The sequence below is a fragment of the Ipomoea nil genome, unplaced genomic scaffold (assembly GCF_001879475.1).
Source record: "Ipomoea nil cultivar Tokyo-kokei standard unplaced genomic scaffold, Asagao_1.1 scaffold1834, whole genome shotgun sequence".
NCBI classification, from domain to species: domain Eukaryota; kingdom Viridiplantae; phylum Streptophyta; class Magnoliopsida; order Solanales; family Convolvulaceae; genus Ipomoea; species Ipomoea nil.
Window position 1 is genome coordinate 2,639,763 of NW_017618262.1, and position 72,089 is coordinate 2,711,851.

Sequence of the window (72,089 nt, forward strand, 5' to 3'; positions counted from 1 at the left end):
CTGAGTTTTGGAAGATAATATTGCACAACCAAAGGTTGAATCCCCATTCTGAAAGGTCCTTCACGCCAAACAGAACAGATACTGCATTGTAATAGAGTCAATAGTTTTCAAAAAATACTACATAACATTTTTCGTTGAGTTTTGGAAGATAATATTACAACCAAAGATTGAATCCTCAATCTCAAAGATCCCTCACGCCTAACAGCACATTTGAGAGAATATAAATCATGATAACTCGATCAGTTGAACACAGAAAGTCAGAAACTAGATCTTTATTTACTGCGCGCGTACAAGGAGTCCTCCTCACTTTGGAGGTTATTGCTCCCATACTATTGCCGGTAAAACTCGATCTCAGATCATTGTTTTCAAACTTCATTCCTATGATTAATTGAGATATTGATGTCGTTTATGCATAATTGGTATGATTAAGGATTTAAAATTAGCTTAACGTATTTTGGCATTTGTTAACTCGATTGTCCCATTTTTGGATCGCCAACGTGATTTCGCACATCCCAAGTAAATATGCTTGTATAACAAGTATTTGCAATACTCCAAAATTGGTTACAACACCCTTGAATTTTAGCCAAACCTCACATGGAAGAACAGTCCACCTCGTTTTCAGTCCCCTTTCATTATATTCACCATTTTATCCATCATCGATGTCTCGTTTTACGTGTCTAGTCCATTTTATTATAAAATTTATTTATAATTCTACTTACCGGATATGAATTATTACTCATTATTGATTATTAGTCGTTAGGAGTCCTTCTCTTCTTTTGGCTTTTCACACAATTTTAGTGAGAAATAAGTTTATAAAGTATGTCGAATACACTTCACTTCAAGAAAGTACACTTTTAATATAATGAAAACAAAAGTCACAATTATCATCAATAGTGTGAAGAGATGAGGTTTTTTTTTTTTTTTTTTGTTCCATGATTATGTTGTCACAATTATCATTCATAAATGTCTTACCTAATTGCATTTTTATTGTCAAAAAATTGTAGTAGCTAGTAGTAATAATAATGATAATGGCAACACAAAAACTGTTAAACAAAGAGTACAATCAAAGCCCCTATACATACTTTCTCAACCTATTGAAGCGGCCACAACTATGTCACTCGACCGCAACTCCACAAGGTTTTGGCATAAGTGATCACAATATGTTTGGTCACAATTGAATTTAGTTCAAAAAGGCACTAATAAGTATAATAACCAATAAAGGGGAACTTTTTGTCACAAAAAAAAAAAAAAAAAAAAAAAGTGTATAAAATATTGTCACAAATTCTCACCCTTAAATTTTGTTCGAAAAAGCACTGATATTGATAAGTTTATGATGTAAACTAGTTCTACTTTTATTGCTAAAAATCATTGTCACAAATACCCAAAACAAACAAAAAAAAAAAAAAGCAAAACAAAACAAAAGCAAACAAACAAACAAAAATCAATAATTGATGAGAACATTTTTGTCACCAGAAAAAAAAAAAAAAAAAAAAAAAAAAAACCATATCTGTGACCATAAAAAGGAACTAAAACATTGCATTTTCACCAATGAAATTTTCATCACAAATATTTAAAAATTAATAAATAAGCGACGATGAACTTTTTCAAAAAAAAAAAAAAAAAAAAAAAAAAAAAACGATAATGCATGTGACCACAACATGTTTTGTCAAATTGTATTTCATTGCAACCAAAATAATTAATAGTATCAAGTTGTACATACATTTATGAGTGAGGACTTAAGTTTTGACACTATTATTTTACTAATAGTGACAATTTAATTTTAAAATATATTTAATTGTCACAATTACTAATTATTTATGTTACAAAATAAAAGGTAATAAAATTAACAAACAAAGAGTGTTAATTGGTATTTCCCATCACATAAGTTTATTATTTGTGACAAATTATAAAGCGTTACAAAAAAAATGTCACTAAATGACTTATTCATTCTTATACCTAAAAGAATTTTCATTATATATCTTCATTCTTTTAAATTATTATAAAGAAAAAATGACACATTTTAACTCCGAATTATAATGATAAGTCATTTTTCCTTCTAAATTATTATCAAAGTAACTAATTTTACCAAACTTGTAACATAACTATTAAATATTGGCAGAGCAGAGCAATATGAAAACTTAAAACTTTAAAGAATTTTTATGTGATTTAAACTATTAGTCAATGGGAGAGGGTAACTTATTCGACGGTTGGGAAGATGATTAAATAGAATAGTTTAAAACTACATAAAAATTCTTCAAATTTTAGATTTTTAGGCAACTTTGTTGATACTTAATAATTATGTTAAGAATAAGGAAAATTAGTCACTTTGAGAATAAATGAGAAGGAAAATACGATGTTCTTATAATTAAGGTGAGAAAAAAAAAGGGGTATTACTCCATATAATTCATTAATACATGAACTAAAAGTGTATTTTTTAATTATAAAATGGAGCAAATCCCGCTATATATATAATTTTGAGAATTTCAAAGCTATTAAACTTGTTAGTAGTCATCTTTGACACTTAGGAGGGTGTATTCAATCAAGACTTTTAAAGAGTTTCAAAGACTTTTAAAGTGATGGATTTTAAATGACTTTTGTAGAGATTTTGTAGACTTTCATAGAATCTTTTAAACTTTCATCAACTTTGTAAGAGTCTTTAAAAATTCATAGGACAAACATTTATAGACTTTTAAAAACTTTTTCATATTAAAAAGTCTACAAAAGTCATTAAAACTCTAAATTGAATACACCCTTACAAACATTTCATAACTTTTATTAATACATTATTTATGATTTTCTTACAAAAATATATTTTTTATAAACCATAAATAAACTAATGTATTGCAAAAAAAAATATTGATTGTCACAAAAATAAAATGAAAAATTACAAATTAAAATATTCATCTTGTTAGTACAATTATCTTTGATTGGAATTGATTTCACCTTGTTGAGTATCTCTCCACATATCCAAAGCTATTTTAGCCCTCCATTCATTGGCATGTTCTCATTGTTGCTCTTGAGTTTCAAATAGTTGTTCAAAATTATCTACATCATTCATCAGTAAAGGTGAAAGAGATTCATCATTATTTAGGTCAACTGGAAACTCATCACTACGACATTCCTTGCGAAGAAAATTATGAAGGCCTGAACAAGCTAGTACAAGTTCTGCTTGAGTCTTATAAGGGAATGGAGGTGTTGACTTGAAGATCGTAAATCTCGATTTGAATATACCAAATATTCTCTCAATTACATTCCTCAAAGAAGAATGTCATAGATTGAATAACTCAACATCATTTTCAGGGTCACGACCTTGCCCGAAAAAATCTTGGAGATGATACCGTACACCTCGATATGGAGCTAAAAACTGTTGTCGGTTTGGAAATCCACAATCCACTAAAAAGTATTTACCTACACACTTAACATATTAATTATCCAATATGTAAAGTTATTTAATATTCGTTTAAAAAAAAAAAAAAAAAAAAAAAAAAAAAAAAAAAAAACTAAACTGACCTTGTGGCACTTTAAGGCCATTCCTCCTTGATAAACTGTCACTTAGCACTTTTGAATCATGTGCTGAACCCTCCCACCCGCTAAGAACATATATGAATTCTAAATCAAAGTTACAAGCAACCAATATATTTTGTGAAATTATTCCACGACGATTACGATAACTGCTTACATCACGCCCAGTTACCATTGCTGGAATATGTGTGCCATCAATAGCTCCAACACAATCCTAAAGTAAATTCAACACATACATATAATTTCATATTCAGATGTATAAGAATATCTATATCACTCATAAATAAAAAAAAAAAAAACAAAACAAAACAAAACAATAATTAATCAAATAGAGTGATTTATTACTTACCTTAAAATCTGCCGCGAATAGCAGCTAGTTGCTGCTGCTGTTCGCAGCAGTATAAGCAGATTAAATTCTGCTGCGAACAGCAAGCTTGCTGTTCACAGCAGCAAATTAAAACAAAATACATAAATAAAAAAATTATAAAGTATAGTTTTATGAAAAGTTTAAAAAGTACCGTAAATTTTGGTAGAAATTGATGAAAAATTTATCTGGTTGAGATAGAGATAAAAGTCTATAGAGAAAATTGAAAAGTTTGGGGTTGGAGGGTCGAATTTCATCTATTTATATTAATGAAGAAAAAGTCCACAGGAATCCTATTCTGATAGAGTCTATGAAAGTTGATAAATATTTGAATACCAGTAGACTTTTACAGACTCTATAAAAGTCTGAAACGAATACCATTATACTTTTAAAGACTTTTGAAAAGTCTGAATCGAATACCGGTAGACTTTTAAAGAGTCTTTAAAAGTCTAAATTGAATACCCCCAAACTTTGAAAGTCATTAAAAGTCTTTAAAACTCTTTAAAAGTCCGGATTGAATACACCCCCCTTAATTATTTATTATATTGCTTTCTTCCTTATCGTGAAAATAAATTAATCAAGCTTTGAAATGGGTGATCGAGTGAATGAAGCATAAGTATTCTGACTCTTGTACACAAGGGTTATAAATTTGATTTTTGCCAACACCTTTTTAATTGAGGTTATCACAAAAGGTCTTCCTAGTATAATTTATCTGTTATGTGTGGTTTGCAAGTTATTACACAGGAGCATAATTTATTCATTAGACGCCCTATATAGTGACTGTGGGTCTCGACCTCTCGACTCTTGTTATAATAATAATAATAATAATAATAATAATAATAATAATAATAATAATAATAAACAATCATGCTCATTGGCAAATGCATCACTCTTCTCTTATTAATTATAAGATTATTAATGATTCTGATCGCTAATAATATATTCAGTCCATTGTCGTTTATTTTAAATATTAAATAATAGTTTTCAAACTTTCAATTATTATTTCCCAATCGAAATTAATATTTTATTCTCCGATAGAAAAAAACAATCGTTTCCGCTTTGGAATTGTTAATCATCATTATGTACACTGCACAAGGACGGTAATATATAATTATATATGACCTTAGAATTAATCTAGCTATTTCAAGTGTAACAAGGTGCAACACATGCAATAAATAAAAGAGGTTTTAATCTGCATTCGCTTTGGACTTTACGCACGGAGTCTCCCCTTCTTTTGTAATAAAAAAAAAAAAGACGTAAATATGAAAAAGTAGTTGTATCTATAGTTTAAAATGTGATATATTGTTAAAAAGGAATTGTGCAACGTCTGAAACATGATTTTAATACATGAAAATCATGAATTTATTCTTACGCATAAAGTCTTCATATTAATCAATATGGTTGGTGTGGTGGTTTAACACCTCGTCTCTTAAGCATGAGATTGGGGGTTTGATCTTCACCCATGTGAATGGAATAAACCAGTTGGCCAATTTAATAGTAGGGATAATGGTTAGTCTTCTGGTGAAGGGATATCTTTGGACAACTAAAAAAACTATAATTGCGAGTTAGTTTATTGAATTAAATTTTTGGTACAATTCATCAGAATAGTGTAAATGTAAATATGTTAGTGAATAGGACTGGGCATGAGAGATGGTCAGATAATAGAAGAGAACAAAATATTGGATTAGAAGATTTACCGGAATTTGTTCTGAAAAGTCAATTCTGCGGTGGCCTTTTCTACCCCACATCCGCCAGCGGATAACACCAAGTCACCAACATCATTTCTCCCACATTTGCTATACTCTTTTAGATATTCTAGCTTATGTGAGAATAATTCATTCTCTAAAAATGTTGAATCCTCAACCCCAAATACTTCACACTCCCGACCAGTATTGCAAAAATTGCTTTCAGCCCCTAGACGCTAGGCAGTCGTCCACCTAGACATTCTAGGTACCGATTAATCGTTCTAGGCACTCGCCTAAGCGCCCCAAGTGGTCCCCAGACGCCTAAAGTGGGCCTAGCTCCCGATTTGACAAAACATTTAGTAAAATGTAAATAAGGTAATTTAATGGCTTAGGCCAAATACAGGTGCGGACAAGAATCTGTACACTACTGTAGCTATCGAAATTCGAACATTTTCTTTCAAATACTGTCTACTGTCTACTAACTAGTAAACTAAGCCCGTGTAGTCTAGGTTAGAGTAATCCTAAATATGGAGAATCCGGTCCAAGAAAGGCAAGAGATAAATTGTGAATCTTCTCATTAATTCTCAAGTTTTCACATTTATCTCCTCTAGTCAGTCATAATATCAAATCCAGATTGTCAGTGATATTCAAATCGAACAAGACTTTAGAGTGATCAGTCGAAACAATTCCCACCCCTTTATATATAGTGGTGACAGGCATTTGTAGCCAGCCTGGTGTAAAGCTAGACTGGACTGGTCAGCTTTTCGAGAATGGAAAAGTTTAACGTTGTTGTTTATGTGCTCCTTTCTTTCTTGCTGTCTTCTCCGTTTTTCCATCGTGGCGGCGCCGGAGCTAAGACCGCCGCCGATGGATCCGAAGCTTGGGGCTACGTTCAAGTCAGACCAAGTAATATAATTCTGCACATTTCTCTTTCTTCTTCTTCATTTCTTCTGCAAAAATGCTTACATTCTCATCATTGTATAGCCATGGCATTCGCTTATAAACGCATTTCGATTATTTTAATCCTTGTTTGGGTGTGTATGGAAAAACAGAAGCGCACATGTTCTGGTGGCACTACAAAAGTCCGTACAGAGTTGAGGATCCAAACAAGCCATGGCCAATCATTCTGTGGTTGCAGGGTGGACCTGTAAGTTTAATTTGTTTTCCTTAATTTTCACTAATTACTTTAAATTTTAATTAGATATATATTCACACTTTTATTATTTGTTGAAAATTAGGGAGCTTCAGGGGTAGGAATTGGAAATTTTCAAGAGATTGGGCCTCTGGGTGTAAATTTGGAGCCTAGAAATTCAACTTGGTTGAAAAAAGCTGATCTACTATTTGTGGTAGGTTTCTTTACATTTTAAAATATTCTTTTCATACTTTTTTAGATTTTTTTTTTTTAAAACGTGAATTAATTAGTTTTTTTTATTATTTATTTTGGGTATTTATTGAAAATTTTTATATAGGATTGTCCAGTTGGAACTGGGTATAGTTTTGTGGAGGATACAAAGCTGCTGGTGAAGACTGATGTGGAGGCAGCAACTGATTTAACTACTCTACTGATAAAAGTTTTCAATAAGGATGTGAATTTACAGAAAAGCCCTTTATACATAGTAGCAGAGTCTTATGGAGGAAAGTTTGCTGTTACTGCTGGATTGTCAGCTCTCAAAGCCATTGAAGCAGGCAAACTGAAGCTCAAACTTGGGGGTAATAATGTCTCAATAATTTTCCTTTTTTTTTTTTTTCCTTTTCGAATTACTTAGCTCTGATTTTGGGAAAATCCGTAGTCCCGACTCAAATCAAGAAAGTCAATAGACGCTCTCATTAGGATGGAATCTTATAATTACTAAGTCAATAACTTGACCAACTAGACTGGGAAATTACTTAGGTGAATTCTAATTTTCTAAACATGGCAAAATTACTTATTTTTGTAGGAGTGGCATTAGGTGATAGTTGGATCTCACCTGAAGATTTTGTGGTATGTAACCCTGTCTGCTATTAGTTTTTTTTTTTTTTTTTTGGGTAATTAAATGAAATATTACTTCTACATTATCTATCACTGCTGCAGTTGTCTTGGGGACCTCTGCTGAAAGATGTCTCAAGGATTGATGAAAATGGCTTGAAAAAATCAAACAGGTCCATATCAAACATTTATGTGTGCGTTGCTGGTAAACCCCGTCGTCTTGTGATTCTAACCGACAAAGAATCACAAGAAAGTAAACCAGTCTAAGTTGTTTATAGCTAACCATTTCAAACCAAGAAGGCCAATAGGCCGCTCCCCATGAGAGTTGAACTTGGAACTTGAAACTTGAAACATCTATGTGTGCGATGGTGGGTAAATCTTATCTTGTGATCCTAACAGGCAAAGGATCACAAGGAGGTTAACCAGTTTAAGTTGCCTATAGCTTCAAACCAAGAAGGTCAATAGGCTGCTCTTCCTAAGAGTTGAACTTGGAACTTGTGATTATCAAGACAACAGCTCGATCAACTTGATTGGGGTTGCCTGCTGTTATATATATGGACATTGGAAATGTTAGTTGTCTAACCAAACATGTTTCAGAAAACAGTATAGCTAAGCAAATTAAGCAGAAGCTTGTTGGAGGCCAGTTTGAAGAGGCAACAAATCTCTGGTCCAAACTTGAAGATGTCATAAGTACCTACAGCAATTCTGTGGTATATATATGTATATATATATATTCTGCTTCCATACAACTCTTTTTGTGGCAATTTTGTTCGACCCTAACCACGTTAGTTCTGCAAGAAATTGTAGAGTGGTGATTAAATTCGTAGAGTTATTCTACCTATATATTGAACTAGACTAGAATAACCCGTAGCGGATATTGGCCTTTCGAGCCCCTATTCTAATTTTTTTTTGGGATATTTGAATAATTTGCAGGATTTCTACAATTTTATGTTGGATTCTGGCGAGGAGCTTTTGTCCACAACATCACAATCTTTAACAATGAAGAGATACAAATCATATCTGGGATCCTTGAAGGCTTCCCCAGGTTCTGAAGGTGATCTTGACAGCCTAATGAATGGAGCCATCAAAAAAAAGTTAAAGATTATCCCACCGCATTTTGAGTAAAGTTTTTGTTCTCATTTTTTTTTTCTTAATTTTCTTTAGTATTTTTTAAAAATGTAATAGTCTAGGGGGTGTTTGATAAATAGTTGTTAGCTGATTGAGTTAGTGTGTTTGACTAGTTGATAGCATTAACTGATTATAGAAAGATGTTTGGTAAATTAGCTGTTAGTTGATAGCTGATTACATACAAAATGACTCTATCAAAAAGCTAATCAAAAAAGTTATTTTAAGCAGCTTTTTGAATTTTAGTGTTTTGAAGGAATAAGTTGTTACAAAAATTAATTAATTAAACATTCATATTGATTGTTTAACGAAATCAAACAGCTAATAGTGGTCAAACAAGTTAAAATTAACTGATAGACTAACTGTTTTATCAAATAGGGCCTATAATCCATCGAGAAAGAAGGTTAACCAAGATTGTGTTTTCGTAGGTGGGGAGAGCAATCTGGTCTCGTTTTTGACGCTATGGTGGGTGACTTCATGAGGCCAAGGATCAATGAGGTATTATACTTAAAATAAATATTGACAAAAAAAAAAAAAAAACCACAATAAACAAAGGTGCAAAGAGAGCACGAGATTTAAAGTGAGAGTTAGAGTATAGTTTATAATAACTTTGTAGGGCAGGTGATATAATTTTAATATTCTTTTGGTGTACACTGTACAGGTTGATGAGCTATTGAGTAAAGGAGTAAATGTGACGATATATAATGGACAAGTAAGGCTTTCAGTATATTCCCTTAAAAGAATTCGTAAATTGAAAAAGAAAATATATTGCAAGTTATCAGATTATTGTGTTTTTTTAGATGTTATAAAAAAGGAAAAGTCTAAGATAGTGATCAGTACTAGTGCTACACTGCTATTTGTACTAAGTACAAGGTAAAAAGTTGTAAAAGACATTAAGTTTGTACCGGACTTCAGGGTACAAGTGGTAGTAGTGTTAATTAAGACTTTGGAGAGAAATTGACATGTGTTTTGAGTTTGATGATTTTAGGTTGATCTCATTTGTGCCACCAAGGGAACTGAAGCATGGGTTCAAAAACTAAAGTAAATCTCATTAAATAAAACCTTTTTTTTTTTTAATTTCCTTTTGATAAATATTCAATAATTAGTGTAATAGTTAACTGTATATATAGTCTTATGTTATGTTTTTTACTATGATGGAATGCAGGTGGGAAGGGCTAAAAACATTCATTAGTATTGACAGGACTCCAATGTATTGTGGGAAAGACCAAACTACAAGAGGGTTCACAAAGTCATACAAGAACCTGCATTTCTATTGGATTCTTGGGGCTGGCCACTTTGTAAGTCCAATTTACTTCTGCCATTCATCACACACACACACACACACACACACACACACACACACACACATATATATATATATATATATATACTACTTATGATACTGGATCAAATGCACCATTAGATATGAATAAATGCACCACACAGTGTTCAAAAATGCACTAGATTCAAATGCACCACACCTAAAGTGGTAGATTTTCAAACCCTTTGTGGTGCATTTATGCGTACCTAATGGTGAGTGACTGCACGGTCACATGAGAAGTCTTGTCCACACGAGAACTTCCTACAACTTATTATGTCACTTATTGTCTTTGTCGTGAAATTATTGCTTATCCAATAATTATATTATGGACCAGAGTCTATCATTCACCATACGTATTGTGGACCATGTCTAGACTATGTACATATAATTAACAAATTATACACTTTCAGTTATCAGATTATATACATATTGCGATTAACAAATTATATACATGTTACAGTTAACATATGATGTACTTTCAATTTATTTATAAGTATATAATATGTTAATTGCAAATAAGGCCTACAATAGGTATAGTGAACTTGGTTCACAATATAATTTAGGAATGCTATCCTCACGATCGAAAGGAACCCCTCAATGCTCTCTAACGTACCTACATTCAGACCCCATTTCTGCCTGCCTGCTGTTTGCTACTTGCTAACTATGAAATATCCTTATCATGGGGGGTTGTCTTTAGATAATTGTACTATTCTTTTTTCTTTTTTTTTTTTTTAATGAAAGAAATTGTCAAATCAAAATGCAATTATATTGGAGCTAGCAGGGCTAGTTGTGAGATTTTTTTTAGAGTTATTTGCGGGTTTTCAGGGACAGCTTTTCATGCGAACAATGCTTTTTGTACAGTTGTGTAGTCTCTCCTTAGATACGCATAAATGCACCATAAAGTGTTCGAAAATGCACTATTAGGTGTAGTACGGTGTGGTGCATTCTTTTGTTGTATGATGCATTGGTGTACACTGTATAGTGTATTTTTGCATATTTAATGGTGAATTTGCACCAATTGTACCAGAAACACTATTCGCGTTTGAATCAGTATATATATATATATATATATATATATATATATATATATATATATATATATATATATATATATTCAGCAAAACTCTTTTTTTTTTTTTTTTTTTTTCTGTTTATAATATTGGTTTGGTGAACAGGTACCAGTGGATCAGCCGTGTGTGTCATTGGACATGGTGGGAAACATCACTCAGTCCCCTTCCTCTGCCACTTCACACTGAGTTTCTGTTTTACCCAAAACACATCGAAACAAGATCCATCCAGCATGGACACACAGAAGCTCCATTGAATCAGTACTGATTCTGCAACAAAGAATTCAAAAAAAAAATAAGTCCTAAATTTTAATTTATCTTGGACAATTATTGCAATTTTATAATTTATAAAGAATCTCAAATTATTGTACTTCATTTTTACTTATTCCCTCCCATCGTCCTATTTTATGTCCCTTGATTGATAGACGAAATGAAGTTATTTTTTTTTTCAATTATTCATAATGTTAAGTTTAGTATTAGAATATAAAATTTATATATTTAGAAAGAGTTAATTTCATTTTTGGCTTTAGATTTATAGATGACAATTCACTTTTAGTTCTTTTTTTTCAAAACATCCTCTTTTGATCTTAGTATTATCGTGGCATGACCATGTTTGATCCTTCACCTACAAAATCGTTTAAATTTCATAAAATATAAGGGCATTTAGGCCTTTAATTATGATTTTTTTTAAAAAAAAAAAAACATAAATAAAAATATAACGGGTCAACCACTATGTATATTATATAAAAAAAAAAAAAAACAAAACAAAAAAGATCTAAATGTCCTTGTATTTAAGGACATTTCAACAATTTTGTTGACGGAAGACAAAAAAAAATTGTCATGCTACAATAACACTACAAGCAAAGGTAAATGTTCTGAAAAATGACTAAAAGTGAACTGCTACCTATAAATCTAGGACCAAAAATGGAATTAACAATATTTAGAAACTGCTATTAAACACAAAATAAATAAATAGATAAATTAATTAATTAAAAGTAATTAAAAAATACTAAAGAAAATAATAAAGAAGAAATAGTTAGTTTTACCAATGCTTAGTAAATAAAACAGGTAAATAAGACATCGAATTTTTTTCACTTTACGCTTAGGACTTTTGGTCAATTATTTGCCTCAATCCACCTTCTAACCTAACTCATAATGATATCACAAAGTAAATATCCCTAATATAGAACATCAATATCTAATATCATATTATAAATTTTCAAATATAACTGGGGCGAAAATGAAACCCTGCAAACGTTTGACAATTTTAAAAAATACTGCGTATTATTGTAGATTAAAATGTTCCTTCTTGTAGTTGATCTTCGGTGAAAATCTTGTTATGCTTTTCTTTTCCTAGTTGATCCTTTTTGTGTAAAAAGGAAGAGAATGAAGAAAACTAGAATGGAGAATCGAGAGGAAAGATACACGGAGAATTCCAATTCATTCATTCATTAACAGAAGAGTTCATACAGGCCTGGTCCTATCATTCTTTAGGCCCGGGGCATAACAACAAAATGGGCCCTATACGAAATTAATATATATTTTTATAATTAAATTTAAATTAAATAAGGAAGCAATACTAATGTCAAATAACTTAAATAAGATTCACAAGATTTTAACAATTTTACATACACATGAAAACAATTATAGATGCATTCCTAAATCCACAATAATCCATCACCGCATCAGTATTTTCATAAATAAATAATATAGTTTATAAAAATGAATAAATAATTTAAAACCAAATGAACTTATAGACAATCATATTATTATTATAATAAATAATAAAATAATTATTAATAAAAATTTATATAAAAAAAAAACTTACAAATAAGAGCACAGCATAAAATCTTAATTATTGGAACAATAAATCAAAACACTCAAACGGGATAAAAGATATTCACAATAAAATATGAAACATAATTAATTGGATAAAATAGTTCAAACAAAAAACATGTAATAAATCATACATCTTATATATTGATATCATATTTATAAATACTCTTTTTTAGTTAGATCACTTTCAAGTTTTTCTAGATTAATTTGAATACGATGACGCACAATAAAACTTCTAACCTACATTAATTAGATAATTCATACAAAAATTAAATTATCTTTTAAAATATTTTTCATAACTAAATCACAAAATATATTACATATACATAAGTCATTATAAAGTTCACAAAACAACAAATATTCTAAATATAAGTTGTAAATTACTCGAATAGAAATAGATTCAAAATTTGATATGTATTACAAATCAATCTATATTATAAATCTCACTATAATTATAGAAAGGTAACAAAATCACGAAGTTACAAATTAAATTTAGAAAAATACAAATTAGAAATAGAAATAAATAAACTGTAGAAAAATGATATATATATATAAGGAGATTTGATCCCTTGACCATGAGCACAAAACCTACAAGTCTTACCAAATCACTCAACTCAAATCTTAATATAGTAAAATTAATTCTTAAATTCATAAGTCTTACCAAATCACTCAACTCAAATCTTAATATAGTAAAATTAATTCTTAAATTCATATACTAAATAGTAGAGGGGAAAATTTTTATGTAAAGTTGCAAATGGGGATTCGATCCCAAGACCATGTGCATTCTTAAAATGTTAAGCCTTACCAACTCAACCAACCAAGAAACCATTACCAAATATGTATACTAAATAACATTTCTATAGTATATATAAGAGTAATGGTATAGGGCAGGGGCCCCTTCCAAGCATGGGGCCCTGGGCAAGGGCCCAGTCTACCCTTGCCCAGGGCCGGGGCTGAATTCATATAAGATATATATTCCTGAAAATTAGGAAAAATAACTAATCACTAAGATAATGATCCTATATTTGAATTTACTATAACACTCCCTGGGACTTTATCTTCCCAGAATCATGTCCCGTTAAAAACCTTGCTTAAAAAAAAAAAAAAAAACCTCGTAAAAAAAACCTATACTAGTCAAGAAAAATAATACATGATGTATGTATAGTCATGTGTTACACTGGTTGCATCATTAAAAATCTTAAACTAAGAAAATTCTGGGAAAAACTTAACTAAGGGAAAAAGAGTACAACCAAATGCCTTCAAGCTTTAATCTTCAGGATTATAATGGCGTTCTGGACCAATTGATCAAGAACATCTAGAGGTTGTTGTTCCCTCAGAAGGTAATAATCTTCCAAGCCTACGCATTCCAATTTTGAATGTAGACATGATGAAGAAAATGAAAGAGCAAAGAAGAGGCAACATGTTGAAGCTACTGAAGTTGAAAGGCAAATTAAAGCCATATTTGACTACCTTTGGAGAGTCACATGGAATGAGCTAGATACAACTCTTACCAACGCCATCTCTAACATTTTGAGGGACAACAATGCTTCACTTGCAGATGGAATGAATTATGTTGAGTTAATTTTATTTTTAGTCCTAGATTTATAGGTAGCAGTTTACTTTTAGTTCATTTTTATCAAAATATTTCTTTTTGTCCTAATATTATTGTGACATGACCAATTTTGGTCTTTTATCAAAAAAAATTGTTGAAATTTCGTTAAATACAAGGGCATTTCGCTCTTCAATTATGAACTTTTTTAGAAAAATAAACATAAAAAAATATAACGGGTCGACTCACTTTGCATTAAAAAGATCAAGATGTCCTTCAATTTAACAAAATTTTGACGATTTTGTTGATAGAGGGCAAAAATTGGTCATGTCATAATAATACTAGGACCAAAAGTGGATGTTTTGATAAATCTAGAACTAAAAGTGAACTGTCACCTATAAATCTAGGACAAAAATGAAATTAACTCAATTATGTTGAATTAATAAGATGGTGGAGATGTCAGGTCAGAAGGTGAATTATCATAAATCTAACATATGCTTTAGTAAAAACACCAGGGAGGACAGGGAAGTGGTAGCGGCGTGTCTGCAGGTTGACCAGACACCCAACTTTGGGAAATACCTGGGCCTGCCATCTTTTGTTGGGAGGAATAAGAGAACGGTGTTCTCTTACATTGAGGATAAAATTAAGCAGAGGATTGGTTCGTGGAACAAGAAATTACTTTCGCAAGCTGGCAAGGAGGTCTTGTTGAAAAGTGTAGCCCAGTTTTCAATGAATATTTTCTTATTACCTGACACAGTTTGCTCATCAATCCAGAGAACTATGAATAGATATTATTGGTATGGATAGGGGATACACTTGAAAGCATGTGATAAATTATGTGTCTCTAAGAAGTTTGGGGTTTAAGGATCTCAGGGATTTAATTTGGCTATGCTAGGAAAGCAAGCATGACGTTTTCTCACAAACCCCGCCTCCCTTGTTGCAAAGATTTATAAGGCGTGTTATTTTCCTACTACATCTTTTGTTGATGCCAAGGTAGGAAGTTGTCCAAGTTATGCATGGAGAAGTATTATGGCAGCACATGATATGGTCGTAGCGAGAGTCCCTTGAAGGATGGGTAATGGTGAAACAACATTGATATGGGGATATCCATGGTTACCAGATGATCCTAGCCCCCTCATACAGACAAACAGAGATGCCCGGGTAGCAGGTCTGATTGATCCACAGACTAATACTTGGGATCCTCATATTTTGACTGATTTATTTGATGAGGAGGATGTGACTAAAATTAGAAGAATTTCAGTAACTCTGGATACAAGGACTCATGGTATTGGCTAGGTGACCCCAGGGGAGTTTATACGGTTAAGAATGCCTACAAGAATATTATGGGGAATTATATGCATATTGCCGGTGATTTTGATAAATGGACTGTTATGTGGAAGATGAAAGTTCCCCCAAAATGGAAAACCTTCCTGTGGAGAGCAATTTGTGATATTCTCCCTACAACTAATAATTTGATTATAAAGAGAGTGGTGGTGGAACCAACATGCCAAATGTGTGGTTTGGCCAATGAAGATGTTATGCATGCTTTTAGTAACCTATGAATATTCTAGACTTGTTTGGAATGTTTTAGGCTTGCATATAACAAATATCATTACCGATTTATTCCCAGCATGGCTAACTGGTGCACTTGCAATGTTAACAGAGGAATAAAGTGCTCTTATGGTGGCAATCATGTATCAATTATGGCGATGCCGCAACTCCGCCGGTGTGGGACGGCGCTCTCCCTCCACCCGTCGGCGCATGGAGGAAGGCGGCCACGGCATTGAGTCGTTCCAGGGAGCCAACCACCGCCCTCCTCGTCAGGCCGAGATGACTATGGCAGCTCCGAATGGTGATCACGGCAGGCCCAAGTGCTACGTGGATGCAGGGTTCGGACACGCAACCGGGGAAGCTACCTTCGGTATTGTCCTTCTCTCGTCGGACGGTCAGTTTACGGTGGCACGAAACAGAAGGTTAGCGCCTTGTTTTTCGCCACTCATGGCAGAGACCCTAGCCTGTAAGGAAGCTCTATCTTGGTTGTTGGAGAAAGATGTAACATCGGTGGACATACTCACGGATTGTATGGACCTACGGAACATTCTACGCCAGGAGTCTGCAAATATTCTATCCTATGTTGGCGTTATGGTCGACCAATGTAGGGAGGCCATGGCATCATTTAATTATTGCACTTTAAGTTACGTTTTCAGACTTTTAAATTCTCATGCTCATATCCTAGCTTCTTTAGCATTTGCTCAGGACCAGTTTATGTATTGGGATTCAATCCTTGAAGTTTTCCATAATTATCTAAGCTTAAGGATCACAAACTGCTTTGACCACTTGGTATTAAGAGATAACATCAGGGGCACAAAAGAGCAGATCAACAAGATCCTCGACCAAGCTGCATTCAAGGAAAAGAAGTAACAAGAAGAACATGGCTACAGATTGTGCAATAAATATTTGTAATGTTTACTTAATTTGAGCTTTTATTTTCAAATCTATGTAATTGTAATTTTTGAAGTGATGAATAAAATAATTTGTGTGGGTTGCGTGGAGTTTAAGTATTTCTAGCACTTTAAATTTCTAGAAATACATATTGTCAAACTCAATTATGAGTTGTTTGTAATGAAAAATCCTTTTCATGGATAATTACAACTTCATAATCTGGGTATAAGTTTTGGTATCATAAAAAAATGAAGAAATTGTTATGAACATTTTGTTTCATATTTTGATGATACCAAATGATTGGAATTTTATACCCTAATTATTTTAATTTTTAGACCTGAGTTTATTTATGCTCAAAATTCGAACAAACCGAATGGTACCTCGAGTAATCACAATCCGGTTAAACAAAACATATGAATGCTAACTTGAAGGGTCATGTTTCGGTAAGTCTCAACAAACGATTCGTGGAGTAACCCGAATGGTTACCTCTCGAATGGCTCGAAAAGGAGTTAAGAAGACTAGAAGACTGAAGATCCGAAGAGTAGAAGACCACAAGACAGAAAAGGTTGGAAAGGTCGAGAGGTGGAAGGGACAGCCTTTCGAAGTGTTAGTAGGACAAATGGTAAGTTCAACCATTCGTAGCCGAAGGGTTGCAAAGGTCGAAAGATGGAAGGACTTACCTTTCGAGGCATAAAAGGGACGAATGGTAAGGTCAACCATTCGTATCCAAGAGGTTTAAGGTTCGAAGAGTTAACCTAGTTAACTATTCGAAAGGACTGCTTGAGACATTCTCTGAGCCAAAAGTTCGAAACCTTAATACTGAGCGAATGTGTCCAAGGCAAAATGAGTCATGGGAACACATCTCAAGAAAGATATTTCCTTAAAATCTTTGACTTTTTGTGCAGAACAAAAAGATATGTTCAACACAAATTGAGTCTTTAACGGCTGAAAAATCGGACACGCTCACTTATCCTCCGGATTACCCGTCGGTGTCTACCCAATATTTTTCAAAGGTAAATGTAGGCAGGGACTTGGTGAACAAATCTGTTAGATTGTCACTTGAGCGAACCTTCTAAACAATTTTTCCACTCTTCTAGAGTTCATGCGGATAAAATAACTTAGATCAATTAGGTGCAATGTGTTTTGTAAGGTTTCCCTTAACATACCCATTACACATCTGTGTAACACATGCCACATTATCCTCATACGGGACCATGAGAATATCATTTTTTTTTTTGTCTTTGTGATGAAATTATTACTTTTTTTGTCTTTGTGATGAAATTATTACTTATCCAATAATTATATCATAGACCAGAGTCTATCATTCATCATACGCATTGTGGACCATGCTAGATTATGCATATATAATTAACAAATTATGTACATGTTGCATTTAATATATTATGTACCTTCAATTTACTTATAAGTATATGATATATTAACACCTTTCAAATATATATATATATATATATATATATATATATATATATATATATATAATACATTAACAGCAAGTAAGGTCTACAATATAAATTTGTTTTTTCACAATATAATTGAACCCCTCAGTTCTCTCTAAGGCTATCCACATCTCACAATATGTTGGACTTGCAAGATGATGTGAAAATTTAAAATTAAAAAAAAAAAAAAACATTTTTTATTTTGTTTGAAATTCACGTGGCTCGCAAACTTGTTATTTCTTTAAGATGATGTGTTTTTTTTTTATTATTATTATATTCATAATATAATATGAAAGTAAGACCACTTTTGAGACTGAGAAAATATTACAAGGATGTAAAAATAATAATAATAATAATAATAATAAAGAAATTGTAAATTTGATAATATGAAAGTGGGATTCATTTTTAAAAGTGAAAGAGTATTCTACCTTTTGTTTTTTATTGCTACTTGCTAACTATGAAATATTTTTCCAAAAGAAGAACCCCACACCCCGGCCTAGCGCACAAGGAGCCCCTCACCCCCACACCCCGGCCCAACAGAGCATTTGGGAGGATTCACTGCGCACAAGGAGCCCCTCACTTTGAGAGGTTGCTCCCACACTGCCGCTGGTGAGACTCGATCCCTGGTCATTCTTCCAAAGTTTCACCTCTATGACCAATTGAGCTACCCATACGGACACTAACTATGAAATATTCTTATCATGGGGGTTGTCTTTAGATAATTGTACTATTCTTTTTTATGAAAGAAATGGTCAAATCAAAATGCAATTATATTGGAGCAGGGCTAGCTAGTTGAGTTATTTGCGGGCTCCAATGTAATACAAACAAAAAAGAAATTTATATTATATAAAAGAAAAGAGAAAAAAAAATGTTGACAACCACGTCTCTCATCTTTGAAAAATTAGACTACCAAAACTCCTCTCTCATCTTCCCTCTATCACGTCTCTTTTTCTTCACACAGTAAAAAAAAAAAAAAAAAAAAAAAAAAAAAACACTCAAAAAAGGTGAAAAACTATTACCACCAATGGAATTGCTTTTGCTCATATTTTTACTCATTTTCTATATTATTCTGTACATTTTTTGTACTACGTTGAAGTGATTGATTTAACCTCCTTTTTTTTGTTTTTTTTTTTTTTTTACTTAAATAGCCAAAATAAAATTAAAAAAATATGATGTGTTTCCAGCAAAACTCTGTTATAATATTGGTTTAGTGACTGGTGAGCAGGTACCAGGGGATTCCCCTTGCCCTGCCACTTCACACTAAATTTCTGTTTTACCCAACACACATCCAAACAAGATCCATCCAGCATGGAGACGCAGAAGCCCCATTGAATCACTGATTCTGCAACAAAGAATTCAAAAAATTAAAAAAAATATCCTAAATTTCAATTTATCTTGGACAATTATTGCAACTCTATAATTTATAAAAAACCTCAATTTATTTTACTTCATTGTTAGTTTACTAATTATTCCTTACCCGTTCCATTTTATATGTCTAGATTGATTAACAAAATTTGACTAAAGTTAATTTTTTATTTAATTTTACTTAATATTATTAAGTTTAATATTAGTATATAAGTTTATATACTTAGAAATTACCATTAAACACAAAATTAAATTTAAACGTAATTAACAAATACTAAAGAATGTTTTCAAAAAAAAAAAAATACTAAAGAAAATACATAGAGAAGAAAAAAATTGATTTAACCAATGAGACAAATTGAATATATATTTTTTACATTATTTTTTTCACTTTGTGCTTAGGACTTTGGTCAATTAATTGCCTCAATTCACCTTCTAACTTAACCCCCACGATGATATCACAAAGTGGCATAAAATATTGTAAAATATCCCTAATATAGACCATCAATATCTAATAATATTGTAAATTTTCAAATATTATTGGGGTGAAAATGAAACCACGCAAACGTTTGATTTGACAATTAAGTGGTAAAAATACGGAGTTTTACTTTATGCTCAATAATTCAGTTTGTATTTTTACGGTTAAAGATTAGACTTACAGTTGAAAGTCCATTTCTAGGGAGGGCATTATAATACAAGTGAACACATGCAGACTTGATATCACCATTCTATAAAAATCTCAAGAATAATTTACATCAATTATACATGGAAAAAATAAAAATGATGCAAAACTGAGGATTCACAAGACCTCGAGCTTGATTATTGAAGGTATGAAACAGCTTTATTCGATTTTCTCCAACACTTCGAGCCTGGTTTTTCTTTTCCAACCTTTCATCGTGGCAACGAGGTTGACTAGACCAACTACTTGGCTTTTACTGTATTCCTGCAAGTTTTATAAAAGCAAAAAATAGTTTCCGTTTGGTACTCGTGATAAAAGGAATGAAATATATATATATATATATATATATATATATATATATAGTGTATGTATCTGAAATAGAAATGCATACTGGATGACCGCGTGACCAATGCACAAACTCGGTTTCTGGAAGGTAGTAGGCCTGTTCGGAAAATGAGTTTTGAGTAATGGTGGCAGAAGTGGGGGACAAAATGAAGTTGCTAGTGACAAGAAAGAAAAGAAATAGAATATATATATACACACACACACACACAATCCACGGAATTTGATCATTAGCACAATCCATCATAGAAGTGATTTTGGAGCTCACCTTGATGAAAGTCTCGACTATCTGTAACTTCGGCCTCACATCTATGGGAACAAAATGCTTTAGGCCATTGATCAATACCTGAAACCATAGAATTCCACGTGAACTTCAATATTCGGAAGAAAACAGTAAATGTTACTCCTATATATAAATGATTATCATTTTTCATGGGAAGTGGGAAACCAACCAACCTGAAGATCTAGTGACATGAGAGCTCTCCCCTCATCGGTGCACCTCTTCACCCTAGATAAGCCTTCAACAAGAATTTCAGCAACATTATCTAGTCCATATTCTAAGAGGAGGTCTTGGACCTGGATATGCAGGAAGAGAACAACTTTTAATCCTCTATCATAAAAGCATATGCAGAAACTGGAATCGGAGCTGGATATGCAATTAACCTCTAGGGATGCCAAAATTGAATAGTTGTATGGTAAGAATTCTAATATAGCTAAATAATACAAAAGGATGATGAAGTGATGAAGAGAACAAGATTTCAACAGTTTGATAAGCTTATACTGAAACGGGATAATGTTGTAAGCAAGTGTTCCCAATTTAGAAAGCTTATGGTAAATAGTTGAATGTAGCAAATAGACAACTAGTGTTCCATAGGAAAATCGCAAAACCAGTTCATTAGGTAGTGAGTTTTCACAATGACAGTACTTAAATTCATCATTTATCTTTTTTCTTTTATAAGTCAAGTAATTTTATCATACTTATTTAAATAAAAATAAAAAAATTATCCAGTAATATAACCCTACTTATAACTCAACACTGGTAAAATTGTCCCCTTGTGGAAATAGAATTTCTAAAAATGCCTTCTCTGAAAAAGAATATATTTTCTAGATAACATAAACAGAAAGATAAACATATGATGGCAAAAGATCATGCCCATGATGTTGCCACCACTCAAGGACATATAATTTGAGACCAAGTTCACACACACATATATCTCCCATCAGATGTACCAACAAAATACAGGCTCATATATTGGATCTAGCCATAAGTGCAACTGTGCAACAAAAGAAAAATGCAAAATCAACCACACTAGCACATGAGGTTTCAGAAATCAGAACTAGCAGTGCACAGTAACTGCATATTTGCAGGCAAACATTTAGGGAAATTTGAACTGCACAAACCTCAAGTACTTAATTTCATCTCCCCTATGTATTTTCAGGCACAGAAATTTCTAGCAAGATATTTCAGTACTCTCAGCTTGATATTTAATGGATAGCGGAAAGAATGACAGAGTTTGGTACTGGCTTTTCCTAGAGTAAATTTTCAATACATAATTATTAAAAATCAATACCTCCTTTTGAATTCCTCCAGTAACAAGCCTCGTTTTGTAGTGTTTAAATTCTCCCAGCAGCAAGTCTACATATCTATTACCACAAGTTATTAGAAGTTAGCCACATGGTGACAAATAGGAAGCAAGATGAAGTATTTTGTGTTTACAAGGTCAAAAGTATTTTTGGTTTTGAATGAGGAAACCAAAGAGTACTTCAAATAAAATTCAAGTGCAATGAATGAATTTGAATGTAAAAAGCTGCTGATTATTTAGAGTTACAATCTTTCTATCTTGGTGCAGTTGGTTTGCAAAACTTTGCCCTTATTTCCAATTGACAGGTTCACATAATTCAAATACAAGTCTAGCACTCTAGGTACTCTCCAGAAGGACCTGAATCAGTGCAACTGAGTAGTTAACACCTCACTCTAATCTCATTAGATCCTTTCAACCTTCATTTTCAAAAATTCATGGTAACCATGTTCATATCATTAAAAACTTTATACAGATCATATAGGAGTGTATCTATACGGGCTGTAACAGCCCATTAAATCCTTTCTTTCTATTGTTCATGCTAGAAGTACAACATGCTATAATAGAATCCCATGTTTATGTCTCTAGAGATGTGGCAGCTTGGATATCAGTATTCATCTTTCTGAAGTTATTTAATATTTTCTGGATGTCATACTAACAATTGAAAGGCTTGACATGGAATTCTCAATTTTATAGTCTTTGCTGGTCAGTGAATGAGGTACCAAACTTATCCTGTGCTCTCTACAACGGGGAAATTGACTGAATTGGGTAATTTTTGAAACTAGTGGACAAAAATGGGATGATTTTAAAACATGGACAACTTTAGGAAAACTCCATTGGGACTTGCATTTCTAATAAAAATAAAAAATAAAAAATAAAAATAAAAATAAAAAAAAGCAAGTCCCAATGGAGTTCGCCATTTTTTCGAAATGATTTTTTTTCACCATAAATACGACAAAGGTCAGTATGCATACGCCAAACGCAAGTCGGCAAGTGGGACTTGCAATTGTTGTATGTATTTCTATACAGTACAAATGCAAGTTGCACTTGCGTTTCTTTAAAAAAAAATATTATTTTGTCGCCGGTGGGACTTCTTTACGATCAAGGCGCAACGGCAAATGGCTCGTTGACACTCTGCAAACCGCCGGCTTCCCTTTCCTTATCCCCTTCATTACTGGCGATCAACAAATCATCAACAGCCACACAAACCCTCATTCAGTTCTTCTTTCTGCTGTCTAGACTGTTCTTGGTGTCATCTGTCATGATTGCAGGTTGCAGCTGGTGGGATTCTGTATTCCGTCGCCATAGATTACCTTCCAGCCTCTAGCCCTCTACTTACACTCTTGTTAACTCCACCCAGTTGGCATTCACTGCCATCTTCTCCTTCTTCATAAACGCCCAGATTTTCACCCCCTCCATTATCAACTCTGTTGTGCTTCTCACCTTTGCCCCCATGCTTCTTGTGTTTGGTAAAGACGATGATAACTCCGCCAGCTCAAACTCTCAAGATAACTACATCCTAGGACTTCTATTCGCACTCGGTGCCTCCACTTGCCTTGCGCTGCTCTTCTCGTTAACGCAGCTCATGTTCAAGAAAATCATGAGGGAAAACCTGAGATAGCTGTGCTAAACATGACAATTCTGCAGTCTGCTGTAGCAACAATGGTGACACTAGTTGGGCAGCTCGTGAAAGTGGTCATATTTCCTGAACATGGTCGCCAGCGCCTCTTTCCGGCAACAAAATAATATTTTTTTTTTTTAAGAAACGCAAGTCGCACTTGCATTTGTACTGTACAGAAATATATACAACAAACACAAGTCCTACTTGCGTTTGGCGTATGTATACTGACAAACACAAGTGGGCATATTTATGGGGAAAAAATCATTTTGAAAAAATGACAAACTCCATTGGGACTTGCGTTTTTTACCAGAAATGCAAGTCCCAATGGAGTTTTTCCTAATTTTGTCCATGTTTTAAAATCATCCCATTTTTGTCCACTAGTTTCAAAAATTTCCCATTTCAGTCAATTTCCCCTCCACAACGACCATAATCTCAAAATGAGCTCATGCTGCACAAAGTATATAGGAAAGTTTTGTGCTATTTCAGGCTTTCAGCTAACCATGGTCATTAATCTTCTTTAAGGGCAGGGTCAAATTACTATTAACATGCTAAAATGTGGAGGTATACTACCACATCAGCTGTTCCCAGAATTGAGTAAAGTTGAGCAGATCTATTTTCCACTCAGATGAGATTAGGTTAATGTCACACTACAGTGGAAACATTATATCAGGATGAGAGTATGAGAAAAAATAGTGTCCTAACTTTGGCAGCCTTGGTGACTGGCACGTGGAATGATGTCATCTCAAATACGTAATTCTATTAGAACTGCATCAGAGATTATGTTTGACCCGAATTAGGAAGGTCTATTCAAAAACTCACCAAAATTGGCTAGGCATCATTTTCCAATATCATGATAGAATTTTATAAAATTTCCAAATCAAAATCTCTCTCTCACCTATTTTTGCTTATTCCAGTTCTCATAGAAATATCTGGGAAGAAAAAAATTTTGCAACAGAAACATACCCATTGTGCTCCAATCCAAGATCTTTCAACTCCCATTTAGCATTAGCAATCCTATCAACATACCTGACCAATTTGAAGTCAAACCCATTGTAAACACCCAACTTAGAAGCAATTTCAACATTTTAAAGAACAAATCATACTTTCTACTCTAGCAAAGCAGTGATAGTAACAATAGAAAGAGACTATAATAGCATAGCAACAACAACAGTATGCATTAGAAATTTTCAGAATATGTGTGTGTGTGTGCAATATAAGAAAATAGAACCTACGTACTATAGATATTTAAGGTCCCTCTAAGAATTAAAGGCAGACAAATGAGTTTCTCATATAAACATTCCACTGGAGATGTACATTTTTGGTATCTATGGATATAACACTTGCATAGAGCCAGAGATAGTAAAAAGTCACTCCTAGTACTAAAAAGGTGTGTGGAATGAGGACAAAAAATGAGTAATATCTCACCCATTTATGTGGAGAAATAACCTTGCAGTTGTTCTGTGAATATGTTCTACAAGGTCTGGTACAGCATCCACCTGAAAAAGGAACGTAGTGAAATATTTAAGATGCTAAGCTGATTAATGAAAGTCAATCCCTCCATAAAATCATACATATCAGAATTGTCATCACTCATTATATAGGACTACATCAGAAGAGATTAATTGGTTGCAATAATTTTTTATGGGTTTCAAATAACAGAAGTTCACAGAGCATTAAGACAGAAAATCAACATGGTACTCTATGATCATTTTCCATTGTTATACTATTTTAGTTCTTCAGGTATAAATCAGAAATTAACAATATTCTTGTGGTCTTTCCACTCTCTGTTTTTTAAACTTCTCAACTGCATATAGGAATTTAGTTGGACGGTTGGACCTTAGGGCAGTGGTTTAACCATTTTTATCAATTTCATTTATAGTTGCATAAAAATTATAACTACTAATAGAACTTTTGTAGTCCAGGTACGCATACCAAATGCACATAAACATCTTCAACAGTTGCTGAATTTTTTTTCGGAAGCATTGACTGAAGATGAGATTTAGATCTATGCAACAATCGAGCAACAAGAGATATAGTGTCAGCACCTGCACATCTTTCCTGCAATTATATTGAGATATATTATGCATCAAAACTGAAAATGAGACACTTTTTTAGAATTGCTACATATGAGAATAATACAGTACTCATCAAAACATGAGGTGATATCAAATCTATGCATATGCATTTTTCTGTGGGTATTATGATGTTTAATTTACCACGCCCCTAAGGACAAGACTTAGAGCCAAAAAGTTCAGAGATCTGTCTAAACTAACTTGTACAAGTATTACAGTATCACTGGCTAGAGTAACAATACCACAAGCAATACAAGTAGATCTTTTATAAAGAAGAAACCAATTACACAGAGAACTATACCCCTGTTCAGCATTGCTGAAAAAAGTACCTTGAGACTGAAAGATGCACCAGCTAAGAGACTTGGCGGACTTGTAGGTGTGACATCCATATGAGCGAATGGTGTATTTGAAGATGTGGGTGAAGATGAATTAAATGGTGAAGACTGTGGTTTCATCCATTGGTCACAATCCTGTGTTATTCTTGATAATGCAGTCTTTAGCTTGTCTAAGAACCATTAAAATAAATAAATAAATCACAGCATGGTGTAGGACATACAAATTTTTTTCTTTTTAATGGAGAGAAAAGTAGCTATTGAAAACACTTACGAGGAAGCATGTCTGTCAAGACCTTTCCACCAGGGAGAGCACTCTGATTGACAAAGCTCTCAAATACAAAGTGAAAAAAGATCCCAAACAATTGGCTAATTCCCTGTTAAAGGATTTCACAGTTTTTTAAAAAAAAATAAATAAAAAATAATAATAATAATAATAATAATAATAATAATAATAATAATAAAAATAAGCAGACTGTAAGAGTTGATCACCTAAAGAGAAATATATCTAGACTATGAACTATTTTTAAAGGGGTATACCTTGAACAACTCAACATTTACAAACTCCAGCTTCTGCATTAGCCTTGCATATTTATCCATTAACCTGTTGTGTACAATTTTCAGCTTAAAGTTATCAATATCTTTAGTAAGAAAGCAATCCAAACATCTTACCTTAGGAGAGTAAGAGACGATCCTGTTTGTGCTGTCATTTCTTCATCATTCGAAAGTGCAGAACGATGTCTTGAATGACTAGGCTTTGAAATCCGGCTTGGAAGTTGACTATCTTCATCAATAAAATCAGCATGAAGATCTTCGTTTTCATCTTCTGATAGAGAAGCACTCCCATTCGTATTATTTTCAGCATGGTCTTCTTGAGTAGAATCCTTTTTGAAAGAACTCCCATTAGAGCTTCCAACTTCTCTAGGCGATCCGGGAAAATAAGAATCAGTGTGCTCATTTGTATTAGAATTCAATTTCACCAAAAAGGGGTTCTCGTTCTTCAGCCAATTTGAAAATCCACTCCTCTTATTGGTTTGGGCAAGATATTTTGACTTATGGGCATGCCCCAATCGAGTATCGAGAGAGTTACTAGTTGAAGCAATCAATGCCGCTCCATCACCAACGAGACCAGCAAAACTTACTATTTGTGTTACTTCTGGTGGCAATATCAGCCAATTCTCCTTTTCCAGCACCAATTTCAGTGCCTGTATATAAAAATGAAGATTTTAAGATTATTAAAAACCATACATGTTATGAGTTAAGAATGAATTATGACCCTAAGAAAAGTTTATACTCTGTACTAATTAACAACAGATAAACACAGAAAGAAACACTTTAGTAGGCCAATAAATTTTTAGAACATATTCTCTTCCTCGGGTGTTGTACAGAATAGTAATAACATAATAGGATTGAAAACTCAAAACCACCCTTTCATCAGTCAGGTCACATGTATTACTTCATTAAAAGTAATTTTTGTTTCAAATTTGCAGGAACAAAAAATGCACTTAATTGCAGGTGTTCATGTAGCTTCAAGCCTTCAAGCATCAAAAAGGGTGAAGAGTTCATAAGAAAATGAGTAATCTATGGTAGCATACATATGATTATAGGTATAAATTGAACACTATTATAGGACTTCACAGGTAATGTACGCTATTATTGCGACTCAATTCTTATTAGTAACAGATAGTCAAAGTGTCACTGTTTCAGGGAAAAAAATGCACAAACAAACAAACAAACAGATAATGGAAGTAGAGATAAAAATGTAGTAAAATTTTCATCCCTGATAACCTCTAAGATAAGTGATGATCAGCTACTGCTACATTTTTATGTGATATGTCAAAGCATCAGTCAGTAAGATGAATCAACTAAGCAATTCAGCACTCAAAACATTAAAAATTTACAAAATATTCTTTTTAGGAAGGGAATAGTAGATAATGTACCCATTGAAATCTAAAACCAGTACCCATACCCACCCCTTCTCTTTACTTAGAAATTCACTATTAAAATAATTAGATAAAAATTCACCAAGCTGAGTACAAAATATTAGCTTCTCACAGTAGCATAATAATTATGATATAACAGAAATGAAATTATTCAACTTTATAGCCTCAGTATCATTAAGTGAGGAACAACAAGAATTTGTTCATGTGTGAATGAGCACAAGAATTATCCAACTCATAGCCTCATTTTCTAAAGCAGTGTGACAAATTTCAGCAAAAGCAATTACCAATATCATACACGAAAGGCATACAAGTGGTAAGGTAAAGAAAACTTCAATTATATTTATATTATTTCAAATTTTAACTTCTTAGGAAAATAAATTTGTTGATAGAAGCTTTATGAACCAGTAGATTTAGATTTACTGCTTTCCAGAAAAAAATGTACATGTAATAGCTTTGAATATTATATTAAAAAAGAAAAGCTCCAAGTAGATGCCTACAAAAAGTATTACAAGAGTATCATGATTCTAGAAAACACAAGAGGTCCATTAATGGGCTTTTCTTTATACCCTAAAAGCAAAAGATCCAAACTCTCTACTTAATCCAATGCACGGGAGTCCCAAGTCCCTCAAAATATCTTATATTTCTTTTGCCATTCGAGGACCACGATGCGCAGAGGGGAAATGTTTCCCACGACATGCACTCTGTTGTGTGTGTGTATGCATAACATATAGGGATAGGGATAGGGTAAAGCAAACTTACATATATGTTCTGCCGATGGAAAGAAACAAAATAACTTTCACAAACAAATTTCACTTTCTGCCTGAATTCAACTGCTTCACTCGCACAGAAAGCTTCCCCAGCCAAGATGAAAGTATTCAGATCTTCATACATTGTTAGGAACTGATGAATACTTGTAGAACACACAACAGGAGACGAAAGTAACACTGCTACACGACTTGTTGTAAGTTGCCAGAGATTCCTCCGGCCTCTATGTAAGGTTTGTGAAACAAAAGTTGCAGCATCCTTACGCAGCTGAAACCAGGGTGATCCGCTGCTTGATGCTGTCTCTCCACCATCCCTTACCTCTTCACCATTATCTATATTTGAAGGATGAAAAGCTGCAATATTATCTGTCAAAGATACACAGGTTGCTGGCATCTCTCCAGTGGAGGATACAACTGGAGTTTGTGCAATTGTACCAACATGTTCAATGTCCCCTGCAAGTGCAAAAACCTCACCCTGCTTCTCATCCATAGCAAGGGTTTGGCAGGCAGAGACATAGATATCACAAAATACTTCACATAAAATCTGTGCATAAATCGTGAGAGGGGGGAATAATTTCAGGCAATGACCTAATAATTGCAAAGAAGCATAATAAACAAATATGAATAAAATTTTAAATTGAAGCAGATTCTATAACAAATCCTTTAAGCAGAACATTTAATTTTTATAAATGAGGAAAAATATACATAAAAGTCGAGAAAAAGCAATCTGAAAAGAAAGAGAGGAAAGCAGTCCCTCCTCTCCCAACCCACTGAGAAGGTTTGAAAGAGCTAACTCTATTATTGTGAGCACTGTAAGAAATTATGAATAGTTTTAAGACACACAAGAAAGATGTTTACCTTATCCACTGGCTGGAAGCTCAAGATTGCATGATATGAACACATCAACTTAAATAGTACAGCTAGGGTTGCCAACAAACACTGCCTAAATTTGGATTCAGGCATCTGAATGCACAGATCACTGTATGTGAGCCTGGATGTGGAATGGGGGCAAATCATGACACAGATAAACCAGAACAGTTTCTTAGCAAGTTGATAGAGGCATGAGATTATACCTTGCACCTTGAACATTGGTATTTTCAAAGTCCTGCAATAAGTAATAGATGTTATAAAGCAAGGAAGCATAAGATACTGTTATGTAAAAGGTCAGCTTTATATGTTCTTGTTGTTCACTTCATACCCTGGAAAAAAGTCAGCTTACTCAATGTTTTAAATAATTATGCATTTTTCATTAATGTCACACTGGCTGGGAGCTAGAGACTCGAAGAAAACACTAGTCATTTTTCTTTTGGATAATCTTGAACATTTTACCATAAAAGTAATCTCAAACATGTTTAACTAAGTCCAATTACACCAAAGGAATGTGAATTTGGCCATTAGTACTCTTATTGGAAAAGAAAAGGAAACGCCTATCAAAAAAAGAAAGCAGATAAACATACCGTTTGCACAAGAGTCTTCAGAACACTGTGTGTATCAGAGAGAACCTCCTGCATAAAGAAACTTTGTATCTTTTCAGCAAGACCAGAAACATCCCCGATTAGTGCATACGCATCAACCACCTGTAGATGATATGGAACACATTATTTCAAGCTTGTTATGACATATTACTATATACTGTACACAGACAGTAATTGCAACCAGCTTCATCTGCGTCATAGCATTTACAAAGTCTGTCCTATGCACAAAAATATATAAATATAAATCCTCTCACGCCCCTCAACATCTGGAATTGATCATACCCATGAGATAGGAAACCACTTATAACTATATTCTTAGTAATAAGACATGATCAAGTCAGGCTCTTCTAAAACACAAGCATGCAAGAACATATCCAAAATTAAAGACTAAATATAGAATTCAGATCAGACTATCCAGAAATAACATCTTTGAATAGGATTAAAGCTAAACAACATATGTTAACAGGATTTCAAATGCATGAATCTATTTCTGTACAAAAAAGTTTATGGAATCATATTCATACCAGTATTTGGCCTATCATACAGTGGAAGTGTAAGAAAAAGGAATACAAGATCAGATTTTTTTTTACACGAATGCAAGATGAGACGATTAAAGATGAAATGTGAAATTATGCAATGCACTTCAAAACTTGTAGTGATTTGGTCGAAAACCAAGTTGATTGACTAACAGTTATATAGCTCTCCTCTTGGAAATCCTGGCATACTCCTAATAAAAGTGCATCCAACTTTTGAAGAGTCTTTCCCAACCACACCTGTAAATTCATGGAGCTCATTAACATAGATTTAGATAACCACAATCATGGGAAAACTAAAGAAACACCACAAAGATAGCAGAGATTGTGTTCATGTGCAAAATTTAATCAGAACTCTAGATTTGGATAGGATTTTCTAACAATTATTTACAAAAAGAAGTAGAGATGTCCCTTATGGTCACTTCATTAAAAGTTATAATGTGTTAATTTCACCTCAACACCATGGCTCATTTCTTGTACTGCTGAAAGTTGTGATAAACTATCCAGAATTTGCAAATACTCGGAGAGTACTTGGAATGCCTGCAAGTCAACAGGTCAATCATTAGTCAATACTTGCAGAATGCATGACCATACAACGTTAGAATAAAAAAGAATGATTTGCGAGAAGGAAGAGGAAGGAAGTGGAAGCAAAGCTGCAAAAGATTGTGTTGGAATAGAATGGGACCTTAGAGAAGTTTCCTTCCTCTACAAGAGTTTCAAGAGCTGCTTGCATGTCCAGTGCATGGCGGAGCTCTGTTAAGATGGGGAGCATGTCCTAGAAATTTATAAGCTGTCAAATTCTGAGGAGCATTTTCACAACAAATTGAACACCTACTAATAAAAATATATAACTACTTCTCATCGAAAAGCTATTCCATATTGGTGATGGAAACCATGGTCATACTAAATGAGAACTCAAGATCCTTTTGCCTAGACTAGGATGAAAAAAAGTCATGCTAGTCCTTGAAGGAGCCTAGGCAAAGAAAAATACCAAAAGCGCTTGTTTCTTTTTAGAATTTCTGTGCACAATAAGATCCCTTGATATTTCATTCCTTGATGATGTAAGATGTCTCCGCCCATTCTGCAGAAATCAGGAAAAAGAATTGATGAGAACCAGAGATCAAGAGAAAATCCAGCCTCATGGTAATAATAGTGGGAAAAATCCAAGTTTATGATGTAAAAAAAAAAAAAAACATGAAAGGTAAAATATCATAATTATTTTACCAAGGAAGACATTAACATGCAACATTGACAGCTGCTTACCATGCAAATAACATTCGCAACCTTCAAGTCTCTTTCCAGTTCCCTGACAAGATTCATTCCTTTCACTGCCAGTACAAGCACATTCTTAAAGATTGAAAGGAGAAACCACTGTGCATCCATTATAAGAAAAATGGAACCATAACAATGACAGCTTAAATGCTTAACTGTTGAATAAACTGGGATGATTTATATATGTATTGCTTGAACACCCATTGGATAACACAAAGACTACACATATATATACCATAAGCTAACCTAGAGTATATCACCATAGAGTCTATCAACTTGTTCACACACCTAGGGAATATCAAAGGACACACATTAAACACGCGCATAATACCAAGAGGCACAAGTAATATACTCAACAACAAAATAAGCACAAGACTTACAGAGCTGATAGGAAAGGAGATAAAGCAGATACCATCTTTTTAAATGCATTATATTAAGTGCTTGAAAGCTTGGTAGTTTAGTGGCCAAATGTTCACCAATTTTTTATGCTAAAAGTCGGGGGTTCAAGACCTAGAAGCAACCTGTCTATAATAAAGGTAAGGTTTCATATTGGTTCCTTCTTAAGATCCTACATGAGGAGCATTGTGCACCTTTATCAGGGACATGGTTTTAACTCATTTTTTAAAGTGACTCTCTGAATGAATCCCAAAAGATCTGATCTATATAACACGAGATAATCATAGTAATCTACCATTCAAATAATATACAGAAGACCTAGAGATAATCATAGTAAGCTCTACCTTCAAGAATGTCTGGTAACAATTCTTAAGTGGGTCATCATTCAATACATACTAGAAAACAATGGGAAATTCTGGAACATGCCTTTTAGGACTTCTTGCCCCCTAAACGCTCTATCTTTATCATTTACAAAAAGAAAAAAATTATCTGTCATCAGATGTAGTTAACCAAGCAAGGCATATAGCTTATACAAAACAATGATAAAATATATGTGAAGAATCTTACGAGGGTCCCCAAAAACACACACACACACACACACACACACAAAAACAGAAGCCTTACCCATGACTTCATGATGCTGCATAACATGGCGCGAAAGGCGTTCAGCAATTCTATCCAACTGTGCTAATCTAGAAGCAGCCTGTAAATAAATAAATAAATAAATAAATATATATATATATATATATATATATATATATATATATATAAAAACAAAAATTTAGTTGTGAATACTGGATTGAAACAATTTCAAAAGTAAATGACATAACATTCAAGAGAGTTGAACAAACTTCAATTCTTAATTTTTATAGGTAAAACAGAAAATCATGCATGGATTATTTGCTCCAGTAAATTTTCTCTAAGGCACAAACCATATAAAATTGAAGTGCTTGGATGGTGGAATTGAAGAATGAATAGACAATCTAAAGCCCAAGATTCGATAACATGCACCAGAGAAGTCAAGAAGTCAACCCCTCAAAACTTGGCAGTACCTCTGGAAGGTATTTAAGTTGGAGATCCTAAATGTAGAAATCTATAGGGCAGCTTCTCAAGATCAAATGACTTGGGATGTTGTAAATAACAAAAGCTTATTAACAATGATACAAATGATATCCAGTTACAGGTTAATTTATTTGTTCACTACTACTGTTTCTACAATACAAATTCAAACAATAGAAGAAGTTTCAAGGTCTTCCGGATGCATTTTATACATGAAGCAATTCCAGTAAAAATTTGCCAAAAGTGGAAAGACTTGGATTGGAGCCATTCTGGATTGACAATTATGTAAGCAGGCTATTGATCAGAAAAAGAATCTAAAGGAGAAGGTAGTGGTTCAAGTTCAACATGTTTTTCTCTTAAATACTTGGATTGGAGCCATCCTTTGCCTGCTCTCTTTAAATACAAAACCCCATAAGGAGAAGGTAGTTGTTCAAGTTCAACATGTTCTTCTCTTAAAAATAGGAAACTGCGTCCTATTATTTTGTCAGAGAGTATTATTTAGGAAATGTGCATTCAGCTCATGCCTCATAGGACAAGTGTGTCCTCTTATCTGGACATAATTTGGACACAAGTTGGGGTCAAATTCAGAATGTTTGAACCAATTCTTGATGATCCATATTACTATATGTAACTTGACATTCTTCGAAGGGCCATATTCATGATATAATTTTATTTCATATTTCACATCACTTTTTTGTTGAGATGTACAATTGCTACCTCATATACATACCATTGTTGTTATTATTAAGGTCTTTTACGTTTTACCGTAAAGTAAATTGACAGAGTTACCATTTGATGAATGTGTACAACTCAAATAAAAATTGGCATTAGTAAGGGGAACAAAATAGTATCTACACTATTTGATCATTAGGAGAAGAGAGAGAGAAGATAAGCAAGTTATTACGCCCCTAATCGCCCAAAAATAATATAAATTTAAGAACTGAAACAAATAATGAGGATATAATTAATTAATTATGTAAAGAAACCTCAACCCCCCCCCCCCCCCCCCTTTTCCCCAAAACAAAAAAGTGGAAGACAAAAATAGAACTATACCTTTTCTTCAAAATATGCCAGTTCATTCTCATCAGTTGGAATATGCTCCAAAACATGCCTTACAGGATCAAAATCCTAAACGCAAAGAGGCACAAAAACACTCAGTGATTTACACAGATCAAATGCTGACAGAAATAATGTGTAATGCAAATGTTAATGTTCAAAATGGAAGAGGTTAGGAGAAAGTGTGGGGTGAGAGGATAAATTAATGTAATAAAACTAAACAAAAACCAGCAAATGGTCTGATGTACCAAGGAAAATAATACAAGTGTCTGGAAATCAAAGATCTTTAACAAAGAAGCAAAAGGCCCCAAAATAAGCAATAGATCACACATAACAGTGGTGATATTAAAATGAAAATCCTTGTGTTCAAATGAATATATCAAGCAATAGGCACTTATCAACAATTATTATCAATACAGAATTATGGATAAATGAAGAGTGACAAATATGACCTAATAAAGTAATAACACCAAACAGAAAGTAAAAGATAAAGGCAGTACTATTAACTTCAAAGTGAAAAGCCCCAAATGAGCAATAGATCACACAAGGCAATGGTGAAATTATAACAAAAATCTTTATGTTCAAAAGATATATATCAAAACAATTGGCCATATATCAACAATTGCCAATATGGAATTATGGATAAATGGAGAGAATAACAAATATGACCCAAAAGTGCCAGACAGAAAGTACAAGATAAAGGCATGAAAGGCTGTTTTATTAACTTAGAAGTGAAACATGAACCTCTTCATAAAATTCTTCCTCAAGGTCATTCAACACTTTGGAAGGTCTGCTCCCATATATTGAGCTTAATTCTTCAGAGCTTGATGAAAGACTATGCCTTTGATGAGGAGGTAGTGCAGCAAGAACACGTGCAACAGCAGCTGCCGCTGCAGCTCGTGCTGGAACCTGTGAGAAACAGCACTTAAACAAATGATGACTCTTCACAAAACAACTCTAGAAACATACCAAAATTTTCTCCTTTTTTTAATGTATGGAGGTAATTCCAGGTACATGTGCAGACATTTCATGGCATCTTCAAAGCTATTCAAAATTTCATCAATAACCACAAAATTTGAAGCTACTGTGTGTTGTCTAAGTGTCTAACAACTCATGTCATTATGTGTTGCCTGAATCTCCCACTCATCATTCGATCCATCAAGATCAAACACTTTTCCATCCTTCCCAGCTCTAGCAAGGGTTGTCTATAAGGGACCACTAATTAAAGTCAAGAGGGTTGCAATTAAAACCCTTACGACAACCAAACAGCTTTGTTCTCTGGATCTAACGGTGCCGCTGAGTGTGAATGTATTTTATTAAGTAAATTTATCTAAAGCCTACTAATAAATTCTAATGTAACTAGAGTATCCAACCTCCTTATTGAATTAATGCATAGATGGTAGTAAATACCTACACCAAAAGTGTAGTTAGTGAAATATGCATCAGTTTCAGTGTTTACTATAAGCAAGCTTTATTCACAGCCATTAAAAAAATGTCACGCTGGAGGAGGAAAGAAAATCAAGCATGGCTGTTCCATCTTCCAGCAAGCCAACTTCTTTCTTGTTTGGATCATTCATACAAAGCTCCAAATTCTGTTCCATGCACACAACCCATCCCTATAATGTATAATGTGTCTTATTTTTAAACAAAAATAGCCACAATGATGCGGTGCTACTTTCACCAAAACCCCTTTGCATTTTCTTTGACTGCAGAAAACAACTACTCCGACTCTCCACCACCACCACCTCTCTCTCTCTCTCTCTCTCTCTCTCACACACACACATTCACTATCTCTCTCACTCACTCTCAGGTGCACATGTATTTATGTGTGTGACAATGTAAATATGGGTACAAATGAAACATCAGACACAATATAGTAACAATTCCGAATTTGCTGGAACTACAAATACTAAATTGTCCATATTCATTCAACACTACAGCTCCCCTATACGAAAAGGCAGATCCTTGAGAACAACCTAAAGATCACGTATACCGGATAAAAAACCATAGTCAAAATCAAAATAACACCGTCTGCTGATTCTTAGCTAGAATCCAGTAATACCCACTAGAACACCGACCATGTAAAAAAAAACCAGCGTAATTAACAGCTGAAATGTAGCCGAGTACACGAATCAAATTACCTCAGGGCGATCGGAAGGAGAAGCGGGAAGAAGGCCAAGAGATCGGGCGGAGCGAACGGAACTGAAGATCTTCTCTCCAACCTTAGACAAGTCCATGCCGCCAGCAGTACCGCCTGGGGATGAGAAGAGCAGGGAGCCCAAGAACAAATACCTGGAAAGCTCAAACCCGCCTTCGCTCAATTCAGCACCATTGAACAACGTAAGTGGAATCAGAGGGAAAGGCAGCGAGTTGGACTGCATTTCAGTTCGAATCGGGCCTTGACGGCCGCATTTCTCCGAGATCGGATTGGAATTTCAGTGGAAGAAGTGAAGAAATATAGAAGCGTATCAAAGGGGTGGTGTTCGTGTTCAGATCAGGAGCTCCGGCTCACAAAAGTGTTTGGTGGAAATTTTGTGTTTGTTTCATGTAGTACCAGTCTCATTAAAAGTCAGTCCACTGGTTCCTCATTCGCGTCGTATTATTGACAATTTTGTAATTAAGCATCAACCTATGGGCTCAACAATTTTGTACAGAAGAAATTTGTGATTTTTTGCTGTTAGGATTACAAGTAATATTAATTTTTTTGTGAATTAAGTGATAAGTAGGCATTTATTTGTAAATTGTCACTATTGAAATTTGTTATAAACTTGATTATATAATACTTGTGTCTTTCTTAAACTAATTTATTAGAATATTAAGAAGAGTCTACAACTTGGTAAGGAGAGGGGGTTCCGGAGATTGATTGTAGAACTGGACTTTGAAGCGGTTGTCAAAGTGATGAGCGAGAATTACGAGGTTAATGACTTTATCATTACCCTCATTTTTAATTTTTAATTACAGGTATATAGCTCTAGGTTTGGCGAAGGTGACGTTCACACATGTGATGAGGGAAGGCAGTAAATGTGTTGATTTTCTTGTAAATCTTGATCAGGCAAAGGATGCGGGCACAATGATCTTAGAGGCCCCATCCAATGACATTTTGGGGCTCCTTTCAGCCAATGTCAGTGGTACTAGGTTCATAAAGGTTAGTTAATACCCGTATTGACCGGGACAATTTCACAACAACAAAAAATCTCAATTAAAAGATTTATACTAAAATATATTAAAAATTAGAGAAAAGGGTCAAATAGACCCCTAAACATTACCCTAAAGGTCAATTAGCCCCCTAAACTTTATAAAAGGTCAATTAAACACTCAAACATGCTAAATTTGGTCAATGAAGCCCAAAAACTGGTAAATGACCTGTTTTTACCAGTCATTTTAATTCCGGCGACGAAATCCGGCCACCGGCGAATTTTTCCGGCGGCCGGCGAATTAATTTTCCGGCCGTCCGGTCGTCTTCCACCGGAGAAGACGACCGGACGGCCGCCTTCTCCAGCCTTCTCCAATGGAGAAGGCGGCAGGCGACCGTCTGCCGCCTTCTCCAGTGGAGAAGACGACCAGATCTGGTCGTCTTCTCCAATGGAGAAGACGTCCGTCTGGTCGTCTTCTCCATTGGAGAAGATGACCAGATCTGGTCATCTTCTCCAATGGAGAAGACGACCAGATCTGGTCGTCTTCTCCACTGGAGAAGGCGGCAGACGGCCGCCTGCCGCCTTCTCCATTGGAGAAGGCAGCCGTCCGGTCGTCTTCTCCGGTGGAAGACGACCGGACGGCCAGAAAATTAATTCGTCGGCCGCCGGAAAAATTCGCCGGTGGCCGGAATTCGTCACCGGTGGCCGGATTTCGTCGCCGGAATTAAAATGACCGGTAAAAACAGGTCATTTACCGATTTTTGGGCTTCATTGACCAAATTTAGCATGTTTGAGTGTTTAATTGACATTTTTTAAAGTTTAGGGGGCTAATTGACCTTTAGGGTAATGTTTAGGGGTCTATTTGACCCTTTTCTCTAAAAATTAATATAATCAAGATTCTAAATTAAATAAAAATTGTGTTGATGTACATTTTACATTTATATGTTGTACCACTTACTTATTTTTATGTACTAGCATGAATTATTTCCAAATGTGTTATTTATTTTATGGTTTGCTCGTCTAAGTTATAAACTTCACATAACCAAAAAGAATAGTTGCATTGACTTTATGATTTTCTCAACAACAACTATCATTTATTTTTCACTATTCACTACAAGAAAAATCATGATTCGCGACGGAAGAATTCCATCACGAAAATGTGAAATTCCGTCGCGAATCACGTTGTGCGACAAAATTCTTCCGTAGACTCCAGGCTTGTCGTATTTCATATCGTGATGAAAAAATCCGTCGAGTAGTAGCGATGGAATTTCTCGTTGCAATGTATGCGAAGAAAATCATCCCATCATGATTATGTCGCAATTTAGGCGACAAAAATGTTTTCTTCCGTCACCATTGCTTGAGAAAATATTATGTCGTGAAACTCATATTCCATCGCTTATTTCTACAGTGAACTATAACAACATAAATAATTGTCGTCTTGATTCCATCGCTAAATTTTCTGTTGTAACTTTCGTCTTCCGTCACAAAATTCTGGCTTAAGAAAACGACAGAAATAATTGTCATTACAATTTCGTTGCCAATTTTTTCCCTGGTTTTGTAAAATAATTATTTTTTAAATACTTTGATAATTATTATTATGTTGTTAAGTTGGTATTTAAAATGCTAATATGCTAAATGTCTTTGGACTATAAAATATAATTCCAAGTCAATATTGCATTCACTAAAGCTCAATCCCACAACCTCCCTTATAAGGAGTAGTTATGCTGTGCATTCGTATGCACCATGCAAAACGACGTCGTTTTATTAAAAACGCGCGTCCCCCCTTAAAAAAAAAAAAATCAGGTTCGATTCCCAGCAACAACATTATGTTGTTCATTCATTTTGAAATTTTAGTTCATAGATTATGAAATTTTAGTTCATTGATTCTGGAATTATAGTTCATCGATTCTGGAATTGTAGTTCATAGAATCTGGAATTTTAGTTCATTCATTCTGGAATTTTTAGTTCATAGATTATGGAATTATAGTTCATCGATTCTGGAATTATAGTTCATCGATTCTGGAATTTTAGTTCATATGTTGTTGCTGGGAATCGAACTTGATTTTTTTTTTTTAAGGGGAGACGCGCGTTTTTAATAAAACAACGTCGTTTTTGCATCTGTATGCACCATGCATAGTGCATACGGATGCACAATATAATTTACCCCTTATAAAGGAGTAATTTGGTGTCATTAGACTACAAGATTCTTGGCCCAAGATTTAGAGTACAAATTAAAGAGTTGTGTTAGTTCCCTTTTGAGTTTTGATTTTCGAGTTTTGGAGTTTAAAGATTTACCTATGATAGCATTTTGTCAATTGTAGAGTATCACTAAGATGGATTTTATCAATAACTCCCTAGGAAATAGAATGATTAATTATGCTGTGCAACCGAATGCACCTTGCAAGGTGCATACGATTGCAAAACGGCGCCGTTTTGGTTAAAAAAACGCGCGTCCCACTTAAAGAAGAAATCAGGTTCGATTCCCGACAATAGCATTTTTATATATCCAGAAATTCATAACTATATAACCACAATTTCATAACTATATATCCACAATTTCATAACTATATATCCACAGTGAATGAATGAAGTAAAAATCCACAATGAATGAATGAATGAAGTAAAAATTCACAATGAATGAACTAAATATTCACAATATATGATTGAACTAAATATCCACAATGAATGAACTAAATATCCATAAATTCATAACTATATAACCACAATTTCATAACTATATATCCACAATTTCATAACTATATATCCACAGTGAATGAATGAAGTAAAAATCCACAATGAATGAATGAATGAAGTAAAAATCCACAATGAATGAATGAATGAAGTAAAAGTCCACAATGAATGAACTAAATATCCACAATATATGATTGAACTAAATATCCACAATGAATGAACTAAATATCCATAAATTCATAACTATATAACCACAATTTCATAACTATATATCCACAATAATGCTATTGCTGAGAGTCGAACCTGATTTTTTTTTAAAGTGGGACGCGCGTTTTTAATCAAAATGGCGTCATTTTGAACCGTATGCACCATACGCATGGTACATTTGGTTGCACAGGATAACTATTGCAATAGAATTAACTCCTAATATCTCCTTAATATTTCTCTAGTCTCTACATAAGGCCATCTGCACGCATGCAATTGAGCAATACCCCTCCTTACAAAGCCTACATGGCTTTAAAAACAATAAAAAATTGACACGTAATTGTTGTTTTGCAATTATGACATTTCAAAATTGCAAATTATGCAATTTTGTGTCAGAATTGCAAGCAGCAAGAATGGGGCTTTATTTATTTTTATTAGTATTATTTTATTAATAAAATAAATAATTTTTATAAGGTGATGTGATAGATGGACCATTTTTAAAGATGAAAGAAAATTGCATGGATGAATAGTGAATAATGAATAATTACAAATTTAGTGATATGACATTTTGAAAGTGAAAGAAAATTGCATAAGTAAAGATAGTCTAATGGATTAATCTAGGTATGATGTCAAGGTAGATTTCAATTTAGAGGCGAGATTTTCATTACATGATTGTGATACATATATATTTTGATATTTCATTTTTAAGTATTGGACATTAATTAATCGTTCAATTTAATAAGTTATTAAAAATTAAAAATATGAATAATGCTCAAATAGTCCACTGAACTATATGCAATAATTGCATAACTCAAAAAAAAATAAAAAATAATATTTATATATATATATATATATATATATATATATATATATATATATATAAAACTAGGTCACTATACAATTCAAAGTTATGCAATTAAATCAAAATTGACGTCTTCCCTCAGTTATTGCTGATGAGGTGGTCATCCAATTAAAATTTAGTATTTTTTAAATTTATTTTAATAATTATAAATAAAATTAAACTAAACATTACTTAAAAAAAATGTTGTGAAAGGCAGCCGCAAATTATATCGTGCACCGTGGTGCATAATCGATTATACACCGTGCATCAAATCGACGTCGTTTTATTTAATGAAATGAAACGGAATCCGTTTTGCGTCGTTCCGCAAAAAATAATTCTGTTCTTCAGTTTCATTTTGTATACACTGCAGTTTCAGTTCAACACAACTATAGTTTCATTTCGATATAACTACAGTTTCATTCAATATTTATACACTCAAATATGTGAAAATGTTATTTAATTTTATTTTATAAACACTATAGTTTCATTAAAACACAACTACATGATCATTTCGATATAATTACAGCTTCATTGTACAATATACACTCAAATATGTGAAATGTTATTCAGTTTCATTTTATATATACTGCAGTTTCATTTCACCACAACTACAATATCATTTTGATACAACTGCAGTTTCATTTGATAATATAAAAATAATACGTGTGACAGTGTCGATTTAGATACACTGTAGTGTCACTCCGTTAACACTAACAGAGCGTCGTTTCTTTACTTAAAGAAACGGCGTCGTTTTGATGTGCGGTGCATAATCGATTATGCACCGCGGTCCACGATATAACAACTGAAAGGCAGCCGAGTCGGCCGGGCGATTTTTTTTTATTTGGTTTTTCCTCTCAAAACGACCGCGAAAAAAAAAAAAAAAAAAAGCAAATTCCCAATTTTTTTTTTTAATGAAATCAACCCTAGCTAGCCCCCATCCCCAAATTTCTAAACGCACAACAGCACGCTCTCGCCCACCTCCAGCCGTGGAGCGGCAGCGTCCCAAATCACAGGAACCAGCAGCCAGCAGGTAATTTGGCTTTTAGTTTTTTTTTTTTTTTTTTTTTTTTTTTTTTTTTTTTTTTTTTTTTAATAAAATGTATAGCATAACAATTTTTTTCCTAAATAAATGCATTATTATTGGGTACTCCGTATTAAACTATTAACTAGTTTTTGCCCGTGCGATGCACGGCATAAAATTTAAGTAACTTTATTATTGATAATATTTTAAAAATAATAAAATAAAATATTAATCATAAAATTAAAACTTATTCAGAAATGTATTTTTCTTTAATAATACTAAATTGGTTGTTATATCGAACATCACATATTGTTAGCATATATTATAAAGAATTGGGTATGTTATAACCACATGAGATTTAAAAAGTGTACATTAAAATAATTATATATATATATATATATATATATATATATACACACACACACACACACACATTTTTATAAATTTTTTTTTTTTAAATTAGGAAATCAAACAATATACAATAAAAAATTATGAAATTAAATTTTTTTATATATAAAAATATTTATTAATATGATTTGCAATTAAAGCCTATAGTACATATACTTGACAATATATAAATAAAAAATACAGTATCATCATCATACATTGAAACTAACTACGAAAATCTTTTCTTAAACATTGCTTAATAATAATAATTATATACGTACAACATATATAAATCTAAACTAAATATGAAATATTTCATGACATGAAAGAAAAAATAAAACATGCAATGCTAAGCCCAATAAACATTTAATTATCTATCCATATAACTCAGTTACGTTGCATTTCAGCCCAATACCCGAGCCCATTAACCCAATTATAAAACCTGATTACCAAACCCTAATCCATATTTTTTTACGATTGTGCTTCCGTCTACTTTGTTGCGTTCGTCATTCTCTCTAAAATGTTTACTGACTTACGCGAACCTTCTCTGTTTCCGACTTCTTTTCCGGCTTCTTGACACACTCGATTTTAAATCATCGCACCTTCTCTGTTTCCGGCTTCTTGACACACTCGATTTTAAATCATCGCACGTCCAAGTAATCCACTGCTAAAAAACTTTTCAGATAATCTGACCGTAGCTTTTGGCCGTTGTGGAATTGCTTTCTTCCCCAAATGCCGATCTGAAAAATCGGGTGACCGGAGCAGATCTAAAACAAACTAATAAATACAGTATCATCTTCAGGTAAAACTTATTGTTTAAAACGAAATTAAGAAATACATCATATTTTCTAATTACTTAATATCAGTTCAATAATTATTTGTTTAAACTTACTCGTCTCTCCAATATTATTGTTCATGCAACTGATTTAAATTTAAAAAAAAAAAAACTTTTTTTCAATTTAGTAACTTTTTTTTTAAAAAAAAAAATTTCCCTCTCAAAACTATATTAGAATGAACAATTAAATTGTTGTCGATCAACAAAATTGTAAGAATAAAAAAACAGATTAATCTTATTTTTTAAAATCGAATACTCTAATTTTTTTTTTCAGTAAACAATAAATTAATTTATATAATAAAATGTTAACTTAAAAATACTGGAATGTATTACCTGCTTCATCATTAAATAACAATAATTGTAGATTAACATGTATTGAAAATAGATAAGTATGCTGCATTATATACCTTAAAATGATGCAATTTCATTTAATTGATAGTTAATACCTTAAAATGATGCAATTTCATTTAGGCGGGAAATTGATTGGCAAAAAACATTTTGCTATTATATAGAGTAAGATAAGATAAGATGTCATTGAAAGTGTGAATGTTATTGTTGCTAGGAGCTTGGGAGTGTTGGTCGGGCTGCTGTTACAATTTGCCATGTTTTTTTTTTTTTATATATTATTATTTCTAGGCGCTCACCTAGACGCTAGACGCCTATCTAGTGTTAGCGAGTTTCATAACATTGAAGAAAATTTACCTTCGTTTCCATCGGAATTGAAGACGCATTATTCGTCTCCAAGTCAGAGACGAAGGTGTTTTTCTTTTTTAATTTAAAATTATTAAAATAAATTAAAATTAATAAGTTTTTAATAGAATGATCGACATGTCAACGGTAACTGAAGAAACATGTCAAATTTGATTTAGTTGCACTGAAATGTTCATGTATCCAATTGGCAATTGCATTTTTTTAAGTTAAATGTCATAATTACATTTACACGTGTAGTTCAGTGACATATTTAAGCATTATATATATATATATATATATATATATATATATATATATATATATATATATATATAGGATCCGGTGAGGTCATAGGAGTTATGTGAGATCGTGAGATTCGATCCTGAGCATCTATTTTTATATTTTAATGGTTTTGATTTATATGGTGTTTGTGTTTTAATTGTCTGCGTGTAATATAATTGGAGGGTAGGCATGTAATTTCCCGTATGCATTAATTTCTTTCCATTTTGAAGTTGATTCGGCAGAGGTATTTTCCATATGCAAGGGGTTTTTTTTGAGTCAAGGCAGTATCCTTGGTAGCATCGCAGAAGAGAAACCACTGGCAGCCATCTCCCACACTCTCGCTCGTTGTCGTAGCTGTGGTACTCCATGGACGGCTCCTCCACCAGGCGGTCAATGCGGCAGCGGGGTACTTCCTCCCGTGCTGCTCAATGTACTTTCTACTCAATTGCTTTTTTGTTCATAGTTTTATGCTTATTTTCGTTTTTAGGTTGTTGTGGCTGGCGGGCGGGGGGGGGGGGGGGAGGTGGGCGAGTGGGTGGTGGTTGGTGGTTGGTGTGTGTTTAGTGTGCCGGGGGGTGGGGGGTGGGGGCTAATTTCTGGCGTTCAATGGGTGTAAGTATTGTCGGTTTTTTGGGGCTTGCGGCTACTGCATGGGCCGGTGGTTGGTGTGGCGGTGGTGTGGGACTACCGGGTGGGAGTTGTGGGTGGTGTTCCAGGGTTGGATTATTGCTGGTGGTGTAGCAGCAGTCGGTTGCGTTGCGTTGTTTGGGTTGCCGGAGCGGGGAGGGGGTGTTCCGAGGGATACAATTTTGGAGTAGGGTTTTGTGACCCTTCCCAATTTTTTTTTTTTTTTTCAAATTAGTGTTGCTTTTTTTTTTTCTTTTTTTTTTCTTTTTTTTTTTTAAGAATTTCAGTTTTTTTGGGCTGTTTTTAAAGGAAGAGATTGGTGGAACAGTAGTCATTGTTTTTTTGTGCACCATAATTGGAATTAACGGTGATGTGTGCGTAAATGTTCAGCTGTGTTTGCATGTTATTGTAAGGGCATAACAGTTTTGATATATGTTTATTTATTTATTTATTTTATTTTGGTCTGTCTTTTAAAATAAATGGTAATCAATGTGTGTATGAGTCATTGTTTTTTTTTTTTTTTTTTTTTTTGAGTTAAAGTTTTATGGAATGAATGTTGAGAAGTTTTGGCCGTGTGATTTTAATGGTAGTGTGTGCGTATCTGCTTAACGGCGTTTGCATATATGTTACTGTAGTCAATGCTTTTGTCTCTTGTTTAGGGTTTCGGCAAGACCTATTCTAACTCTAGGGGTGCGTATCGTTGTAGAATGGTAGGTACGGTGGGGAATTAGGGAGGTGCATATGGTTGTTATCTGTGAGGCGTGTGCACGTAACTGTGCAATGGACTTTTCATATTTGTGTTTTTTTTTTAAATTGGTTGATGTGGGTGAATGCATTCTGTTCGTTGGGTTTGTTTGTTAAATAAAAAAATTGTTTGTGAACCTTGCCTTTGAGTTTCTTCATGTAGGGTTTTATTGGGTTTTTGAAGATGTATTTTCTAATAGAAGTTCTTTTCTGTGGTTTTTTTTTTTTTTAATTTGGTTATACTTCTTTCATTGGTGTTTTTTAGTAAGAAAATTAGTCTAAGAAAATTATCAAGTAATTGCTCGGTGGGTTGTTCATTGGGGTGGCATAGTGCGTGCGTTAATTCATCTTCGAAGTTGTATAAATGTACATACATTTATTTAAATTATGGTTTTCTTCTTGTGTAATTTTTTTAAAATGTTCTTCTTGGTAGAATATAAATTTCATGTCATTTTGCGACAGTGTATGTTGGTTTGTGTTTTTGTTTGGCGTGTGCAGTACAGAGTTATGGCGTGTGGGAATTACCGCTGCCAGTGATGTTACATCATTTTTCTTCGATTTTAAAAATAAATTGTTGTTTTGTTTAACTGCTTTCTCTTTATGGAACTACCACTTATTTATTTATTTATTTATTTATTTATTTATTTATGTGTATGTTTGTGAGTAGAACCCTTTTGTCTGTTTGTGCGTAAAGCTTGACATTTTTGTAGGGAACAATTCTGAGGTCTTTGTAACACCCCCCCCCCCCCCGGTCGCCGTGTTTACTCACGCTCAAGGTGGATCGCATGTGGATGATCAACAAGATGGGTCCGATGGGGATGATTTAGCTATCTTTCCAAGGTTGAAGACTCGTGCATCTCCAAAGCACTTAGTTGCATAACTGAAGTGCTTTAATGCATGCTAGCAGAAAGCGGTGAATGAAATGGGGTTAGGGGAATTATTGAATCTGCAGGTAGATGATATCCCGAAGCGCATGGGTAGATGGCTGCTAACGAATTTTGATCCCGTGGAGATGTGCTTGCATTTGGAAAATGGGGCGGTAATCCCGGTTACGGAGAAGGACGTGCATTCCGCGTTGGGGTTGCCTTATGGTGGTGTGGTTATTACTAAAAGACATAAAGACAGCGTTAGTGACACATTGAAAGAATGGCGGGCTAAGTTCTAGGTGCCGAAGCATACGGTCACATTGTCTATGATTGGGACCATGTTGCGTTCTCGGTTGGAGGGGGATGTATGGTTCAAACGTCACTTTGCCGTTCTGGCCATTAGTATCTTTGGGTCCCCTATGAAAAATGGTTATGTCAACCAATTGGTATTTCACCATTTTGAGGATGTCAATGAGATAAGAAATCTCAATTGGTGTAAGTTCGTGCTAGAGTATTTGGTAGAGCGACACGCCAACTGGATCTCTAACCCGTCTAAGCCATTTGCGGGGCCTATTCTACTTTTGGTGGTATGGTCATAGATTCAACACTTGTGTGTTTTATATGTTTGTTTAATTTGTTTACTATGTGCAAATTACTTGTCAGTGGTTAGTTCCTATATGTGGACAGGGTTATGCATGCAAACATGAATGTTTCGCGGGTTTTTCCTTTGCTCAGAGGTTGGGAAACGAGTCATATTAAGGCCCGGGAGTTATCGGAGATGAAAAATGGGGGCTTTGGTATAGGGGATGTGGTCGGGCCTTATGTTCCAACCGTTGACCGAACCAATCCATCTAGTTCTGTTCGCGCCAACCTCCAGGTATTTATTACCCAAGCCGTTAAGGCCTTTTACTTTTTTTTTTTTTCTTTTTTTTTTTTTTTTAAATTTCGGTCGTTCAGTTTAGCATGCTGTTGATATTTTATTATTCTTACTTTTTTTTTTAGATAACAAATTCTGTAATTGGTTGCTATGTTAGAATTCATTTTTGTTATTTTGTTTTTATAGTTACTTTATAAACCCACTAGAGCAGAGTACACGTACACACACAGGTAAGCTAACAGAGGGTAGACTAGTGGGTTTATAAAGTAGCTATAAAAACAAAATAACAAAAATGAATTCTAACATAGCACCCAATTACAAAATTTGTTATCTAAAAAAAAAGTAAGAATAATAAAATATCAACTGCATGTTAAACTAAACGACCGAATTAAAAACAAAACAAAAAAAAAAAGTATAAGGCTTTAACGGCTTGGGTAATAAATACCTGGAGGTTGGCGCGAATAGAACTAGATGGATTGGTTCGGTCAACGGTTGAAACATAAGGCCCGACCACATCCCCTACACCAAAGCCTTCATTTTTCATCTTTGATAACTTTTGGTCCTTAAGATGACTCGTTTCCCAACCTCTGAACGAAGGAAAAGCCCGAGGAATAATCCTGTCTGCATGCATAACCCTGTCCACATATAGGAACTAACCACTAACGGCATAAGTAATTTGCACACAGTAAACAAATTAAACAAACATATAAAACACACAAGTGTTGAATCTATGATCATACCACCAAAAGTATAATAGGCCCCGAAAATGGCTAAGACGGGTCAGAGATCCAGTTGGCGTGTCGCTCTACCAAACACTCTAGCACGAACTTACACAACTTGAGATTTCTTATCTCATTGACATCCTCAAAATGGTGAAATACCAATTGTTGGCATAACCATTTCATTGGGGACCCAAAGATACTAATGCTCAAAACGGCAAAGTGACGTTTGAACCACACATCCCCCTCCAATCGAGAACGCAACATGGTCCCAATCATAGACAATGTGACCGTATACTTCGACACCTAGAACTTAGCCCACCATTCTTTCAATGTGTCACTAACGTTGTCTTAATGTCTTTTAGTAATAACCACACCACCACAAGGCAACCCCAACACAAAATGCACGTCCTTCTCCGTAACCGGGATTACCGCCCCATTTTCCAAATGCAAGCACATCTCCACGGGATCAAAATTCGTCAACAGCCATCTACCCATGCGCTTCGGGATATCATCTACCTGCAGATTCAATAATTCCCCTAACCCCATTTCATTCACCGCTTTCCGCTGGCATGCATTAAAGCGCTTCAGTTGTGCAACTAAGTGCTTTGGAGATGCACAAGTCTTCAACCTTGGAAAGATAGCTAAATCATCCCTATCAGACCCATCTTGTTGATCATCCACATGCGACCCACCTTGAGCATGAGTAGAAACGACCGGGGGGGTGGGTGGGGCTGGAGGATCTACTTGAGCAGTGTGCAAGGTTGCACTCGGGGGGCTACAAAGACCTCAGAATTGTTCTCTACAAAAATGTCAAGCTTTATGCACAAACAGGCAAAAGGGTTCTACTCACAAACATACACAGAAATTAAAAAAAAAAAAAAAGGGAGAAAGTGGTAGTTCTATAAAGAGACGACAGTCATACAAAATCACAATTTATTTTTAAAATCAAAGAAAAATGATGTAACATCACTGGCAACGGTAATTCGCACACGCCATAACTCTGCACTGCACACACCAAACAAAAACACAAACCAACATACACTATCGTAAAATGACATGAAATGTATATTCTATCAACAAGAACACTTTTAAAAAATACACAAGAAGAAAACCAGAATTTAAATAAATGTGTGTACATTTTTACAACTCCGAAGATGAATTAACGCACGCACCATACCACCCCAATGAACAACGCACCGAGCAATTACTTGATAATTTTCTTACTAAAAAAACACCAATGAAAGAAGTATAACCAAAATAATTTTTTTAAAAAAAAAACCACAGAAAAGAACTTCTATTTTTTTAAAAAAAATGATGCAAGAACCCCCTATTGTAAATCGCACACACAATAACACTGCAACGCACACATCACTATTAGAAAATATATCTTTTAAAATTAACGCACGCACCATACCACCCCAATGAACAATGCATCGAGCGATTACATGATAATTTTCTTACTAAAAAACACCAATGAAAGAAGTATAACCAAATTTTAAAAAAAAAAAAAAAAAAAAAAACCACAGAAAAGCACTTCTATTAGAAAATACATCTTCAAAAACCCAATAAAACCCTACATGAAGAAACTCAAAGGCAAGGTTCACAAAGAATTTTATTATTTAACAAACAAATGCAACGAACAAAATGCATTCACCCACTTCAACCAATTTTTTATAAAAAACACAAATATGTAAAGTCCATCGCACAGTTACGCGCACACGCCATACCAATAATATGCACACCTCACAGATAACAACCATATACGCCCCCCTAATTCCCCAACGTACCTACCATTCTACAGCGATACGCACCCTTAGAGTTAGAATAGGTCTTGCCGAAACCCTAAACAAGAGACAGAAGCATTGACTACAGTAACATATATGCACACGCTGTTAATTAGATACACACACACTACCATTAAAAATCACACGGCCAAAACTTCTCAACATTCATTCCATAAAACTTTACCTCAAAAAAAAAATAAAATTAAGACAATGATTCATACACACCCTGATTACCATTTATTTTAAAAGACAAACCAAAATAAATAAATAAACATATATAAAAACTGTTTTGCCCTTACAATAACATGCAAACACAGTTGAACATCTACGCACACACCACCGTTAATTCCAATTATAGTGCACAAAAAAACAATGACTACTGTTCCACCAATCTCTTCCTTTAAAAACAGCCCAAAAAATTGGAATTCAAAAAAAAAAAAAAAAAAAAAAAAAAAAGCAACACGAATTCGAGGATACTGCCGCATTGACCGCCCGGTGGAGGAGCCGTCCATGGAGTATCACAGCTACGACGACGAGCGAGAGTGTGGGAGATGGCTGCCGGTGGTTTATCTTCTGCAATGCTATCGAGGATACTGCCTTAACTCAAAATAATCCCCTTGCATATGGAAAATACCCTTGCCGAATCAACTTCAAAACGGGAAGAAATTAATGCATACGGGAAATTACATGCCTACCCTCCAATTATATTACACATTTACACGCAGACAATTAAAACATAAACACCCTACAAATCAAAACCATATATATATATATATATATATATATATATATATATATATATATATATATATATATGTTTAAGATCAAGTTCAAGGAGAGGCTCATGTAAAACATGTGGCTAAATATGAGTTGTTGATATGTCCAAATCAATAGCTCTAAAAAATTTACGCTTCTAATCTATTGTCTTTACATTATTTTCAAATCCTATAAGGTTCATCAATGTGCACTAGAAGGTACACAATGTTCATTCATTTTCACGGGATTATTAAACCCGTCACTTCATTCCCTCTTTCACGTGACTTAGCAATAGGTTTGTTGAACATGTTAAACCAGCCTATTAACAATGTGCATTGGAAGAAACAACAATATGCACTCAAAGACAAAAAGTATGCACTTAGCAACACTACGACAAACTGATATTTTAGCGACATATACTTAGCGGCGGTTATATATAACCGCCTCTAAATGACAATTTTGAGGCAGTTATAGAAACCGCCGCTAATTTAATATGAAATCTTAAATAATATATGAAAACCTAAATAATTAATTGTTAGTGACAATTACTTGCGACGGTTCATCATAATCGTCACTAAAACTCTACCATTATTAATATTATTGGTTAATGCTAAATGTTTTTTAAAATAGTGATTTCCAATAAATTAGAAACGATGGCAGAGAACTGAGGAACTGATTTGCCGACTGAGTTAGAAAGTTGATTGTAGAGGAGAGGAGTCAAGCTATGATAGAGGGGAGGCTAGAACGGAATGGAATCACCAAAATAGTCTATGAGTCGCTGGAATGTGCGATTTGAAAGATGGTCGCCAGAATGGAAGGCTAGAACGGCGTATCCGATTGCTATGGTATGAATTCTTTTTCCCAATTTACCAATCCATCTGTTTGTATCTACATTCAGTATTTCTTGGCCTTAATATGAATTGCGGATGAGATATAAAGAAACAAATAAAAATATTTATTTAGCGGCGATTGACGCTAGAAGCAAAAGAAAAGTACTTCATTTTATCGGTGGTTATAAAACCGCCGCTAAATGCATTAAAAACTGCCGCAAAATAAGTTTTTCATTAATTCCCACACTTGTTGAAAATCGCCTCTAAATCCTCCGCGACACACTTTTTAGTCACGATTTGAGAACCGCCTCTAAACAATTTAGTGGCGGTTATCAACCTCCTCTAAACAACAAAATAACCGCTGCTAAATGACATTTTTGGTATAGTGTAATATGCATTAGGGATCCCGTTCAGGTGCGAACTGCTCGCCCAGGAGAGAAGCGAGAACCATTCAGTGTCGTCCACGTGTCCAGATCTAAGGATGAGAAACACTGATTGTTTAAAAAATATGGTGGCATTTTCGTAAATAATTGAACATCAAAGTGCAAGTAAAATGTATTACAAGTGCAAGTAGCAGTTTCATATAGTGCACCTTAGTGCATGTAAAATGTATTACAAATGCAGTAAAATGTATTACAGGTGCAAGTAAAATTTACACTGAGCATCAAAACTAAGTGCACCTAACGTTATAACTAGGTGCTTCTATAGTTATAAGTAGTTGCACCTAGGTGCATGAATGTTAACAAGGTAAAATTACGTGCACTTGTAAGTGAAAGTATGTGCACTTGTAAATGCTTTTACCTGCATTTTTTACTTGCAAAGGTGCACCAGCTACTTGCACTTATAACACATTTGCATGCACCAAAGTTTGAATTATTTATAAAAATGCCACCGCGTCGTTTTTTTTTTTAATTACATCTGATTCGTTAATCTGGACACGTAGACGTCGCTGAATGGTTCTCACTTCTCTCTTTGGCGGCCGTTCGCATGAGAGCGTACCCCTGAAATGTTGAGAAATTACATAAGTAGCCTTATAAATTTAAGATTTCAATGAGCAAATCAAATTTGTCGTCAAGAAATTATATTCGTCACCATATTGATAATTAAAGGATTAAATGTGAAGTGAGGTAATTTTAGCGGAGCTGATCAAGTAGTTAGATTGGTAACTACAAGATTATGAGTTTGACCGTACTCCTCATGTAAGGTATCTATTGTCTTTCCTGGTTTGAACTGATCAGCTATAGATAACCATGTTGATTTACCACTTTACACTACTACACAGAAGGCCTTTAACGTCGGCTATACACTGCTACACAGAAGATGGAGCGTCTGTGTGCGCCGGAGGCTGTGCGATGCTAAGCAGCGCCGGGAAGGCGGCTGTGGCTGTGGCTGGGCAGTGGAGGCGTCAAAATGAAGGGGTGATGTGGTGGTGGGCGGTGGCGGAGTTGTGGGCTACTGAAGGGTGGGGAGTTTTGCTGAAGGGAACGAAGGGGCTGCTGTGTGAAATAAAATGAATTGCCCTATTTTTGAAAATCCTACAATGTCGGCTATTAAGAAAGCCGTCGTCGTAGGGTTAATTGATTTTTTTAAAAAAATACAATACGACGTCGGCTATCTATATAGCTGATGTCGTATATGAAATAATTAAAAAAATAATAATGATAATAACCTACGACGTCGGCTATACAGATAGCCGACGTCGTATTGTATTTATTTATTTTTTATTTTTATCTATAATGTCGATTTTCAAATAGCCGACCCGTTATAAGTTTAACCGTCGGTTAAGTATATAGTCAACGTTAAAGGCCCGACGTTATATGTGAATTCTGTAGTAGTGTTAGTGTGTTACACACATTTACTGGCTAGCGCCCAGCCCGCAAGACGTAAATCAAAGAATTAAACGTGAGTACTTTATAATTAGGATATTAAAATTGCCATTTAATATATATACATTACACTAACCATGTCAATTTCAACCAACGAATTATAAGGTGACATCTTTAAATCCTCAACCATACTCTCAGTAAACCATTATAACCGACATCCACGTAGCGCCGAAACGTCAACCACGGTAAACAACTACAATACAATAAGAAACGAATGAAACAAAGAAAACCAATGAGGGGAAAAAAGGACAGAAAGAAAGGGAAACGAACCGTTATAGCTGTCGAAACAAAGAACGGCGACGGTGCAACAACAAACGATTAAAAAAAACAATAAAAAAAATGGTCGGAACCCTAACCAGCCTACCAGCAAATCACCGCCAAACCCCACCCACAAAAATCCCCTCCATGCAAAATACTCACACCCCTGAACCACCACACATAAACTGCGCGAAAAAAACACCCCGCCATTGACGTCCTACCGGAAAATGAAAAAAACACAGCAACAACAACAAAAAAAGAATGGGAACCCAAACAAAGAAGAAAAGAGGCTCGGAATACCTTGACGGGAACAAGAATGAGAGCCCTTCTGACGCTTGGAACTCCTGTTGCTAGAACCGGCCATGGAGACACCGCGTTGAGGGTAGAGGACACTGGAACACCGGCACGGTAGACAGCTCATGTATCGTGGCTGGCGTGTGAGAATCGGATGAAGGGAATTGAAACGATGGCAAGAATAATATAAACAAAATAAAAAGTGATATTATACCATAAACATGGTTGCAGTAGGCGCTAGGCGCTAGTCGGGTGCCTAGACAACGCCTAGAGCCTAGGCGGCGCCTCCACTTAGGCGGAATCTAGGCGGCGCTAGGCAGGCGCCAAAAAAACAGTGGTAGACTTGCAGTTTGACAATTTTAATGAGGTTGTTTTCAACATTTAATCAAATAACACATCCAAATAAACGAATTAATGATAATTCATAAGTCATAACATCAAAACAATGATTTTCAAAAAAAAAATATTAAAACAATATTAAAAATATGAAATACTCAAATACTTCAATCATCCAAAGATTCAAAGTATCAAACTAGTCTACGAGTGTATATATGTCATATTATATATATGTATGCGAGCGCGCGCGCGCGCGCACACACACACACACACACACACACACACACACATATATATATATATATAGGCCGAGCTGATCGGGTTAACTCGACCGAAATGGACGAGTTAACTCGACTAACTTAGACGCTAGGCGGCCAAATCGGTCGAGTTAGGCGCTAGGCGGTCAAATCGGTCGAGTTAGGCGCTAGGCGGATGCCTAGGCAGCCGATAACCTAGGCGGGTGCCTAAGGGGGAAATCGTCACGGTCTAGAGGCGCCTAGCGCCTAGGCGGGTGCCTAGACCGATTTTTACAACCCTGATCATAAATAACGGTGCTTGATTCCATATAATGTGTGCGGAAGAAATAAATCACTGCATTAATGAGAAGGATAAATGACAACAATACCCCTAAATCAATAGAAACTACATACATGATGGGAATACACTAAAATTAATCTAAACTGTTGTGAATTAAAATAAACGCATAGGATCCAGTCTCACGATCTCACCTGAACATGGTGATCTCACTTATATATATATATATATATATATATATATATATATATATCAACAATTTATAGGAGAGTAATGGCTTTACAGAATGGTGACTGAAGATGAGAGAAGCTTCTCACGTTCCTGGCCCGGTGTTGGAAACTTGTCGGGCTTGCTTTCTTCCTAATTATGTCGTTTCCCCATTGCACTCTTTTCCCCTTTTTACTTTTCATAAATCATTGAAGATTGTATGGGGCCAATAGAATTTTTATTTTTATATTTCATTATAAATTATAGCAAAAATAAACATACTTAAATCTAAGTAAATTGGGATGACAATCTCACACAAAATTTACTCATTGCATGCAATAAATAAATCTTGTAAGATCGTCTCATTGTAAAACATATAATATTATTTTTATAAAAATATAATACTTTTTATGAATATTTAAAAAATATTATATTTTAATTAAAAATACTACACATCTCAAGTTAGATAATCTTATATAAGATTTATTTTATTAGGATAAGATAGATCATACAAGAAGTGTCATTAATACCAGTGACGTGTGAACTTTTTTTTCACGTTCAACATATTTTGACTTGTCAATTTCGTTGGACAATCATTTTCGTTGGGATACTTTTTTTTTTTTTTTTTTTTTCTTTTCCTATTTGCATTTACAATGTCATTGTACAGTGATAAATGTGTTTAATTAAGTTTGGAGTTGTAATTGGTGGCTACAATGTCTTTGCATTCAGTTTGGGTAGGGCATTATGTAGAATAACAAGACGTATTGATACTTCCATTTATTTAAAGGTTACTATTAACCCAAAAAGGCTGAACCCCAACCCTAAAGCATTTGGGAGGATGTAAATCGTGATGACTCAACTAAACATGAACCATAAAGGCTAGACCGGTGCCCACTGCGCACAAGGAACCCCCCTCACTTTGAGAGATTGCTCCCACACTGCCGCTAGTGAGACTCGATCCCTGGTCATTATTCCAAAGTTTCACCTCTATGACCAGTTGAGCTACCCATGCAGGCATTTAAAGGTTACTATTCCTACTATATAAACTTTTAATTGGTATCAAAGCACTGTCGTTCCATTTATTAGCAAGATCATATAAATACTTGAGTCTATATCATTGGTTGGAATAAGGCATTTTGATTACAAGACCACCATTGTCAAAAGGAGTAAGCAACTATGCTTATTGGAATGTTATGATGAAGGTTTTCATTAAGGTTTTGGTAACATAGTTTGTTTATCAGTCAATTTTGACTTATTTGACCACTATTAGATGTTTGACTTGGTTAAGCAATCAATATGAGTGTTTGGACGTTTGGTTAATCAGCTTTTTGTAACAATTTTTCAAAACGTTAAAATTTAAAATGCTGCTCAAAGTAGTTTTTTTGATAAACTTTTTGAGAAAATAAAGTATACCCTTAAATGTAATTTTTCATATAATAATCAGTTATCAGCTAACATCTAATTTACCAAACATGTTTCTACAACCAACTAATGATATCAGCTAGTCAAAATTGTCAACACAATTCGTTAACGACTATTTGTCAAACACCCCCAAAGTTTCTTAATGAAGATGTTGGCAAGTAGTGTCACATGGATGGACTCCTCCTATGATGAAAGTTCAAGATTAAGACAAGGAAAAATTGATAGTTCAATGGACGACTGATGAGAAAAAATTGTATGCGGCAACGATAGTGCTATGAATGCGATTCATAGCGCCCTAACCTCATATTGGCTTGTACTTGTTTTAGCGACTGATTGTGCCAAGATTGCATGGGATGCTTTATAGACTCACAACGAAGGCATATGTTCAATCAAAGTTTTCAAGTTGCATATGTTGTTCTTCCGATACGAGAGTATAAGAATGGAGGAAACTGAGACAATCACATATTTTAGTGCACGACTCAAATGACTCAAAAATTTGTCAAGCAATGCTATCAGTCTAGGCGAACCTTTTGGTGAGGATAAATTTGTGCGAAAAGTTTTGCAGTCCCTACCACCAAGGTTCAAGATGCAAGCGGTATGTAGTAGTAGTCATGGTTGCAGACTTGCAGTAGGCACTAGGCATTAGTCGGGTGCCAAAAAATAGTGATAGACTTGCAGTTTGACAATTGTAATGCAGATATTTTCAACATTCAATCAAATAACACATCCAAATAAATGAAATAATGATAATTCATATTTCATAAGTCATAACATCAAAACAATATTAAAAAAATAAAAATACTCAAATATTTCAATCATCCAAAGATTCAAAGTATCAAATTAGTATACGAACGGTTGGACCAAAAGACATCGGACGAAATCGATCAACTCGGCCAATTTTGACCGATTTCGCCACCTAGCCGGCCAGTCGATTTTTAGGCGCCTAACATTGAAAGTGGAACGGCCTAGGGGCGCCTAAACGCCGCTTAGGCTGATTTTTACAACACTGGTAGTAGTAGTAATGATGACGATGATGATCATAATGATGATGAAAACCATTTTTATAAATTTCATCTTTATATTTTATTAATGATGATGAATTGATGAAGACAATCTAGTTTTAGTCCTTTTTTCCATAACATCCACTTTTTTTGTCATAGTATTATTGTAGTATGACCATTTTTTGTCCTTTATTAACAAAACAATTTAAATATCGTTAAATACAAGGAAATTTAGTCTTCAATAATATTTTTTTTTCAAAAAAAATATATAAAAAATATAGCGAGTCAACCAACTTTGTATAAAAAAGATTGAAATGTTCTTGTATTTAACGGTATTTCAATGATTTGGTTGACGGATGACCAAAAATTATCATTCCACAATAATACTATGACCAAATGAGGATGTTCTTATAAAAATGGACTAAAAATAGACGGTAACCTATAAATCTAAGACCAAAAGTAGAATTAACTCTGATTTAAACCACTTTTATAAATTTGATCTTTATATTTTATGAAATAAATAATTAATCCTTACTAATTAAAATACAAATGAAATCAAATTTATTTATTATATCAAATTTATTCAAGTGTAACAAATATTTGATTTAAAACACATTAATTAATCATGATAGTGAATTAATTATTATAGGAAAAAAATGTAAAATAGGTTACTATACTTATCGTTTTTGTGCAATTAGGTCATTGAACTTTAAAAAAAAAATGTGTAATTAAATCATCAAACAAACAAAATACGTGCAATTAAGACATTTTTCTGTTTTTTCCAGTAAAATTTGATCATATTGCTTACATAGTATGTACTAACAGTTACAATTTCCTCTGTCATATTAGTTGAGATTAAATATTAAAATGTTTTCAACTCAAATTACAATAAAATAAATTAGAAAAATGTCTCAGTTGAACATATTTTGCTTGTTTGATATGCACAATTTTTTTAATTCTGTAATTCAATTGTACAAAATTGATAAGTTTAATTACCTATTTGATACTTGTTCCTTAATTATAAGGTTATTAATTAGCAATTGAATTACATTCTTTTATTAGTGTTGTTGTTTTTATAATTATAATTATAATTATTATTATTTCAAATGTCTTATATTCCACTCTTTTTGTTTATACAACTTTAACTACTTGTTGAAAATTAAGTAATTTTATTAACTAGTTCAATTACTCTCAAGTACAACATCATGGTTATAGACACACATGCACACAAGTGTGTGGGGCATGCAACTAATACTTATTGATAAGTTGTAAATTATTTTATCTATGAACATTTTAAATTTGTTACTTTTCATTTTTTATTTGCAATCATTAATTATTACACACACATATATGGGGTTTGAATATTACATGTCTATATTTTGTTAATTGTAAAATACTCATTATTTATTGTATACTACATTAAATTAAAACTAATATAAGGCTTAAAAAGATACAAGCACCTTTTATTTGTGGCATGTAAATTAAAACAAATGATACATTATTGTATAGCAATTATGTGGTTCCCTTTTGAGTATTATACCCCAAAGTAGTACAATATTACCACCCTTTTGTGTATTATATGGATACTAATTAAAATGAATTTTATATAGAGGAAATTGCTTGTTTTTTTTTTTTTTTAAACCAACCAAATCAACATGAATATTTCAACCTATAAAATAAAGTGTAACAATGATTAGGTTAAAATTAAAATAAAAAAAATTAATATTCATGTACCACATAGTGGTTAAATGTCAAATGTATTATTTGATACACCACACCGCACATGCTTGCGCACATACATATACATAGACAACTTAGTTGCAATTTATCAATAAGTGCGTAATACGTGTCACATGCGTGTAATATATAAATACATACATATACATACATACATAGACAGCTTAGTTGCAATTTATCAACAAGTGTGTAATATGTGCCACACATGCGTGTAATATATAAATACATATATACATAGACAACTTAGTTGCAATTTATCAACAAATGTGTAATATGTGCCACATGCATGTAATATATAAATACATACATACGATATACATACACACACATATCTGTGTGTGTGTGTGTGGAGGAGAGGGGGTTTTGATTGAATGCTATATATGTTTACATTTTCAAATTGTAAAATACTCATTATTTTATTTTATGATACATTAACAAATAATTTAACGCTTAAAATAATGTTACGATATTTTATGTGTGGTATGAAAACTAAATAAATGATGCATTGAACTTTGGTAATGATGTGGTTGTCTCATTTTATTCTTTTTTTATTTAGTGAGTTAGGGTTGACAATTATCTAAGGGTCAAAACAATGTTACCACCTTTTGTATAGTGTATGAGACTGAAATTGACTTTTATCAAGAGAGAAATTGTTAGGTTTTCCTAAACCAATAAAATGAACATGAATGGTTCAATCTAGAAGTTCAAGTGCAACAAAGTAGAGGTAAACAAAATTATTTTTAAAAAAAGGGTAAACAATTGATAAATTTTAATTGTTCATGCTCGTAAATTAATTATGAGGAAAGAAATAAGAACCATGTAAAATTTCAACAAATGTGATCAGATTAAAAAAAAAAAAAAAAAAAAAAAACAAAAAAAAAACAAAACGGTGGCATCATCAACTTCACCATGCAAACTTAAACACTTAAATATGCAATATTTAACAACTAAATGTGAAAACTTGATAAATTTTATAAAATCAACAAAAAAATTAAATTTTAAACCTAAATCGTAAATGCTAGACCTTAAGCAATAAAAAGTGAACAACTAAATCAAATAAAACCAAAAACTCAGGTATAAACTCTACAATTGAAACCCTAAGTGCAATGAACTTTCACATTTTTACAAGTGTAATCTTTTAATACTAAATATGTAAAATGTTAATACTAAATGTGCAAAATGTTAGTACTAAATTAAATGTGCAAACTTGGAAAAGTCTGAGAATTTTTAGTGTTCAAGTTTGTATAGTAAAATTGGTGATAATTACGAAAATGTCACCACTTTTTTTTTAATTGATCTGATTCCTCCAATTTTTTCATATATAAGGTCAAAATTTATTCTTTTTTCTCTCCTAATAACTTGTTCTCAACACACACACACACACACACACACACACACACACAAACATCATTCTCTATGTTTTTTTACTTTTAATTACTTGTTGAAAAAATAAATAATTTTCTTAACTATTTTTATTGTCTTATTGGTGCTCTCATATACCACGGTATTGTTAATTTCAAATGTGTTATTTGATATACATTTTATATATAGGCATATGCATTTGTATATACATACACGCAAGACGCAACACACTTATTGATAAATTGTAACTTAATGTATTTATAGAAATTTAAAAAGGTTCTTGCTTGACTTAAAGTTATAAATTGTACTCCGTCTCATTATTGAATGTGAGTGTATTGCTCTTATTCATGATCTTGAAAGTAATGAGGTGAATTTGTCTTACGTGAGACCTTTTATTAATAAATTATGATTGTCAAGTTTTATTAATATACGTTACCAAATGCAACTGGTTCTCAGTCTACTTTGGAGGTTTGGTTTTCGTCACCACTTTCTTGTTGTTGTTTTTATTTATTTTTAACTACCTTTTATTTTCAAAAGGAAAAAAAAAAAAACACAAGTGCTAAAAAATAAGTAATTTTCTAAGCTATTACAAGTACCAAAGAATGGCTAAATGTCAAATCACAAATGTGTTATTTGATATACCTTTTATTCCTTTTATATACAAGTATATGCATTTATATATTCACGCACGTTGCACGCAACAGACACTTATTGATAAATTATAACTAACTAAATCTATCTATAGACATTTTAAATTTGTTACTTTAATTTGTTTTTTTTTTTAATCATTAAGTATTACATACATGCTCCCCCCCCCCCCCAACCCTCCTTTTTCTTTTAGGGAATCAGGATCGAAAATTAGTCATTCAAAGTTCAAATTAGTGTTACCACTTTTTGTATGATATGGATATTAAAACGAATTGTTATCTACTGAAAATTGTTAGGTTTTTTATACCAATCAAGTGAAAGGTGAAATGTAACAAATAGTAGGCAATAAAATTGATAAACTTTAATTATTCATGATCATATATGATTATAATTAAGGTTGTAGGCCACTAGCTACTTTCTTTTTATTTTTTCTACAATTTTTTATATCTTCTCTTTTATGTTTTTCAAAGTCTAACTATGTAACACCCCCGAATTTCAACAATTTTTAAAAGCAAATAAAGCTTATGAAAGAGGTAAAGTCTAATCATTAAGAATAAGCAAAGCAGAAGCTAACTACACAAATCCGGGAGATGTTATGCCATACCTACACAACATTAGGTGCACAAGCAAATACTAACTACTAAGCAGTCTAACAGATAACTACTTAGGCTCACAGGCCTCAACAACTATTAAAGGAAGAGATCTAATATATCTACAGGCCGCTAGCGCGCTCTCCATTAGACCTACAGGCCGCTAGCGCGCTCTCCAAAGCTACTCAACCTGTAAAAGATAAGGGGATAACACCCGGTCAGCGAATAATGCTGGTAACCCACCAACACACGTTAAGTATCATAATATACATAGATATAATCAAAACCATTTGAAACTGGGAATACAGTAGATATCATTTCAAAGCCGAGAGAGAGGAAACATCAATAAACTTATCAATCACTCACAACAAAGAACAAAGGCCAACATACTCAATAAGACAATAGAACCACAAGCAACAAGCTCAACAATAAGGTACAACGTACGACCCACAATGAAGGATTCACAAAAGACATGCTCTTAAGCAATGGAAGACAAGATTCACACCACAACGAGTTCCAAGTCCTCATAGGACACAATCACTCCAAGTCATATACCGTGGAGTCAGCACCACGGCTCGATTCATAGTGGATCAGTGTGGAGGGCTCCAATCATCAATCATGTATAACGTAGTCATCGCAACGACCCAGATCACATGCTATAGTGTCATCGCAATGACAAGGACTGCAACCCAATGGAAACAGAGCTAGCAACTTTAAGTGTATACACCCCCTATTGAGATTCAAGCTCAACGAGTTAGCTACCATTTATGGCAACTGTAATGAGTTTCCCATGTTGCCCACAAGTCACAAGTAACCAAACGGCAATCTGGAGCTTTAGACCCACTACCGGATTCGTTCACACATAAGTCCCCACACTGTTCACTTTACCAGCTCAATCATCTCATCACATCAATCCATCATCTCAACAAGAGTCAATACACACGGAATCTAGAGATACAACAACACATAGATTCCACACAAAGTGTGTAGAACAAGGGATAAGCTCAACAACAGCTTAATCAAGAAATAATCATACACACAGGATCACATCAAGGGATCCAAGCAAGGGGTTTCAATGAAGGACATGAAACGATACTCAACAACAACAATGGACCTCAATCCGATGTCAACATGGTTGGCAACACGAGTTGCCAATCCTCAATAGAAAGGGACAAACAATACATACTAGCATTAATGACACCAAAACTAGCATGCATATCAAACGGGTAAACCAAAATGGTTCCAATGAACCTCAAAGACTCACAATAATCCAACGAATCACAAAGTTGGACCACAAGCACGATTCAAGACACCAAGTCCTAACATGTACACTTAAGACATCGCTCTAGACATAAGTAACATCAAGGAGACACACAAAAACTCAACAATCCAATCAAATGGAGGCCAAAGAATCACACACAAGTGGGCGAATCGGTGGGCGGACAACCACCCACCATTTCTCAAACATGTACCCCGCGGGTGGGGCCAAGGGTGGGACTCCTCCCCCCCCCCCCCCCCGTGGTTCCTCCCACGGGGAAAACCCCTGCACAAAAATCAGCACTTCCCAGATTTCCACTTTTAAGGTCAAGTTCAAGTCCAAATGACCCCAAATATTCCATACAACAAAGATATGATTTGAACCCATGAATAGCTCATACAATAGCATACAAGAACCCTAAATACAAGCTCTAAACCTGCATTATCACAAGATCATGCATCAAATCACTCAAACACATCAAGAATATCACATAGAAGCCAATATTCAGTATTAGCAAGTGAAAATAGATTTTGTGTAGCATGGGTTACCTCTTGTAGACCAAGAACACCTTCTTCAACTCAAAGTAAGACCAAAGCTCCTCTAGATCAACCTAGCACTTCACCCACCACTAGATCTTCTACAAACTCCCCAAACCCACAAGGTAGAAGAAAGATTTAGAGGAAAGATGAAGGAATATTGTAAGGAAAAGGTAGGGAAGGATAGATCTTACCATTGCTAGCCTTGTAGTGTTGGAAAGTTGGAATCTTGGCTTAGGATTTCTTGAAGAACTTGTGAAGATGAACTCTAGGATTTCCTAGAGAGAAGGAGTAGGGGGCAAGAAAGAGATGTAGAGAGAAAGAAAATCTTGAAAAATGATTTGGATTCCTTGGTTGGGGTAGGGTTTTAATGCTAGCATTGTGTGAAATGACCAAAAGGGCCCCTTCCTCCAAAACTAGTTAGGAGAAAGACAAAGTCTAGGGTACAAGGGCTAAAGGCCAAGGTACAACTCATTGACCAAATTAAAAGGATAGAATTTGGTCAACTAGGTCCTTCAACTAAATTCAAAGGGAAACTAGGATAAGAATTGTAAAGCCATAAGGAATTAATTAAGGAATTAATTCGAGTTTTAGGGAACGAATTTCCGAGGTGTTACAAACTACCTATTGAAAATTAAGTAATTAACATGCAACACCAACACGCACTGTTGTTGTTGTTGTTGTTGTTGTTATTATTATTATTATTATTATTATTATTATTATTATTATTACCACCACCACCATTACCACACCACCACCACCACCACTAAGTTACCACTACCACGCCTCCCCACCACCACCACTACCGACACAACAAATACTTTTACATTTTGATTTAAAAGTATTACATTTTCCTAAGTAATGAACACTTGTTGACATTACTTATAAGTGAAAGTATAATACTTTTGATGCTTTTTCTCAAAAAGTATTACACTTTCCCTTATAAGTAACAAAGACTTTATTACTTATTAGTATTACATTGTTCAGTATAAGTATTATATTTCAATATTAACCTGACCGACCTGTCACGAATCCTCACACAAATGTGCTCCTAAAATAATAATCACTAAAATCCAATGCTCCATATTAATTTAGTTAACTCTCAAATTCTCAATCCCAATCCCTCAAACCAATAGTTTAATACAGCCATACACTCCAATAATAGTATAAAAAATTACCGGTAAGAAGATAACAAGCAATTAACTAATAATGAAATGCGAATTAATTAAAAAACAATCACCCAATTGAACTGACAGGTGGCAAGTGATTATGTCACCACTTTTATTGTTTCGTTCCAAATAAATAACGCTAAATAAACAACTGTTTAAACGGGCCTCCAACAGCTTTCTTCTCCACGCTCTTCAACCCCCCACACCACGCGGGGCAACGCAGTCGAACCACTTTCCGCAGATCTCTACTTCTCTGTATCTATCTCTCTATCGATTAGCGCACCTTTCTGAGAGGATTGGAATGTATTCGAAGTCGGAAAACGGAGTCGACGGTGACGACGAGAGGGAAGAAGAAGAGTCCGAAGAGGACGAGGAGGAAGAAGAAGAGGATGAGCCGAGACTCAAGTATCAGAGAATGGGCGGCAGTGTGCCGTCGCTCCTCTCCAACGACGCCGCCTCCTGCATCGCCGTTGCTGAACGGATGATCGCCCTCGGCACTCACGGTGGCTCGGTTCACATTCTTGATTTCCTAGGCAATCAGGTCTCCGTTTAATTTAATTTTTTTCGTTTTGATTGAATTCGAATTCGAATTCCGTTCTATCGTATTTGCAGCTGATTTTTCATTTTAAAATACTTTTTACTATAACTGATTCAAATTGCTTGTCCTTTAGCTGGAGCAAGGGTGATCGGAGATCGAATTGCGCTTAGAAAATCTTTATCTCCCCACTTCTATTAATTTTTTAGAATGTCCATGCTAGTATAATGCTATCCTAGTTAGCATAGTTTTTACGGTGGTTAATTGGTGCCAAAATAAACTGTTTCTGGGAAATTGTTTATTACTCCGTATTATTTAAAGTAACAAAGGTGCTTTAAAGTGGCATTTTGTGAACTTGTAAAAGATCTTTTGAGAAGCATATGGACCTATGAATTTCTATTTATAATAATAGTTACTGTAACATAGTGGTTGAGAAGTTAGTGCTTCATGCACTGGTTCAGCTTAGGTAGTTCATCATTTAGATTTAGTAATAGGTAAGGAGATCTTATGGGCCTTTTGCCTTTACGAAACACAAGATGAGAGTCACTGGTCATTGTATGGATTCTCTTTGCTAGTGTAAAAAGCTAGAGATTAACATAAGGAAACACTAAGACGTTGGGGAAAATGTTGACTTTTATTATGGTTCTCTTAGGCGGAGTTTCTCATGATCTTTAATACTAGAGTTTGATTAATAAAACTGACTTTGAATTGGCGTTGCAGGAATAAAGATTTAGCAGCGTTGCTTCTACTTATAAATCATTCTAGTAGATAAATGATATTTTCTGATTATGCAAGAAAAAGTTGGTAGAGTGGAGTTGCCTCTTATTGGGATATATAATATATAAAGCTCTTACTTCTTCTACAGGTAAAGGAATTTCATGTTCACACTGCTGCAGTGAATGACCTTTGCTTTGATGTGGAAGGTGAATACATTGGGAGCTGTTCAGATGATGGGTCAGTTGTAATTAATGGTCTTTTTACTGAAGAAAGAATGAAATTTGAGTATCACCGCCCCATGAAGGCTATTGCTCTAGACCCAGGTTATGCTAACAAATCATCCAGAAGATTTGTCACTGGTGGTTTAGCTGGTCAATTGTATTTTAATGTCAAGAAGTGGATAGGCTACCGTGATCAGGTTTCCCTTAAGTTTTCAGAATTAACTACTCTTGCATTATATTTGAAAGATGGATGCATATTTGAACTTTTGATCCATAGTTTTGCTTTTCTCATTTCTAGGTTCTGCATTCTGGTGAAGGTCCAATTCATGCTGTGAAGTGGAGAGCTAGTCTCGTTGCATGGGCTAATGATGCAGGAGTGAAAGTTTATGATGCTGCCAATGACCAGCGCATAACTTTTATTGAAAGACCTCGTGGAAGTCCACACCCTGAGCATCTGCTACCTCACTTAGTTTGGCAGGTTAGTTCTGAAATTCATCTATTTGGATTTTGGTGGGCCATACTTTTCACACTCTCATTTATAAGGAGTCTCTTACACTCTTTATAAGCATTCATAAAGAGTTTCTTAAATCTTGAGATATTAAGACATGTCTGAATGCATCTGTAAAACCATGCGTCCATGCCTATAAATAGAATCCTCTTTATTTGGCATTATGTTTTAGTATTTGACATAAATGTTGCTTGCTATGCATGCTGGTGCTCATTGCTTTTCAATCGCATTCAGGATGATACGCTTTTGGTGATTGGGTGGGGAACTTCTGTGAAAATTGCAGTAATAAGAACAAATCAGAACAAGGGTGTGAATGGCACATACAAACATATCCCAATGTCCAGCCTGAACCAGGTGGATATTGTGGCATCTTTTCAAACCAGCTATTTCATTTCAGGAATTGCTCCATTTGGTGATACTTTGGTTATTCTTGCTTATATTACGGGAGAAGAGAAAGAGAAGGATTTCAGTAGTACCGTTCCCTCACGTCAGGTATGCGTGTGTGTACTCTCAAAGAGAGTCATTTTTCTTTCAGGAACCTTCCCACGACAACCTCTTGAACTTGAAGTTTCTTCATTCTTTTTGTTGAATCAAATATTGTTGATAACTTTTCTTCTCACGAGGTTGATTTTATTTCTTGATTCTTGATCCATTTTAGATGTATGTAAAAATGATTTTTGTGATCTTGTTCTCACAGGGAAATGCTCAGAGACCAGAGGTCCGAGTTGTAACATGGACTAATGATGAGCTTGCAACTGATGCACTTCCTGTCCATGGTTTTGAGCATTATAAAGCCAAAGACTATTCCCTTGCACATGCTCCATTCTCTGGTAAAAACTACATGTGCAAAAAAATTTAAGGCCCAGAAGAAACTTCAATAGAATTTACAATAAAATTGAAATGAGGCTCCTTGTTTATTTGCTTTTATGTTCTACTTGCAATGCATGCAGGTAGCAGCTATGCAGGTGGACAGTGGGCTGCTGGTGATGAACCTTTGTACTATATTGTGTCCCCAAAGGATGTAGTTATTGCAAAGCCTAGGTTAGTGATAGTTAGTTCCCATTTGATTTATTGGTGAATCATTTGATGAATTTAATATACAGTTGTCAGATGCTTGATTTCTTTATTTATATGATTTACATTCCTTATCTTGCTCTCTGTTTTTCTGTAATAAGTGTATAACCCAAAGTTCAATTTGCTATTTTGTGGTTGGTTGTTAGGGATGCAGAAGACCACATTAATTGGCTTCTTCAGCATGGATGTCATGAGAAAGCCTTAGAAGCTGTTGAAGCTAGTAAAGGTCGGAGTGAGCTAGTTGATGAGGTAGACCATGAATGTCGAGTTCTTATTTCATCAATGGATGTATCAATGACAAGAAACATCACAAACCATTGCAACTCATCTTTTTTTCCCTTCCATTTTCTCTTTTGCCATCCCATACTTCTTATTTTCTGATTTCTATAGTGTTAATTTAAATCCAGTTTTCTTGAAATAATTTAGTAATCTAGTGCAAGCACTTGAAATGTAGTGTCAATGTTGGATTTCTATATATTTAGGCTTTTGAAAGTTGTGTTCAGTGAATACAGGATCAGGCTTTAGTTCGTTATCTGGTGGTGAAATGTTGTCAAAAATTTATTGTAGTACTGATAATTTTCACCCCATTAATCAACTTGAATCAGGTAGGTTCAAGGTATCTTGACCATCTGATTGTGGAAAGGCAGTATGCTGAAGCTGCATCTCTGTGTCCAAAACTGTTGAGAGGATCTGCCTCTGCATGGGAAAGGTATTGAGAATCTTTAAAATGAAAAAACCCTTTCTTTAGTTGGGCCATTATTAACTTCTGCATGGTTACTTTTTCAGATGGGTTTTCCATTTTGCCCATCTTCGTCAGCTTCCTGTATTGGTTCCTTATATCCCAATAGAAAATCCAAGGTTGCGTGATACTGCTTATGAGGTCTGTAGTTCACAATATAGCCTGAAATTATCTTGTTCTTGGTATGAATGATTTTACATGCTTAAAGGGCCTGAAATTAATCCTCACATGCCTGTTGTGCGTAGGTAGCTCTTGTGGCATTGGCAACAAACCCCTCTTTCCACAAGGATCTCTTAGCAACTGTCAAATCTTGGCCTCCTGGCATTTATTCTACATCCCCAGTTATATCAGCTATAGAACCTCAGCTTAGCACATCATCAATGACTGGTCCACTCAAGGAGGTTAGCAAATTTGCTTGTCCATCAGCTACATTCTATATCTCCTTCACTAACATTGATTATTTTGCTACTTTGGCATGTAAGGCACTGGCAGAATTATATGTTATTGATGGACATCATGATAAGGCCTTTTCACTGTATGCTGATGTAAGTGGAAGTAATCATTACCGTTATTGTGCTATGTGCATTTGATTTACAAGCGATGCAGTTGATTGTATTTTATGGCAGTTATTTCTTTTTGAAATTTTCTAATTCATTTATTCTCGCTTTCCAGCTTATGAAGCCTGATCTATTTGACTTCATTGAAAAGCATAATTTGCATGATGCTGTTTCTGAAAAGGTAAAATTGTATAATGGATAAATTTTTCCTTTATATGAACTGTGATTTCCATGCATTACTAATAATTACAAATAATTATTTGAGGAACAGAATATAAAGTTCAGTTGTCTTGTCTCCTAGATCACCTGGAAGTCCTTTTACTAGTTAGTGAGGTGTTCCATGTACATGCATGTTAGGTGCATATACAAACTGTAACCGTTGTTATTGTACAAATCAAGAGCAAAATCAATATGTTACTGGAGTTATAGTGTCAAGTAGCCTAAAAGTATTGTTGAGCACTTTTTGAATTGTTCTAACTATATGTCCTGCATCAATTTCCATCAATTTTTAGGTTGCCCAACTTATGATGATAGACTGTAAGCGCGCAATACCGTTGTTGCTTCAACACAGAGACTTAATACCGCCTCCAGAAGTTGTGTCACAACTCATGGCCGCAGGAAATGAGGGTGATTCTCGATACTTGATGCATCTGTATCTTCATGCACTCTTTGAAACTAATCCTCATGCTGGGAGGGATTACCATGATCTCCAGGTTTGTAGTAAGACGATCTCGCTTTATTGAATGATTCCCATTTCCCTTTCTCTTATTCTCTTTACTTTCGTTGACATTTGTCTATATTTATGATTGAGTATGCATGCATGTTCAGATAACATATAATATTGTTTTTGAGAGATCAACAATTTTCACAGAGTAATTGTGATTTGCAGTTCACATTTCTTCTTTCACTTTTGTATTTATGTATTTGTAGGATATGCAAGTAAAGCAGCATTTAATAGCATGTTTAGCTTGATCAGTACTCCCTAAGTTCTTGTCATTAATTGCCCTTGACATATTCTTAGTATGAAGTGTGGTCACTCAATCTAGAAAGTTATGTTTAGCTTGATCAGTACTCCCTAAGTTCTTGTCATTAATTGCCCTTGACATATTCTTAGTATGAAGTGTGGTCACTCAATCTAGAAAGTTACTCCGTATATCAAACCTAAAACAAATCTATTGAGCAATTTTGTTGTGACCAGACTCCAGAGCTTTCACTTCATTTCTGCTAATGTGTGTGTCTTTATCATGTCAAAAAATGATTATTTTTGGTTAACAGAAACAAGTTTTGAGAGAATGGGAAGAATTCAATGACACACACAGGGTGTTGTGGGGGATAAAAGAACATTGCTAATAAACAAAGGGGGCTTGCAATAAATCCTTTTGTCAATTAAGAATTACAAATTGATGGTGCCATCACACAACTTGTTTTGAAAGGGGTGTCTAGGCCTGATGGTTATCTGTTGAATATTTGAATTCACATAAGTTTTTTTTAGTTTTTTAGTTTTTTAGTTTTTTTTTTTTTTTTTTTTTCTAGTTTATTGATGTTCTTTCATGATTTAGTACTTTAAAACTTCCTTGCCACTGCTCGTTTGAAATTTTTGTTAATAATGAGGTTTCCCAATGCTATCTCCTAATTCCCTCTCTTACATAATTATGCAATACTTAATAGGTCGAACTTTATGCTGAGTATGATCCAAAGATGCTGCTTCCTTTTCTTAGGAGTAGCCAGCATTATACACTTGAGAAGGTTTGCAAGATTACAATATGTTGATAAATCACAACTTTTGCTTACTTATTAATCTGAACAAAAGCTTGTGTATACTTCAGGCGTATGATATCTGTGTCAAAAGAAATCTATTGAAAGAACAAGTTTTCATACTAGGAAGGATGGGGAATTCTAAGCAAGCCCTTGCAGTTATCATAAATAAGCTAGGAGATATTGAAGAGGTACCCCACAATTTCACTATCTGTCTCTTTGTTCGTAATTTCATGTACTCAGTCAAATCTTCTGACTTTACAGGCTATAGAATTTGTGAATGATCAGCATGATGATGAACTATGGGATGAATTGATTAGGCAGTGTCTTAATAAAGCTGAAATGGTAAGCTAGGGACTTCAGCGAATATATGGAAATGAGAATTCAGGGTGCATTACCCTTGTTATTTATTTGCTTTATCTTCTGCTTCCTTTACCTTTTCGTGTGCCCATCCACCCCTTCTTGGTGAAACATGTCTCTATGTGTCTTCCTAACAGGTTGGAGTACTATTAGAGCACACTGTGGGGAACCTTGATCCTCTTTATATAGTAAATATGCTGCCCAATGGCTTGGAGATACCTCGGTAAGTGCACCATGCTGCATTCGATAATATGATGATTGAAACTCAGATTCA

The 72,089-nt window shown here is 34.2% G+C and overlaps 3 protein-coding genes across 9 annotated transcripts in view; 2 read left to right on the plus strand and 1 right to left on the minus strand.

The window, feature by feature from the left end:
• The first annotated feature begins 6,288 nt into the window (after window positions 1-6,288).
• Window positions 6,289-11,498, plus strand: LOC109193021 (serine carboxypeptidase-like 51). Its single transcript, XM_019343790.1, has 13 exons — window positions 6,289-6,477; window positions 6,624-6,718; window positions 6,810-6,917; window positions 7,041-7,281; window positions 7,509-7,552; window positions 7,643-7,710; window positions 8,142-8,247; window positions 8,471-8,658; window positions 9,091-9,160; window positions 9,324-9,374; window positions 9,651-9,703; window positions 9,828-9,960; window positions 11,159-11,498. Exons 1-13 carry the CDS (start codon window positions 6,342-6,344, stop codon window positions 11,237-11,239), a joined length of 1,374 nt encoding a protein of 457 aa, XP_019199335.1. The 5' UTR covers window positions 6,289-6,341; the 3' UTR covers window positions 11,240-11,498.
• Window positions 11,499-20,277: 8,779 nt separating this feature from the next.
• On the minus strand, window positions 20,278-37,366 carry LOC109193020 (syndetin). 6 transcript variants are annotated; one of them, XM_019343785.1, is made up of 25 exons: window positions 36,962-37,363; window positions 35,565-35,729; window positions 34,818-34,892; window positions 33,330-33,408; window positions 32,301-32,365; window positions 32,029-32,118; window positions 31,723-31,812; window positions 31,491-31,577; window positions 31,194-31,277; window positions 30,487-30,606; window positions 30,103-30,134; window positions 29,888-30,020; window positions 29,025-29,573; window positions 26,995-27,527; window positions 26,863-26,926; window positions 26,597-26,699; window positions 26,320-26,495; window positions 25,851-25,976; window positions 25,344-25,414; window positions 24,882-24,944; window positions 22,289-22,361; window positions 21,174-21,293; window positions 20,986-21,063; window positions 20,767-20,817; window positions 20,278-20,639 (listed from the first exon to the last, which is right to left on the minus strand). In XM_019343785.1, the coding sequence occupies exons 1-25, from the start codon at window positions 37,199-37,201 to the stop codon at window positions 20,538-20,540; spliced, it is 3,369 nt and encodes a 1,122-aa protein (XP_019199330.1). In that variant the 5' UTR covers window positions 37,202-37,363; the 3' UTR covers window positions 20,278-20,537. The 6 variants fall into 6 exon arrangements, with proteins under 6 accessions (XP_019199330.1, XP_019199333.1, XP_019199329.1 ...); XM_019343788.1 differs by having other exon boundaries at window positions 29,025-29,504; window positions 36,962-37,362; XM_019343784.1 differs by having other exon boundaries at window positions 20,554-20,706; window positions 20,737-20,817; window positions 36,962-37,366.
• Window positions 37,367-65,508: 28,142 nt separating this feature from the next.
• LOC109193109 (vacuolar protein sorting-associated protein 41 homolog) overlaps window positions 65,509-72,089 on the plus strand; it is a 7,696-nt gene continuing 1,115 nt past the window's right edge. Inside the window, exons 1-17 of one of the 2 annotated variants that reach the window (XM_019343930.1) lie at window positions 65,509-65,890; window positions 66,750-67,019; window positions 67,121-67,300; window positions 67,565-67,822; window positions 68,028-68,160; window positions 68,281-68,404; window positions 68,551-68,653; window positions 69,010-69,113; window positions 69,191-69,284; window positions 69,389-69,544; window positions 69,626-69,688; window positions 69,816-69,881; window positions 70,213-70,413; window positions 71,369-71,446; window positions 71,527-71,646; window positions 71,720-71,800; window positions 71,953-72,038. In XM_019343930.1, the coding sequence (XP_019199475.1) occupies window positions 65,651-65,890; window positions 66,750-67,019; window positions 67,121-67,300; window positions 67,565-67,822; window positions 68,028-68,160; window positions 68,281-68,404; window positions 68,551-68,653; window positions 69,010-69,113; window positions 69,191-69,284; window positions 69,389-69,544; window positions 69,626-69,688; window positions 69,816-69,881; window positions 70,213-70,413; window positions 71,369-71,446; window positions 71,527-71,646; window positions 71,720-71,800; window positions 71,953-72,038 (2,357 nt within the window). In that variant the 5' untranslated portion in view covers window positions 65,509-65,650. The remainder of the gene's footprint in view (window positions 65,891-66,749; window positions 67,020-67,120; window positions 67,301-67,564; window positions 67,823-68,027; window positions 68,161-68,280; window positions 68,405-68,550; window positions 68,654-69,009; window positions 69,114-69,190; window positions 69,285-69,388; window positions 69,545-69,625; window positions 69,689-69,815; window positions 69,882-70,212; window positions 70,414-71,368; window positions 71,447-71,526; window positions 71,647-71,719; window positions 71,801-71,952; window positions 72,039-72,089) is intronic. The other variant, XM_019343931.1, reaches the window with a different exon arrangement.

Bases quoted from the DNA above. Each gene is read 5' to 3' on its own strand.
- LOC109193020 (XM_019343784.1), bottom strand. From the start codon at position 37,201: ATGCAGTCCAACTCGCTGCCTTTCCCTCTGATTCCACTTACGTTGTTC. The intron at 34,893-35,564 runs GTTCATGTTTCA...CTTTGCGTTTAG, and splicing joins AGGAAGAATTTTATGAAGAG to GATTTTGATCCTGTAAGGCA. The intron at 20,707-20,736 runs ATATATATATAT...ATATATATATAT, and splicing joins CTATTTCAGATACATACACT to ATATATTTCATTCCTTTTAT.
- LOC109193021 (XM_019343790.1), top strand. From the start codon at position 6,342: ATGGAAAAGTTTAACGTTGTTGTTTATGTGCTCCTTTCTTTCTTGCTG. The intron at 7,711-8,141 runs GTCCATATCAAA...TTCAGAAAACAG, and splicing joins GGCTTGAAAAAATCAAACAG to TATAGCTAAGCAAATTAAGC. The intron at 9,961-11,158 runs GTAAGTCCAATT...TTTGGTGAACAG, and splicing joins TTCTTGGGGCTGGCCACTTT to GTACCAGTGGATCAGCCGTG.